This window comes from Bubalus kerabau, chromosome 4, assembly GCF_029407905.1.
Source record: "Bubalus kerabau isolate K-KA32 ecotype Philippines breed swamp buffalo chromosome 4, PCC_UOA_SB_1v2, whole genome shotgun sequence".
Taxonomy (NCBI): Eukaryota; Metazoa; Chordata; class Mammalia; order Artiodactyla; family Bovidae; genus Bubalus; species Bubalus kerabau.
In genome coordinates, this window is record NC_073627.1 from 22,430,901 (window position 1) to 22,500,857 (window position 69,957).

General features: G+C 50.1%; 2 protein-coding genes across 2 annotated transcripts; both read left to right on the forward strand.

Annotated features, from left to right (window-relative positions):
• Positions 1 to 9,690: 9,690 nt before the first annotated feature.
• On the forward strand, positions 9,691 to 13,851 carry LOC129651215 (keratin, type I cytoskeletal 14). Its single transcript, XM_055579914.1, has 8 exons — positions 9,691 to 10,233; positions 11,453 to 11,535; positions 12,058 to 12,214; positions 12,365 to 12,526; positions 12,610 to 12,735; positions 12,834 to 13,054; positions 13,145 to 13,191; positions 13,623 to 13,851. The coding sequence occupies exons 1-8, from the start codon at positions 9,691 to 9,693 to the stop codon at positions 13,715 to 13,717; spliced, it is 1,434 nt and encodes a 477-aa protein (XP_055435889.1). The 3' UTR covers positions 13,718 to 13,851.
• A 9,361-nt stretch (positions 13,852 to 23,212) lies between these two features.
• KRT9 (keratin 9) lies at positions 23,213 to 29,141 on the forward strand. The gene is made up of 8 exons (XM_055579615.1): positions 23,213 to 23,791; positions 25,433 to 25,515; positions 25,636 to 25,792; positions 26,070 to 26,231; positions 26,925 to 27,050; positions 27,176 to 27,399; positions 27,786 to 28,024; positions 29,122 to 29,141. Exons 1-8 carry the CDS (start codon positions 23,213 to 23,215, stop codon positions 29,139 to 29,141), a joined length of 1,590 nt encoding a protein of 529 aa, XP_055435590.1.
• The last annotated feature ends 40,816 nt before the right edge of the window (positions 29,142 to 69,957 follow it).

Genomic DNA, 69,957 nt, shown 5'->3' on the forward strand with positions numbered 1-69,957 from the left:
AGTATTCATTGCATAGATATACACCACATCTTTTTTACCCATTCCTCTGTTGATGGACTCTCAGGTTGCTTCCGTGTCGTGTCTATTGTAAATAATGCTGCTGTGAACACTGGGGTGCATGTATCTTTTCAGATTACAGTTTTTGTCCTTTCTGGATATATGCCCAGAAGTAGGATTGCTGGATTATGTGCAGCATAATTATGCATTATGCAAGCCAACTATTTTTAGTTTTTAAAGGAACTTCCATATTATTTTCCATAGTAGCTGCATTAATTTACACTCCCATTAACGGTGTAGGAGGGTTCCCTTTCCTCCACACCCTCTCCAGTATTTACTATTTGTAGACTTTAAAAAAAAATTTATTTCTTTTATTGAAGGATAATTGCTTTACAGAATTTTGCTGTTTTCTATCAAATCTCAACATAAATCAACCATAGGTATACATATATCCCCTCCCTTTTGAACCTCCCTCCCATCTCCCTCCCCATCCCACCCCTCTAGGTTGATCCAGAGCCCCTGTTTGAGTTTCCTGAGCCATACAGCAAATTCCCGTTGGCTATCTATTTTACATATGGTAATGTAAGTTTCCTTGTTCCTCTTTCCATGCATCTCACCCTCTCCTCCCCCTCCTCATGTCCATATGTCTGTTCTCTATGTCTGTTTCTCCATTGTTGCCCTGGAAGTAAATTCTTAAGTACTGTTTTTCTAGATTCTGTATATATGCGTTAGAATACAGTATTTATCTTTCTCTTTCTGACTCACTTCACTCTGTATAATAGGTTCTAGGTTCATCCACCTCATTAGAACCGACTCAAATGCATTCCTTTTTCATCTGTAGACTTTTTGGTGATGGCCCTTCTGACTGGTGTGAGTTGCTACCTCAATGTAGTTTTGATTTGCATTTCTCTAGTGACATTGAGCATCTTTTCATATGCTTATTGGCCATCCGTGTGTCCTCTTTGGAGAAATTTCTATTTAGATCTTCTGCCCATGTTTTGATTTCTTTCTTTTTTTTTTTTTGATATTGAGCTGTATGACCTGTCTGTATATTTTGGAAATGAACCCCTTGTCAGTTGCATCATTGGCAAATATTTTCTCCCAGCCCATGGGTTGTCTGTCGGTTTTGTTCATGGTTTCCTTTATATTTTGCTTATGGTTTCTGCCTCAGTGGACATGAATTTGAGCAAACTCCTGGAGATAATGAAGGACAGTGAAGTTGGTGTGCTGCAGTCCTTGGGGTCGCAAAGAGTTGGACACTATTTAGTGACTAAATAACAACAACAGCAAATGGTTTCCTTTGCTGTGTTATCCATGTGTCTTTTCTCATAAGTTGCCCATTCCCTCTTTTGGAGGTGAGTGACATAGAAATGGATGTGTGTGAGTGTGTGTGTGTTTGCCCGTGTAGCCGGATAGATATTGCCCTCATTGCACCAACAGCCAGGGTTGGGAGAAGAACCAGGTACTGGGTGATGCCAAGTGACTGGTGGGACTTCCTTGGTCTTGGGGCCTCAGTGGAACCCCTGAGCTGTTGCTTCCCTGCTCCCCTCACTCCTGGACTGGGGTAGGGGACATCACGGGGAGGCGGAAGATGCTGTTGGGCCTCCAACCTCAGAATGTGGGCCTTGCCTTCTCCCCTCACACCCAAGCCATCCTGCTGACTCTTCCTCAGCAGGGTTTCTGGGTCTGCCGGTTCCTAGAGACTCCACCCTGGCCAGGCCCTCACAGACTCACCGGCTCATCACCCCGGCCCGCTGGCCTCAGCATCTCTCCTGAGGCCTCTCTCTTTCTGTCACTCTGATGCCCTAGCTCTATCTTGGACTCCTCTTTGTTCTTTGCTCTGTCTTTGCCTGAATTTTGATACCCATTTTCCATCTGTGCTCACCTCCTGCCCACCACTGATTAACCTCTGTGTGCTGTGTTCATTCACTCAGTCGTGTCTGACTCTTTGCGACCCCATGGACTGTAGCCTACCAGGCTCCTCTGTCCATGGGACTTTTCAGACAAGAATACTGGAGCTGGTTGCCATTTCCTACTCCAGGGGAATCTTCCCGATCCAGGGATCAAACCCGAGTCTCTTGCATCTCCTGCATTGGCAGGTGGATTCTGTGCCATTGAGCCACCTGGGAAGCCCCTGGTCCACCTCTAGGGCTTAATTTAAGGGAAGTTTTTAAGCTAAACATGTTCACTGTGCCAAACGTCATGCTGGCTGCTTGCCATGAATTGTCACCTCCTCTCAATAAATCTGCAAGGGAGGTTATTAAACCCATTTGATAGGAAGCAGGCTCAGAGGGCTGCAGTGACTTGACCAAGGTCACATGGCTGGTCAGTGGGGGAATCCTAGGCTGGAACCCCAGGTCTGACTAACCTGGGAGGCCCTGCTCCCTCCTTGGCCCCTTGGTGTCTCAGCCTAGGTGTGGGTGGCATGGCATTGAATCTGGGCCCCAACTTCTGACTGATGGAAACTGCTTCTTCCTTCCACCCTCCAGGCCGGAACTGCCCAGGACCCCTTCCTCTCTTGCCCTTTCTCTTACCCTCTCCCAACCTGTTGCTCAAGGCTCCTGACACAGCTATTGTGATTCCCAGGTGCTGACTTTGCAGGCGCTGGAGTTCCCACAGCCACGCCCCTGCCTGGGAATGCCGTCTCCCACTCCACCCATTCAGGGATCTTCCTTCTTTCAAACCTGAGTCAAACCTTTCCAAGAAGGTTTCCATGTGCTACCCACCCCCCCTGGTGGCTCCTCAGCTTTGGGCTCCCCTCAGCCTAGGAAGCAGAGTAAGCTCTAAGCGCCATCAGAGCTAGATCCTCCATCAGATTGGGTGTCCCTGAGGGCAATGGCTGTGTCTCCCCTGGCAGACTAGAGTAATTAACAGTAAATTAACACACTGAACACTGCTATGGGAGAGAGACAATTTGTGGCCCTCTAAGGCACTGTAGGAAGCTACAAGGGAGGGTGCACAGATTATAGACACACTGGGCGGGCTGAGAAAGGGGAAAGCCAGGTGATCCAAGGTGATGGAGTAAGACTTCCTGGGAGAGGAGGGGCCCGCCAACCCATCTTTTATCTGGATAAGGGCGAGGGGCATCTTCCTTCCCCCCTTTTCCTTTGCTGCCCCCTCTCCCAAAGCGTGTCTTGCATGGATGCCAGAGTGGCCCTTGAAAACACATCTGAGAGTGTCACTGCCCTGCTTAGGACACTTCAGTGCCCCCAGAGTGGTCAGAGCACCTCGGCACAGCCTTTGTCTTTCAGCCTCTGTTCTTAGTTCCCTCAGGCAGATCCAGCCTTCAGCGGTGGGCCCCCCGCAGTGCTTAAGAGCTTGCATTCTCCAGCAGAACCATGTCTCACACTTCTGTGTCTTTGCTCAGGTGCTTCCCCGGGCAAACAGGCTTGTTTAGCATCTATTCATCATCAAGTTACAGCTAAATTAAGAATTCCTCTAGGATGCTTACCCATCCTGGGATGGGTGGGATGACTTCCCTTTCTCTGTGTTCCATCAATCTTTCATCCCCATGACAACCCACCTACCCACTCACCATTCATCCACCTTACTCTATTTATCCATCCATTATCTTCCGTATATCCATCTACGCACTCATCTGCCAGTCCATCCATCCATCTATTCTTCCTTCCACATTTACTTACCATCTTCCCTTTCCTCTCTTCTTTCCTTGTTCTCCTCTCTCTTTTCCCTCCCTTTCACTGAACATTTGCTTTATGCTCTGCAGTTTACAGAAATCATAGCTTAAATTTGCCTGTCGGGTTGAGGCTTGGCCTTAAAAAGGCATGAGGGCTTTGGGCAGAAAGAAGACAGAAGCAGAAATTCAGGCAGAGGCTGGGAGATGGGTGGGAATGTAAGGGTCTGTGAGGCAACCGGGCTGTTGGGGTGGAGCTCTGTTTGCACTGGGCATCACAGGTAATTGACTAGAGAATGTAAGCCTTGTTTTTTTTGAACAAGGAGCTAATAGTAGGTTAGTGAATCCTTCTGTTGTTGTCCTTTGACCACCTAACCATTCATGTTCTTAACAACCCGAATGTGATTCTGGGGTGCAGATACAGCTCTTTTCACCCCACACATTCTCACCCTGCCTAGCTCAGATTCCTGGGTAACAGTTGTTAAACACTTGGCACTTTTAAAGCAGGTTCTGCTGTGTGACTTTGGACCCGACCTTTCCCCTCTCTGGACTTCAGTTTCCCCATCTGTAAAGTTAAGAGACTAGATGACACGTGAGGCCCTTTCCATCTTAGACTCTCTGGCAGGAGGGGGCTTGTCTTTGAAAAGTGAAAGTTACAGACCAGGCAAGCTGGGATTGAATCTTGGCTGAGCAGCTTCCTTTCTGTGAACGCTTGAGAATTTCCTCAGCCTCTGAAACTTCTGCATCTATAACGTGGGATGGTCAGTCTCAGATTTATCAACTCTTGCAGCTGGCAGGCTCAGGCAGGTCTGCAGACGCAGAGACACTTGAATCAGCCCATTGGTAGTGTCAACCCAGCTTCTCCCCTGGAAGCTTGGCCTAGATGGGCAGGCTAGCCTGGGAAACCAGCGGGTGGCAGAACTTTCAAGGGGAAAGGGGAGCCGGTGCTCCAGGCTCCTGATTGCCTCTTGCGCCCGCAATCCTGCCTGCCAGTCTGCCTGCTTCTGGCCCCTGTGCCAGCCCTGCCTTTCTGGTGACAGATGCTGAGGTTTAGATCAGTTCAGGTTCCAGCTTGTCATTCCTAGAAGTGACAGCCCTCAGCTCTAGCAGACATAACCCTTGCTGTACACAGGTAGCTGGGACTTGGTGAGGAGAGGGGGTGGGCAAAGTGAAGGAGCTTGGGCAGGGGAGGGTGTGGAGAGATGGGGAAGGGAAGGCAGGGGACCTGGACTCTGCCAGGAGGAGAGGAGAAGCCCAGCTCTGGGCAGACCCTCTGGGTGGGAGGTGATCTGAGAATCACAAGGAGGGCTCCACCTGGTCACTTGACTGTGAGCTTCTCTGGACCTCAGACTTCCTACCTGGGACATGAGGAGGACCCTGACTGTCCCTTTCTTTCCCCCATGGCTGGTGGGGGGCAGTGCTAAGAAAAGACTCTAGACATCAATGATTAGAGAAAGACTTGGTATCTCTTCCAAGGAAGAGGTATGGGAATACCTTAGGGCACAGAGGGTTTGAGGGGCCCAGGTTAGCTATGGGGCTAGACAAAAGAGGAGGAAAGAGTTCTTTCTTGGGCCTGGACAATCCTCCAAGTGTCTCCTAAAAGCCACAGTCCCTCAAGTCTGGATAAATGAGGCTCTTGAGCCAGTGGGTGTCAAAAGCTCTTTCCCCCTGCTGATGGATTCAAAACCTAGTGGGTGAACGTTTAAAAAGAAACAGGATAAACTGCATAGTCTCAAAGTATCTTCCTCCAAGTATTTATTAGTTTCAGTGAGAAAAACAATACTACCATGGCGAAGCCTAGCAAACCCACTTTAGCCAGTGAGCAAGGTTAGTGTCATCAGCCCTGAGACACATCAACACATGTCTTTGATGCCTGAGATCATGCACCGAGAAGGTCATAATGACACATCTGTGGTCTTCTTGTCAAAATGCATCGCCTCAATCTGATGTTGAGAAATTATCAGAAAAACGCAAACTGAGGGATATTTTATAAAAATAACTGACCGGTACTCTTTAAAAGCATTAAGGTCTTAAAAGACAAAGAACGACAGAAGGGGCTGTCGCAAACTGCAGGACACATGACAACTAGTGAGCGGAATCCTGGACTGGATCCTGCAACAAAAAAGGGTCATTGCTGGAGAAACTGGTGAAATGCAAGAAAAGTCCATGGTTAATTAACATTATTGGGTCAATGTTAAGGTATTGGTTTTGATCATTGTGTAATGTTTATGTGATCTGTTCATACTAGGGGAAGCTGGGTGAAGGGGACACATAGGTTCTGTAAAATTTTTGCAACTTTTAATGAAAATTCAAGATAATCTAAAAATAAAAAGTCATAAAAGATCTCTGTCCCAGAGCAGTCTCTGTCTATTTGTGAGGGAGTCAGAGAAACTGGGTGATGGGAAGTGTGGATCAGAGAACTGAGAATTCGGTACTTCCCCGATGCTCACTGCCTGGCACCTTTATATGTTGTTAAAGCTGCCTCCAGAAGCCTTCCAGATTGGCCCTGCCCACATCTTATCATAACCATCTCTCCAAAAGTTTTCACCACTGCCTCTGCAACATGGATAGTTCTGGATCTGTTACATAGCTAGTGGGTGGAATAGTGTCCCCCTGAACTTTGTGTGCACCTGGAACCTCAGAATGTGAGCTGATTTGGAAATAAGCTCTTTGCAGATGTAAGAGCTGAGAGAAGATCATACTGGATTAGTGAGTGTTAGTTGCTTAGTCATGTCCAACTCTTTTGGGACCCCAGGGACTACAGCCCACCAGGCTCCTCTGCCCAAGGAATTCTCCAGGCAAGAATCCTGAAGCGGGTTACCATTTCCTTCTCCAGAGGATCTTTCCGACCCAGGGATCAAACTCGGGTCTCCTGCATTGCAGGCAGACTCTTAACCTTCTGAGCCACCAGGGAAGGCTAGGGTGGGCACTAACTTCAGTGAGTGTCCTAAGATAGAAAAGGACATGCAGACGCAGAGAGATGATGGCTATGTGAAGACAGGGCAGAGACTGGAGTTGCATTGCCATAAACCAAGGAGTGCAAGGAGCGGACAGAAACCGGAAGAGGCAAGGCAGGATCCCCCTCAGCACTTTCACACGGAGTGTGGCACTTTAATTTTAGACTCCGTACTCCAGAACTGTGAGGGAAGACTTTCGGTTGTTTTTAACCACGAGCTTTGTGATAATGTGTTACTGCAGCCCCAGGAAACGAATACACATGAACTGCACTTTTCTGATATTTATTCGTAGCTTCAGTAATTCGGGTGTGTGTCCTCTCTTCCCTCTCAGGCTGGGGGTTTCCAAAGAGCAGAGACTGTCTCTTCACTGAGACTGAGGCTCTGAGGGCAAGGGCTGTGTCTCCTTCCTCAGACTGGGCTGTCCCGAGCTCTCCTCCTTCCTTAGGAGCAGCCGGGTCCTCAGCACACAATGCTGGTTCTGTGGGGGGCTGCCTGGCCTTGCCCCTTCACCAGTTTGGATTGGCATCGGTCTCCCCTCAACTGGCTGGTGCTGGGAGACTCACCAACCGCAAGAGGCACCACCCTCCTTTACCGCCACCTCCTCTTCCCCGGGGGGAGGCTGGAGGAGGCTCAGGTAATGGCCACATGCCACACAAAACCAGGGTTTTGTGGGAGTCCAGAGGTGGGGGGTACTCCAGTTCCAACAGATGATGCCACCTCCTAACCCATCACATTAACCCTTGCTGCTCCAGAAAGCTGCCCCTCTTCAAAATGTCAGGAACACCAGGCCGGGCTATTTGCACCTAGATCCCTGTCTACAGGGGGAAGAGGGCTGGCCTTAGGATCTGAGCCAGGGTCTAGTGATGGGTGGGGGAAACGGTCAGAACTGTTTCTGATGCTGGGATTCCAGGGTCCCTGGAGGTTGGGAGTGGGCTGGCAAAGATCTCTTCCTGGATTGTATGCGTGAACGTATGCGTCATGGGTTCCCCACCCTCTTTGTCTTTTGGATTCCCCTTTGGCGAGGGGCAAGGAGGGAGCCTCTTGTGGGTTCCTCTGAATCAAGTGAGAGGGAAGAAGAGCTCTTCCTGTGTCCCGTGCTCCAGGGATTCTGTCCGTGGTTCCTGGTGGTGGAAAGAGACGGTGTGGTGGGCACCATGGAAGAAGCGGGTGCTGGGCTCTGCATTCACTGGTGCTCCCTGGGTCCCTCCGAACGCTGCATGTTTCTCTGGAGAGCACCCCAACCCCTCCACCGCACAGCCAACAGCAACATCTTCTAACAAAGGCATCTCCTCCTTCAGCCCAAATCCCTGATGCCTCTCACTGAGGAAATCGTAGGGCTGGGCCGGGGTGGGGGACCATTCTCTGGAAGGAGATTAGGAGTGTCTGTCAGGGGAGGTTGGGGTGGGGCGGGGCCCTCGCTTACTCACATCCTCGAGCGTCCTCAGCATGGCAGATTTGGGGAGCCCACAGACTCAAGTGTCTGTCTCAGCATTGTCTTCTAAGCCCCAGTGGCGACGGGTGGGGGTGGGGAGGGCGGCTCCCCGACTTCTGCTTTGGTGGCAGTTGGGGAGGGGGCAGAGGGAGGCTCTGCTTCCATTCCAGGAGCAGTTGATCTAGGAGGAGTCCTGGAGCCTCCAGCAGGGGTTGTTGGGGCCTGTCTGGGGAGATGGGACGTGTCAGGCAGCCCCAGACACGACCGCATTCCTCCCAACATGCCTGCCGGGGTCTGTGGGACTGAAGGGTGGTGGGAGGGTGGGGTGAGGCCTCAGGGGTGACTTTGGAGGTTGTCAGGGAGACCTGAGATGGCTGAGGTTCTGATATACAGACATATGAGGCAGAGCTTGAAAGACCCCTGGAAATGTCCCCTGACCCTCGGGGCCTCAGGGGTTGGGGACGCTTGACTCCACTTTCTGATGCCTGTGCTCCTCCACCCACCAAAACCCTACAAGGGGCTCAGACAACGGTGCCTGAGCAAGACCCTCCCATAGGGCTGCCCTGGTGGTCTGAGTGCCCTGTTGCCCCCCATTGCTGTTCCAGGGGTGTTGCTCCACCCGCTCTGGGGCCCAGACTGGGCTACAACAACGCTACCCAGACTCTGCCCCACTCGACTTATACAACCCTCTCACATCGATTGTCATGTTGTCTTCTTGAGCTGACTGCCATAGGCAGAGTGGCCACCGAGAGTCCATGGCCAGACTGAGCAGGTGGTATTTACGCCCACTTTACAGATGAGCAAACCGAGACTCGGAGGAGGGTCAGGGCCTAGGTCACACAGGAGTAAACAGCAGAGTCAGGACTCCACCTGACTCCATGCTCTTTCCCGATGTCTTCTGTGACTCCCACGTGCCCTTGGCCAGACTAAGCAGCCAATGCCATGGGCATACCCACAGGTGTGTGGAGGACCTTAGGGTCTGTGCTAAGGGCTGAGGAGAGCTGCCTGGATTTCTCTTTACCTGGGGCATTGGGGTGGAAGCCTGAGCCACTGGACTCCTGGCAGGGCATGTTTCAGGAGTGTGACAGGCCCCTTGGCACAGCCCAGAAGGTCAGACCTGGGAGGGTCCCAAAGCCTCGTTTCTTTTTATAGATGGTAATGCTGAGCGGCATCTCTGTGCCCCATGTGACCTTGCCATGCTGTTGTTCCTCCAGCCAGGTGCCACCTGGAGTGGTGGGCTTCCCCCAGGTGCATGGCAGAGGCTCACTGAATTAATGGGAAACTACAAGTCACCAGGTTTATGGTGCACACAAGCCCTACTCCCACCGTCTTGCTGAGCCCAGCACGCGTGCTCCCAGGGTCTGAAGGGAAAGCGTAGCCTGCAGGCCCACACCTCCTCCTGTGAATCACATCTGGCGGGACAAGAAACCCCAAACACCCTGAACAATGAGTTTCCAGTAAAATAAGACAGACATGATGAGGTGGATGAGAGGAGGGATCTGCCTGGGAGTTGGCACTGGCCTCTGGGTGATGAAAGCCAAGGGGAATGGAAAATGCCAGGCCCGCCCCTACGCAGGAGTATAAAACCAGGCATCCTTCTAACTCACCTCAGCACCTTTCTCTTCCCTGCCGACTCGCTCACTTGCTCATTCACCTCTCTCCTTGGCACCATGACCACCTGCAGCCGCCAGTACACCTCCTCCAGCTCCATCAAGAGCTCCGGGGGCATCGGTGGTGGCTCTAGCCGCATATCCTCCGTCCTGGCTGGAGGCTCCTGCCGGGCCCCCAGTGCCTATGGAGGCCTGTCTGTCTCCTCTTCCCGCTACTCCTCCGGGGGTGTCTGCGGGCTAGGGGGCGGCTATGGCGGTGGTTTCAGCAGCAGCAGCAGCTTTGGCGGGGCCCTGGGCAGCAGCTTCGGTGGAGGATATGGCGGTGGCCTTGGTGCTGGCTTTGGTGGTGGCTTCGGTGGTGGCGTGGGTGGTGGTTTTGGTGGTGGCTTTGGCGTTGGTGATGGGCTTCTGGCAGGCAGTGAGAAGGTGACCATGCAGAACCTGAATGACCGCCTGGCCTCCTACCTGGACAAGGTGCGTGCCCTGGAAGAGGCCAACGCTGACCTGGAGGTGAAGATCCGTGACTGGTACCAGAGGCAGCGGCCTGCTGAGACCAAGGACTACAGCCCCTACTTCAAGACCATCGAGGACCTGAGGAACAAGGTGCGTGGGCCAGGCGGCAGGAGGTGCCGTTCTAGCCACCTCACTCAGGAGCAATGGAGGCCTCAGAGCATTGATTGCTTTGAATTCTTAGACAGGCTAGCCTCCAGCCCCTTCTTCTGGCTCTAGATGCCCCCAACAGAGCTGGTCTATGAGAAGATGGTCTCCTTTTCCCCACCTGGCTCATACCTCTCTGGACTCGAGACCCATGAGACACCAGGGGTTCCTACCCTTATGAGTTACAGAAGAAGAAGTTGAAGCTTTGGGCTCTCTGCCCAAGGTCACATAGCAAATTAATGGCAGAGCCAAAGCTAGAGCCCTTGTGCCCCACCTGCCAGCTTGGGAGGCAGCAACCTTTTCTCCAGCCCAGGGGAGGAGCGAGGCTGTAACGGGACCAGGCTAGACATCCAAACCGCTCATTAGCTCATTAGTCTGGGCTGTGGTGGCTGCCGCCATAGTCTTGGCACAGGCAGCCCCTCCCCACAGCCAACAGGGCATGGAAAACCCACAGAGACAATCAGCAGTGACCTGCCTCACGTGCTCTGCACAGGAGGGGAGCTGGGGGTACTTGTGTCATCTGACTCTTGTTCCTTGCTCCCATATCACACCAGGAGTCTGCTGATCTTGATGTCTGGCTCTGATGCTTTGAGGGGATTAGGGAAATCAGATGATGAGGGAGGGAACTCTAGCCAATCCAGAGTTCGATCTATCCCCACCAACCCTTCCCCCACCCCCATTTGCTTCTTCTGGTTTGAATCCTCTGTGCTAGCTGGACCTCAGTTTGTGGGAAAGCTCCACTTAAGATCCTGTGCTCCGAGGGCTTGAGAAGGAGTGCATGTGCCTACAGAGTCTTGGCAGGCCTGGCTTGTGCAGAGAGAGAATTCAAGTCAGGAAGGGGGTCTGGAGAACCTGGTCATTCTCCTCAGTGGCAGGGAACTTGAGGCTCTGAGACCCATCTCAGGTTTTGCAACAAGTCAGTGGTAGAAGCAGGACCCAAACTCAAGGGCTATTTGTTTTAAAGCCAAGGCTCTTTCTACCCATTCTGATGAGCATGAGCCAGGCTGGACCAACAGGGATCATCCTTTAGGCTGCCATGGCAAAGGCTTGTGGGGAGTAATGGGGATTCAAGAAAAGCATGAAGGTAAAGGCCTGATGCAGGCTGAAGTCAGGTCTGGCTAGCACTGTCCTTTCCACCAATGACCTGTGCCCTTTCCATCTGCAGATCCTCACAGCCACTGTGGACAATGCTAACGTTGTGCTGCAGATTGACAATGCCCGTCTGGCTGCTGATGACTTCCGCACCAAGTGAGTTTGCAGCGGTGGTTCAGAGCACCCGGTCTTCCCTGGGTGGGGCATTTTGGGAGCAGTGTTCCCTGAACAGAGCGTGCCAGTGTCAGGATGGCTGTGTGCAACCCCCTTGGGGCGCTTGTAAAAATACAAGACTCTTGGGCCCCACCCTTGGGATTCTGATTCAGTTATTTTTAATAGGCTACTTGGGTGATTTTGATCCACAGTCAGATTAGGGAGCCACTGCTTCAGGGAGAGGCACTCCCCACTTCCCAACTTGTTCCTGAAGTGCAAGAGGTAGTCATATTGGTTGGCATCTCCCCTCCATGAATTCTACAGCACAATGAACTACTTACTCCTGTCATTGTCCCCCTCCCCAGATGTTCATATCTGAGAAATAATGGGTATTATGTCTATCCATGCCAATCAAGACTGGCTCCATAAACCACCCAAGAAGGCCAACTATGGACAGAAGGGGGAAGAGAACAGAACCACCAGTGTGACTGGGGTGGGTGTCTCATTTCTCGTGGGTCATTCCAGGTACGAGACGGAGCTGAACCTGCGCTTGAGCGTGGAGGCCGACATCAACGGCCTGCGTAGGGTGCTGGACGAGCTGACCCTGGCCAGAGCCGACCTGGAGATGCAGATCGAGAGCCTCAAGGAGGAGCTGGCCTACCTCCGGAAGAACCACGAGGAGGTGAGAGCTAAATGGAAAAACCCACTTAGAGGGTTAGCTGGGAGGGAAGAGATGCAATTCAGATGGCTGAAGACAACGTTCAGTCCAGGAACACCTCCGACTGGGGAATTCTAATCGGCCACCATAATGGATTGTTCATTGGTTGTGTAGGAAATGAACTCCCTGAGAGGCCAGGTGGGCGGAGACGTCAACGTGGAGATGGACGCCGCCCCCGGCGTGGACCTAAGCCGAATCCTGAACGAGATGCGCGACCAGTACGAGAAGATGGCGGAGAAGAACCGCAAGGATGCCGAAGACTGGTTCTTCAGCAAGGTGGGTGGCATTCGGAGTGGAAGGGACCCAGGAACCCCTTTTCCCTGGAACTTCCCGTGCAAACGGTGCTTTCTTTTCTGCAGACAGAGGAACTGAACCGCGAGGTGGCTACCAACAGCGAGCTGGTGCAGAGCGGCAAGAGCGAAATCTCGGAGCTCCGGCGCACCTTGCAAAACCTGGAGATCGAGCTGCAGTCCCAGCTCAGCATGGTAGGGGCGTGGCCGGGCCTGGGGGTATGTGCGCAGGGTCTCGCTGGGAGGGAATGACCACCCTCCCTGATTCCTGATCTTCTTTCCTTCCCTCACAGAAAGCATCTCTGGAGAACAGCCTGGAAGAGACCAAAGGCCGCTACTGCATGCAGTTGGCTCAGATCCAGGAGCTGATCAGCAGCGTGGAAGAGCAGCTGGCCCAGCTGCGCTGCGAGATGGAGCAGCAGAACCAGGAGTACAAGATCCTGCTGGACGTGAAGACCCGGCTGGAGCAGGAGATCGCCACCTACCGCCGCCTGCTGGAGGGCGAGGACGCCCAGTGAGTGCCTGGAACCCCTGTCCTGCCCCCGTGTTCACTCACTGCTCCACCGCGGTGTCTAATGACCTTTGCCCCTTTCTGTCTTCACAGCCTTTCCTCTTCCCAGTTCTCCTCTGGCTCTCAGTCATCCAGAGATGGTAAGGCCTTCCTCCTCATCCAGTCTGAACTCAGGACCACTGCCTGTCTCCCAGCAGCTCTAGGATGTTAGATAGGGGCTTCTGGAGGAGTTGAGCTAGGGTCCCATAGTTAGCACCATGGACAGAGCCCCACGTGGTCTTCCCACCAAGCCTGGTCCATTTGGGCGGATCTGGAGAGAACCATTTTGATCTCAGTTATTAGGATGCTCCAGTCTGAGGACACAGACTCCCTGACCTTAGGGAGCTCTAGTCTGAAAGAAATGTGTTGATAATATCAGTGCTGGGGCAAGAGCAGTGGGTGAGGTGGTAATCAGGGGACAGGGCAGTAGGGAGACAGTTCATTTAAGTGCCCTGGGCTCCTTGGTCTCTGTGCTCCTGATTTCTCTATTGCCACCCACAACTAGTAACGCCCTCTCTTCTGTCTTCCCTAGTATCCTCCAGTCGCCAGGTTCGCACCAAAGTCGTGGACGTGCACGATGGCAAGGTGGTGTCCACACACGAGCAGATCGTTCGCACCAAGAACTAAGGCTTCTCTGCACTGCTCATGCCTAGAAAGTACCCCCCAAGTGGACACAGATTTCCCTGGGGGATCCCTTCTCCTGTCCCCGCCTCCCCCAAGCACTTGACTCGTGAGCCCTGTTTCACCCTTGTCCCTTCCAGCAATCAATAAAGCTTCATTAGCTGAGTTGCACAACTCCTGTCTCTGCCTGGTCATTGTCAGAAGTGGAGGTGGGGAGAATGCGGGGGAGGCATCTCTTGGGAGCTCTCAGAGCACCTGGCTGTGGCCTCTGGGATTGGGAGAAAGAACCTGGGGGCAGATTGGGCTCAGGTCCCAGGACTGTTTTCACCACCGCAGAAGATAATGTGTGTACCAGCTCATATGAGGCGTCTCCTGGAACATTCATTCATTTACTCACCCCTCCATTTACTTATTCATTCATTCACCAGATATTATTGAGTGCCTTTTGCATGCCAGGCACTATGCTAGGTTAAAGATTCTTAACAGTTTGGTCTTTAGGGATTTGCGTGTATATTGAAAACTATAGATCTCTTCCCACCCCCAGTAAGCATATATACATTTGCATATAAATTATGAGATTCACAGTTCCCCTAAAGCTCATCAATGGAGGTCCATGAACCCAGTAAGAACTCATGTTTTACTGAGAGTTTTGTCTTCCTCCATTCCACCTGCTCTTGCCTCCAGAGCTGGGTCTTCATCCTGCCTGCCTTTAGTTGACAAACAGCAAGTGGATTAGTGTCTGCAAGCCTCAGTTTTCACATCAGTGAGTTGGGCACAATGACAGTACCTACCCCAGGACTTTGTTGTGAAAATTCCCATGTCAGATCTCTACCACAGTGCCTGGCACATTGCCAGCTGAGAGCATGGCTGTGTGAACTTCTTCCTGTGCATGGTGACTCTTTTCCATAATGAGGGTGTTTTTAGAGGCTTTGGGAACAGATGGACTGATTTTGAACCCTGGGTCTGTTCTGAACCCGCTCTATGCTCCAAGAAGCGCGGTGAACTCTGCTTCTTGGAGTTTTTATGGGAATCCAGTGACTGAATGTGCACCAAGAGGCAGGGTTGCAGGAGCCTCCTCTGAGGGGGCATGTCTTTTCCTCTCTCTTTGGAGGGCTGGAAAAGAAGGAGGAAGGGGAGGACCTTGCCTGAGTGAGAAGTGGAGATTCCAGAGGTGGGTAGGGCTCATTGCCCCAAGGTAGGAAAAAGTTAAGGAGTCACTGTATCAGTTTCAACAACTCATTCATTTGGCCACATGAATGAAGCTCCCAGGGGGAGTCAGGGTGGGACTTGGGTTAAAGAAAAGGCAGTCTTTGAAGGCGAGAGGGCTAAAAGCCTTGGCTAGAATCAGACATCCTGAGTTGGAGTCGCAGCTCCAACACTGACTAGAATCTGGGCAAAAGCCTCTTTTGCAAAATGAGGAATGAACCATTCCTCATAACCTCACTGCGTTAAGTCCATGTAGGATTAAATGATCTCATGCAGGAACGAGTTTAGCATCGTGGTTGGCACATAGTTGGGGCTCTATAAAATGGAAGCGTAAGAGCATGAATTATTAGGAAAAGGAATGAAGTAATGTTGGCTTCTTTGACCTCATCTTCACCTCAGTAAAGAGAGGCCATAAACTCCAGGATGTCTTTTTACCTGAGTGTTGTTCTAAAAGGGTTGATTTGGGGTGATCTCTGGGTGAGGATGGGCCATTCTGGAGGTGAGCGACAGAGTTTTGGAGGTATGAGGGAACGGTTCAGGGAGGAGGAAGGTTTCAAGGCTCTTCCTTGGAGACTGAGAAGAGATGGTTTTATGGCCCTAAAAGTGATATGGCTCTGGTGGGGAGGGGCTGGATGACACCTCTGGGGAGGCTGGACCATGAAGACCTGTGTTCCCAGCTGTGCAACGGGCTCAGTTGGCATGGAGTCTGGGGAGTGGTCCACATCGGGAGGACAGAGAGCAAAACATATCTGCAGTCATGGGCGAGGACTGTGTGAAGATTCTTGGGACATCGCTGCCTCTGAGACGGTGCCCGATTGGTTTCCACCCCCAAGGGAGGTCTGCTTTCAAGGAATGTGAGATCTCTTAGACCTGGCGGTGGTGGGGCTAGCTTCATCTCCGGAGAGGCTGCCATTACTCTTTGGAGGGAATCGGGAGAGCCTGGGCTTGCTTGACAGAGAGCAGGCTCAGAAGTGGAAGGGGAGGAAGTCAAGCAGTGGGCTTTGAGGTGGCCCCACCCTCCTTAGCCTTCCCAGAGTCCCACATGGAGCCTACTCTCCTCTGATGTGCACCCCCCAACCCCACCATACCCCACTGGGAAAAGTGGAGCCAACACTTTGGATCCAGCTGCTGACCACTGCCCTCGTCCACAGGCCCTGGCACCACAGGTGCCCAGCTGAAAACCTGGGCCGTTTACTCTGACGAAAGCAAGACCGCCCCACCGCCCCTCTAGGTCTAGCTGATGGGGAACTTGGAGAGCGACTCCATAGCGCTATCTAGTGGAGGGAGCAGGAACTGCCTCTCAGAGTCCGGGGCCTCCAGGCGGCATCTCTGGCTCCACTTCCCCCAGAGCAATTAGGAAGGAGTGGACATCTCTCTGTCTTCAGAACACAAGGGTGGTGTGGGAAGGGCTGCAAAGCCGGCTCCTCCAACCTCCTGCTCCTCTTTGTGGCACAGCAGCTTGCTCTAGGTCACAGGACAGAGAGTGGCCGAGCCCAGCCCTGCTCCCTTGTCAGGCTTGTGCTCATTCCTATTCTGTTTTCTGTCTCTCAGGATGAAGCTGAGAGCCCAATGGCACCAATATTAATTTCTCCTCGCTGACTCCAGGGTTTTTTTTTTTTTTAATTGGAAAAGGTCCATTTTGAAATTCTGGGTCTGCTTTCATATGGGGGGCTATTTTCCCCTAAAAATTTATTTGCTTATTTGGCTGCATTGGATCTTAGTTGTGGTGCATGTGCTTTTCTCTGATTGTGGCACATGGATCCAGTTTCTCCTCAGCATGCGTGATTCTATTAACAGTTCCCCGACAGGGATCAAACATGTGTCCCCTCCATTGGAAGGCAGATCCTCAACCACTGGACCACCAAGGAAGTCCCCGGGGGGCTCTTTTTGTTGTGAAAAGACCTCAAACATGTCCAGGAGCCACTACAGGCAACAAGGGGCGTATCTCCTTGTGGTTATTTGATCAGGTGGAGGGCTCATCCTCACAGCCACAGAATATCTGGTTTGGCAGCTAACTAGTCCTGCAGGCTGGTATCGGAGGAGCAGCCCTAAGGAAGCCTGAAGCCCAGGAGGCTGGTGGTCCCGATGCTCTGACCTGATCCTCACTGAGATTGGATGGTGCCACAAAGAAAGAAGGGGCTACTTGGGATTTCCAGGGCAATGCCTGGATTCAGACAGACACGGGGCAAGCACCAATCTGAGAGCTGCCCTTTGCTGGGCCAGCACTTTCCTGATGGGCTTCCCAGCACAGTGCTAGCAGCTGTAGGGCAGGACTGGGAAAGAAAGCCTTTTTGTTTGAGGTATTTGGTTGAAGGCGGGTGAAAAGACACAGAGAGATGGAGAGAAACAGACACGCGCATAGACAGAGAGAAAGCATGGTGTGTGGGAAGAGAGAGCGAGAAGAGTCCGGGAAAAAGGGAAACAGAAAAAGACAAGACAGTGAAGGCCCTGGGCGAGGAATAGGCAGAGAGGCTCACTTGTTCATTCACTCAGTCACGCGTATTTACTGAAACTTACTGTTCTGGGTGTGGGGAAACCTAAGGACGGACTGAGACGGACTGAACAAGGAGAGAGACAAAGTGAGGAGGCTGGGGGTGGAGAGAGGGAGCCCCGGGCTCATCTTAGCTCATCTTACCTCCCACTCACTGCAGGACAAACCTGCTCCACCTCCGGGTTTGGCTTTGTGACTGTAGCCACGTTACATACCCTCTCTGAACCTTCGTTTGCTCACTTGTAAAATGACTGTAAAATTAGCACCTACCTTGTAAAATGACACTGACGGTTGAATATGAACAGGGCAAGAAAGCAACGGGAGCCTTACCTGGAGGCCTGGAGGTGCTTTCATAGAAGAAACCACGCTCCTCCAACTTTTGTGTGCCCTTCTCCCAGGCCCACTTAGCACAGATGAAAAGGGGACTCAACAGACTAGGACTTATGAGTCAGAAGACTGAGAACTCAAGTTATTCACATAGTCCAAGGGGAAGTCGGGGGTGGACCCATTGCCACTGACAGTCAGGGAATGTCCCTCTGGGTGCTAGATCCACACCCAGAGCTTTACAGTATTAGCTTTTGAGCCTCACAGCAGCCTGGGGACGTCAGAAGTATTTTTACCATCCAAATCCTTTGCTTGACAACTCACCACTTTTTGTCCACACTGGCCTTCTGTCCCTGCCGTCGAGTTGTTCCTTCCTACCTCAGGACATTTGCACATGCTCTGCCCCCTCGCAGGCCATCCCCACCCCCAGGACACTCTTCTGCTGGCTCACTTTCACTCACCCTTCACTCAAGGGTTTCTTCCTCAAGGAGAGGCTCCCCAATCTCCCCAACTGGGCCACAGTCTCATTATGTGCACCCCATTTTCCTACTGACAGCGCTCAGCCCAGTTTTGAATGGCACATTTATTCTTGAGAGTCTGTTTTAGCCCATAGCTGCCTAAGGAGGTAGGGGCTCTGTCTGACTTCATCACCTCATCCCCAGCACTCAATAGGACACCTGACACATAGTAGGTGCTCAGTAAAGGATGAATCCAAACTTACAGAGAGGAACTTGAGGTCCGGAGAAGGGAGACTGCTTCCCCAAGTAGTGGAAGAACCTGGCTTTGGACTCAGAACTGTCCAGCTCCAAAGCCAGTGTCCTTAAAATTCTTCTGTTGGGCGTGTCCTTGCTAAACCTGGAGTGTCCAGGCTCAAGGGAGGAGCCTATTCCATCCTCTGTTCTTGTCCATGCCCGCTGGTCTTGGAGAAGGGGAAGTCTGGCTGGGTGGAGTGGTGGCAGGCGCCTAACATGTGAGTAAAGTCTGAGCGTTGACAGAGGTGCAGGTGCCCTGGCCCTGCTTAGGTGGCTAATGGAGGGGTGGACCCACGCACCACACCTGCCCTCCTTCACCTCGCAGCCAGCTACTTGCTGACTCAGGGCCCTCCTGGGGCCCCACCTGGGCCCAGTGACAGACAGCAAGTTGGGGGGAGCAAGTGGGAGGTGTGAGCAGTGGTTCGCAGGCAAGCAGGGGGGTCCCTGTGGTCAGAGGAAGGCTGCCCTTGTCCCCTAAGTCGCCATCTCCTCTGCCCTTTGGGGACACCTCATAGGTGGAACTGTGTGGTCCTTGTCTGTGGCTATGTCTGCCCGAGTCCTCGAAGCTCCTCTTCTCCACGCTCTGCTTGGAGCACTGAGGGCACGGGTGGCACCGTGGCTGCTGGCTGCACTGTGGTGTTGGCTGCAGCCTTGCCCACGGGGCTGCAGAGGCAGCCGACTCTGCCTGGTCTCAGGCGCCGGGGTGTCCTGAACTGCCTGTGTGCTGCTCCATGTTCACACTTTGGAGGTTTCCCATGGTGGGTGTTGGAGGTGAACCCAGAGGGCAGCCCCTGAGCCCTGAGAGGGCAGAGGAGTGAGCCACATCATATGGCCTCAAAGAAATGGCTCACTCAGGCCAGGGCTCTGCCAGCCTTCTTCATCCCTGACCCCACCTGGCCCGGTCTGGTTCCCTGGGCCATTCAGAGAGCTCGGCAAAGGATGGCCCCCAGGTGCCAAGGAGTAGGACTTCATTTCTGGGCCATAGGAGCTGTCCAGCATTGCTAGCTCCTCTTTGTTTACTGGAGGCAGGGCTAGTGTGGAGAGGTTTGGCAGATGTGGGGAGCAGGATTGCACACGGGGAGTGTTGGGCATTCATGGAGTGGCCCCTCCAGGTAAAGGCCTCACACATACCGTCTTTCTGGCCCCTGACAACTCTGCTCAGAGCAGCTTCTTATGGGGAAACTGAGGCCAAGGTCCAGGGATAGGGATGCTGGACTGGGAGGCGTCTCCTTCTCTCTCCAGCCCGCTGCCCCTCCGAGCCCCAGTGAGGAGGGCCAGGACTGAGAACAGAGGCAGGCTGGGGGAGAGAAGTAGGTGCTGGAGCTGATGTGCAGGGATGGCCAGTTGTGGGAGGAAGGCCCCGGTCCTCTTAGCTCTCAAAGTAGAGAGGAGAGCAGGCAGTGGCCAGGGTTCCCTCCATGCGGGCAGAGAATCTGCCAGGTAAATCCAAAAGTTAGGGGAGACTCAGGTTAGATAGGCAGTCCGGAGCAAATAAACCATCAAGTCCTCATGTTGCTGGCCCTGGGAGGGGGCTGTGGGGAGAGGGCCGGCTGTCCAGTGGTCCCCAGGGTCAGTCTCCCTGGGCTGCTGCAGTGAGAGTCTAAGGATGGGGGCCTGTTACTCTGAGCTGAACGAGAGTCAGGGCAAGTCTGGAGGGCAGAAAATTGAGGTGGTGGCTGAGGGCAGGGATTGGTGAGCTTGGGACCAGGGCTGGAAAGAGGCCATTTTTCATTGAGTCAGCTGAGAAGGTGTGCCCCAGCTGGGAGCGTCTGGTCAGCCAGGCTGGTATCAGCTACCCTGATAGAGACAGGCCTGGGTCCTTAGGATCCCCCAACATGACTGGATTTGCAGAGAATGGACATGCAGGGCCCCAGAGGCACTATGCTGTCAGCTGTCCTCTCGTCTGCTCCCCCTGGTTCTGCCCAAACTCTCCTCCATCCAGCTAGGTCACCTGGAACCTGAGGCTTCCATCACGGGGTGGCAGCATCAGCATGGGGATGGGGGCGGGGAGGAAGAAAGGACAATAGAAGCAGGCCCAGGCCTGGGATACGGCCTTCCCAGGTCTCCAGTCATGTTGCAGGTGGGCTCACTGGCAGAGCTTGGTGGGAACCTGGGGAAAGGTTGACAGCCAACACTCTCACCACCAAGCTTAGTCTAAGAGTTTCCCAGGTGTCAAGCATTCACAAAATGCCTTCAATACTTTTTGTATTATCTGTTTAAATTTTTATTAACATATTTAGTCCTAGTCATTTATTTAGTGCATTTTGGTGCATCAAAGCTCACCTTTCATTTCAACAAAGATATATTATGAAGGAATGGGCTTCCCTGGTGGCTCAGATGGTAAGGGATCTACCTGCAATGCAGGAGACCTGGGCTTGATCCCTGGTCAGGAAGATGCCCTGGAGAAGGGCATGGCTACCCACTCCAGTACTCTTGCCTGGAGAATTACATGGATAGAGGAGCCTGGCGGGCTATGGTCCCTAGGGTTGCAAAGAGTCAGACATGACTGAAGCGACTTAGCCTGCATGCATATTATGAAAGAAAGTCTATATTACTACCAAAAAATGAAAATCAGAATCACTTATCAAGGAGATGATACAAATAAATACTTAATGTCTAGCTAGATACTGTTGCTTCCTAAAAGTTCTGGGTCTAAGGCTGGCTTTGGTTTTGTTAAACAGTGTGCTTGTCAAGAGGGGAAGGATATTGAAGAGGGCTTAGGGTCTGAGGTTTTCTCCTTGACTGAGCAAAAGTTTGGAAAATGGAGAAAGGAAATCTTTTTTTTTTCCAGCAAATGATTTACTATTATTCAACACAGCCTCCATGCATTACCTAAAAGCATCTCAGGGAACACTGATTGTTTATGAAAGCCTTTTTAGCTGCAGCGCAGAGGTCATTGTCTCTTCTAGAGGTCACAGTAGATGACACTAGCCTCTCCTTACCTTTAGCTCTTCTTTAGGCTCTTAGCGTCTCCTACCTGGAGCTGGTTATCTTCCCTTCATTCAATTTGTCAGGATCCTACTTGGGCCAGACCCGGTGCTAGGCACAGGATCAAGTTCAAGATAAGCAGTGGAGGCATAGAGGAGTTTATATTATCCATGTGGGGTGGGGATGGGGGGAGCACAGAGATACATTGTGGAAACTGTAATGGAGCAAAGTGCAAACCAGAGGGAGAGAAGCCAGGAAGGCTTCACAGAGGAGAGGGCACACAGATGGGTCACCAAAGACGAGCAGGAGTTTTCTGGGTGGAAAAGACAGGGAGGAACACCTCAGCTGGAGGGATGTTCAAGCTGAGCGTTCGCCAAAGCATGCAGGGTGTGTGGGAGCATTGTATAGTTTAGTTAGGGGTCCTGGGGAAGCAGGAGAGATGGGGCGAGAATGAAAGATCAGGACGAGCCTTGAAAACCAGGAATGTGAACACTATCTTGGGGGTGAAGGGAGGTCAGTGATGGTCAGACAGGGGTTGAAAGTCCACTCTGCTTCTTGTGTGGAGAAGGAGTCAGAAGGCTTGAGAAGAGCCAGGAGTTGGTGGCAAAGGTCCAGGTGGGGTCGGAGTGGATAGGGACTTGGGGGCGCTGAATGAGAAGAGGCAGTCTATCATTTTTAGGCCTGTGTCTCTTAATAGGAGATGGACTGACTATTAATGTCATCATTTTATAGGAGAGGGAATGGAGACACAGAGTAGTCAAGTAACTTTCCGGAGTCACACAGCTAGTGAGCGCGGAGCTGGGGTTGAGCTCAGGTAGTCTGGTCCCAGAGCCTGCCGCCTTCTCTCCTACTCTCTTCTGGCCTTGCTGACCAGAATATGCTCCGACTTTCTGCCAGGGGCAGGGCCTTGTACATTCCAGGAGGGCAGGATAAATCCCACATCTCAGTATCCTTCCCAGGGCTCAATACAGGCTAGACACCCATACTGGTCAATTTCCTATCCATTGCTGGCCCTGCTGAAGGACTAGGACACTCAAGCCACTTGCCTTCTTGCTTGAAGGTCAGGTTGTATTAGCACTGCTTAGTTAATTTAGTCCGTTCTCCCAAGTCCTTTGTGTGAGCTCTGCTCGCCACTTCCAAGTGCTGGGGGGCACACTGCTTGTCACTGTCTCAGTGTTTCTGCCATGCCACTCATCTCTTCCATCAGACTGGAGACCTTGAGAGCAAGGACTGGGCTCCCCATCAACTTGGGGCTCCTTGAAGCCTGGGACTTTCTAGCCACACAGGTAGCTCCCCCACCCTCTATGATAACTCCTTGGTACCCTGGCACCAGCTCACCCACAGTGGGTACCAAGTGGGAGCAGGGAGAGGTGCAGACTGTGATGATCATCAATAGTTGAGGTGACTGTTCTGGGGATTTCTATTGCAGAGGGATTAAGTCTCAGAACTGCTGTTAGGCCAGTGGAGATCAAACTCTGGGATCTAGGTCACCCCCTTGGCAGCAGAACTGATTTATGGTGCCCTGGACATCCTAACGTCATCAAATTACCCCACACAATGGAGAGAGGCTGGGCTGCCTTCAGGCAGTCACCAAAGGACGCTGAGCCTGGGGTGGCTTGGGGCAGCCCGGCCACCTCCCGAATCCCAGACCTCCTTTGGAGTCTGTCTGGGGGCAACTGGGGCAGACAGCGGGCACACCCAGGCGTGCCACCATCCACCGGAGGTATAAGTAGGCAGCTCTGCATCCTGGCTCCAGAGCCCACAGCACTGCTACGACTGCTTTCATCCTTGGGCAGCGCCATGAGTTGCAGACAGTTCTCTTTGTCCAGCAGGAGCCGCAGGAGTGGCGGAGGCGGCGGGGGTTGTGGGGGCAGCACTAGGTCCTCCTCAAGCCGCTTCAGCTCCTTGGCAGCTGGAGGAGGAGGGAGCCGATTCAGCTCGACCAGCAGCTATGTCGTGGGGAGCTCCGGGGCCTGTGGGAGGGGAGGCGGTGGTAGCCTCAGCTCCAGTTATGGCAGAGGGGCTGGGGGCAGTTTTAGTGTTGGGAGTTTTACTGGAGGCCTTGGGGGTTGCATTGGTGGTGGTGTTGGAGGCTCTGGGGGGCTTTGGGGCCTTGGGGGTGGCATTGGCGGTGCTGCTGGGGGCTTTGGGGGTGCTGTTGGAGGTGGAGACTCTGGCATCCTGCCTGCTGATGAGAAGACCACCATGCAGGATCTTAACAGCCGACTGGCCTCCTACTTGGATAAGGTGCAGAAACTAGAGAAGGAAAATGCTGACCTGGAGACTAAGATCCAGGACTGGTATGATAGGCAGGGGCCCAAGAATGTCAAGAAGGATTACTCTTGCTATTATGACACCATCGAAGATCTGAAGAACCAGGTAGGCCGGGGAAACTCAAAACTCTGTCTGTCTCTCACACCTATAGGTACACTCACTCACATGCTTTATTTCCCTTGTGAAGGCAAGATGCTGGACTCTAACTTAGATGATAGCCAGAGAATCCATCTTTTGCAAACTTTAACTTCAAAAAGAATTTTTTAATTGAGATATAGCTGATTTACAATGTTGTGTTAATTACTGCTCTATGGCAAAGGGATTCAGTTATATATACATATGTACATTCCTTTTTAAAATATTCTTTTCCTTCATGGTTTATCATAGGCTATTGAATATAGTTTGTGCTATCCAGTAAGACCTTTTTGTTTATCCTTTCTATATATAAAAGCTTACATCTGCTAACCCCAGCCTCCCACTCCATCCCTCCCTCATCCCCCTCCCCCTTGGCAACCACTGGGTCTGTTTTCTATGTCTGTGATCCTCTTTATGCTTCACAGTATTGTATTTTAGACTCCATGGAAACTTGAACTTTTATCAGAAACAGTTCTTGGCCTGGCTCATGTCGGGCATGCAGAGGTAGCGTGGAGGGAGCATAGCAACGGGGCAACTTGTTCCTGGATCTGCCACCAATCACTGTGTGACCTTGGGAAGCCTGATGCCCTCTGCAGGCCTATTCTCCTATCCATTTAATAAAGAGAGTGGGAAGACTAGCTCTCAGGCACCTGTTGGTGTAAAATTTCTGTAATCTTGGGGAAAACAAAAGAGATAAGAGTGCTGCTATCCAAAACAGGCGGGCATATGGCGCATGAGAGAGGGCCATCTGTGCCTGTCTCTTCTCTTAGCCCCTGAGAGTTCAAAGCTTTCTAGTAAAGAAAACTAGACATCTTTTCTCCCCCTTCTTGCTTTTTCTGGGCTCTTCTAGGGACCTGTCTTGGTTTTTCCAGTTTGCTTGGACCCAGATATGCATTCTAGCTGGTCAAAGCATGGAGAGGTTCTAGAACTCTGGGGGTAGACATCATCTATCCATCCATTGATCCATCTATCCACCCATCCATCCATCCAGCCAGCCACATGTCCATCTATCCACTCAACTTAGAGGTTGAGTACTCTCAGTGTTGCTCTGGGCAAGCATAGTAATGTCTCAGGCGTGGTCTCTGCCCTTGAGGAGCTCATAATCTAGCTAATTTGCTGTTCCCACCTGTTTCCTTTGCCTTCACACCTTCTGATGAACAGCCTCTGGATATCTTGTTTATTCTATCCCAAACCTCTTCCTCAGTCATCCTTCAGAGATCACTTCAATTGCCACCTCCTTCCTGAAGCCTTTCTTAATCTCCTGTAACCATAAATCAGCTGTCTTTTCCTTGAACTCTTCTAGGATATTCTGGTCTTGGCAGTCAACCAAACTCCTTGAGGAGCTGTATCTCATTGATCTCTAACTTGCACAGTGTCCTTTGTAGTAGATATTAAAATATTTGTTGAATGAATGAATGAAGGCCACACTGAACATCCTTGCTGAAGTCTTTGATGGGTCTGTGCCACATACCAGCTTTGGAAGCCCCTCCTGCCTCTTGAGCATCTTCCTGGAGGAGCTCCTCATCTCCTGTGGCTTTGCCTAGGCTTTTGTCTCCCAGAAGAGGGTCATAGCAGGGGTGCCTAGGTTCTGTGCCATCTCCTCTTTTTTAGATTGTGCAGATCACGGTGGAAAACAACAAGATTTTAGTGGACATTGACAACAGTCGCATGACCATGGATGACTTCAGGATGAAGTGAGTCCTACTTGTCCTCCTTCTCCTGTCGTCCATCCTTCCTCCAGCCCCTAGTGCTCTGGAGCTCCCTGTGGGGGCCGGTGACCTCTGGCTCATGCCCTACCCCTGACTGGTCTGCAGGTTTGAGGTGGAGCAGAGCCTGCGACAAGCAGTGGAGGCTGACATCAATGGTCTGCGAAAGGTGCTGGATAATCTAACCATGCAGAAGTCTGACCTGGAGATGCAGTGTGAATCTCTGCAGGAGGAGCTGGTGGCCCTCAAGAAGAATCATGAGGAAGTAGGGTCTTGGCTACTTGTGGCTCGTTGGGGAGAGGGAGGAATAGAAGTTCAGGGATAATCGGGGATGGATAGGAGCTTTGGGCCATTGCATGGAAGACACCCGCTCCGTTACTCTCGAGGAGGACATGCATGCCCAATCTATGGTGGTGGTTAGGCTTTGACTTCTCAACTGTGTCCCATCCCATTTTTGCACCCCAGGAGGAGCAGGAGAGGGCTGAAAGGTGATGGAGAGGATCCCATCCCGCCCTGACCTCATATCCCCTTCTTCCCGGTAGGAGATGAGCCAGTTGTGTGGGCAGAGCACCGGGGATGTCAGTGTGGAGATGAATGCTACCCCTGGCGTGGATCTCACTAAGATCCTCAATGAAATGCGTGAGGACTATGAGAAGCTCAGTGCTAAGAACCGAAGTGACATTGAGCAGCAATACGAGACTCAGGTGAGCAGAGCGGGACACTGATTCAACCTTCTCTCCCTCCGTCTACATGTCCTTTCCACCCACCCCTCCATCTCTGAGTCTACATGTGCTTCTCAGTCATTCTTCTTCCCATGCATTCACTGCCCACAAGTGTAATTATCAAGTAATTTCCCAGTGCCAGGTTTCATGTGAAGTGCTGATGTCACATAGATGAGCCACAGAGGATCACTGCCCTGCAGAAGCTCAGAGTTTATTACATGTGTGAACAAAGGGAGAGCATGAAGAGCTTACATAAGGCTATGTGTTTCAGGCTCTAGTGGAGGTACCCAGTGTGCCCCTCGCCCTACACTGAGCTCCTGATGACTCCCTTCCTCCTGGGTCTCCAGTACCTAGTGTAGAGGGTGACACATGAGGACATGATTTGTAGTGTGTACATGTGTATGCATGTGTTTGGGTGGCACTTTGAAATGAAGTTAAAAATTGATTTAAGGGCAAAGTGTGAAGAGTCTTAAAGCCTGCTGAGACGTACTGACAGAGAAACTGAGAAACAGAGAATTGAGAGAAACTGACAACGTGGCTGGCTGGAGGGACCCAGAACTCAAGATGACTTGTTTTTGACTTTGGCTCAGTCTTGGTCCTGGAGGTGAAGGTGCTGACCAGTGGGAAATAACCTTCCCCATTCGGTGAGCTGCTGAATGAGCTTTTGTGTTTCAGATGAGACAGATTGAGCAAGAAGTGATGACCTGTAGCCAGGAGGTGGAGTCCAGCAACAAGGAGGTGACCAAGCTTCGGCACACCGTCCAAGAGTTGGAGATCGAGCTGCAGTCTCAGTTCAGCATGGTTGGTAGCCAGGCTCTGGATCCTCTGCCTGGGTGGGGCACAGGAAGCTGCACATGATCCCTAGGGACAGGAAGGGGAATCCAGCTATGAGGTAGCATCCTTCTCAGTGGCTTCTCTGCCCCTAGAAATCGGCTCTGGAAAAGTCCTTGGAAGATACGGAGAACCGCTACTCTGGCCAATTGCAGCAGATCCAGGGTCAGATCAGTATCCTGGAGGGCAAGCTCATTGACATTCGGGCAGAGATTGAGTGCCAGAGTCAGGAATACAGCCTTCTGCTCAGCACCAAGATGCGGCTGGAGCAGGAAATCAAGACCTACTGCAGCCTCCTTGAGGGTGGCCAGGAGGATTTGTATGTATCCCGGGCTTTTGTGGCACTCCTAGGAAGTTCTAAACCCCTGATGCTACTTCTGTTCTTCTGGATACAGCAGTTGGGAAAGTTCCTGTACACAAGGGTCTGATGGGCTGAGGATTTCTTCATCCCAAGAGGGGAACCTCAGGGCCTTTGGGCTTTGAGAAAGGAAGATGGTAACAATGAGAGAAGGGATCGCTCCCTGCTCCAGGGAGAGGAAGTCCCTCCCCTCCCAGCTGTGGTGCCAGCCCAGTCTCTGTCCTCTGCCTTGCTGGAGGAAGACTTAGGAGGACTCAATTTAGGTCTTCTCTCCAGGTTCATCCTTGTATATGTATATATATGTATGGGGTCACCTGTTTTATCTCTGTGCTTTCTTTGCTTCTCAGTGAATCTCATGGAGGTGGACAGACAGGCTTTGGAAACAGCAAAAGAAGTGGAGGTGGAAGCAGTTATGGAAGAGGATCCAGGGGAGGAAGTGGAGGCAGTTGTGGAGGAGGAAGTGGGGGCAGCTCTGGTGGAGGAAGTAGCTCTGGAGGAGGAAGTGGGGGCAGCCGTGAAGAAGGAAGTGGAAGGACATCCCAGCCCCAGTCGTATTCCTCAAAATCTGGTGGCTCTGACATACAAGGTAAGGGGCAACTCTAAGGTTGAGGGTGGGGAGGCGTAGGTGTCAGCTGTCAAGGCACCACCCTGTTTAAATATCTTTGAGCCTCTCTAGGGAATACATACTCTAAACAGAGTGAGACTTTAGGGAGATCTCCAGTGAGTGCCATAGACTTGCCCTTGTTTCTGATCTGATCATTATTTTGGACAGAGTCTCAAGTGAGGCTGGGATCACATCTACATGTGACTTAAGTCTCAATAGCCCAGGAGATGAGTTGGAGGTGGAGTATTATTTTGTCTACTTCTCTCCACACCCCATGAGGTGGACATTGTTATTATCCCCATTTTAGAGATAAGGAAAATGAGGTTCCTTATCTCTTGCTCAAGGTCAAACAACTCATAAATGAGAGATCAGCTCTGTGGGGCTCCACAGCCAGTACTTTTCATCATCATGAGGATGGGGACACCTGGGTCAGCAACAGTGCAGGCAGAAAAGAGTCTCAAGTGTTGTAGTCAGTGGTTGGGTTGTACAAGCCAGTTATACGATGACACTGTCCAAAGGAGCATATATCAAAGATAATAGTCTAAGTGCAAGAAAGAGTCAAACAGATGAAGTGGTCTCTAGGTCAGAGACAGTCCCCTTGTACATGTTGAATCTTGTAAAACAAAAATCTAGTATGAAATTGTAGCAAAAGGCTGGGTAACATGACTGGCAATGCTCAGCTCAGAGGTACCTGGGAGCTGCCCTTCTCTGGAGGGTGGTTTTGTGTGTTGGGTGGCGCTGCAGGGCCATGGATGTGCATCTATGGGCAGAGGCTGGGGCCATCTTCCCCTCAACATGCAAGAGATCTACTAACAAAAACTGCTGGACGGAGGACGGGGCTGCCTCCTGAGCCACCATCCTCAGAAATGGGAGAGCACCTGCCAGCTGTTACAGCAGAGCTTTGGGAATTGGATGGGGGCCACTAGGACTGGAGGACCCCTCCATCTCAGGATTCTCCAGCTCTTTGAGCTCCCGTCTCCTTGCTCCCCATTTGCCCGTTTTCCTCCAAGTTCCAGTCTCTCTGTCTCTTGTTCTAAGTCCTCTCTTCTCACTCTCACCACTCTTCTGTCTCTCCACAGGTCACCAGACACGATACTAGAGCCCCTGCAAACTTTCCTGGCCCCACCCCAGCTGGACATCCCCCAGATGGGCAGACTCTGGATAAAGCCTGCTCATTGCATTGTAACACTGGGAACAGCTGGCAACAAGCCCCAAGACCCATTTGGGACGGGGCTCACTGGGCATGTGTGCCTCTGGCTGTCCATTGGCTCCCTCCTCTGGGAGGGTTGGGGAGACCTCTCTCCCTCTGTCTGGTTTGGGGATGACCCCATTCCCTGCCTTATCTTAATTTCCCAATAAATCTTTCCTGTTGCAAATAAAACCTGGACTTTGACTCATTTGTTCCTTGGGATTGATAAGGGGCAGAAAGGAGGTGAAGGGAGAATCAAAGGAATCCACCTGCAGAGTATTGGTTAGCTTTTCTATCAGCTAACTTCTACTTGCAACAAAGCAATCCATAATTTGGTGGCTTAAAATCACGATCATTTACTCAGCCCGTGATTTCACAGTTGACAGTTTGGACTGGGGAATTCTGTTTTCCTTTAAACATCTGTGGTCAGCCCCAAGTCAGCTAGGCAGCTCTGCCTCTGGGGCTTGGCTGCATGCTGGTTGGGAGTGAAAGGGTCACATGGCTCTCTTCTTCCAGCCAGCTGGCTCAAGCAAGTGTTCCAAGGGAATGCACAGAGATAGATGGTCAAGGCCTCTTGAGGCTTAGGCTCTGAGTGGTCACTTAGGCTGTTGGCCAAAGCAAGTCACAGATTCAAAAGCAGGGGAAATAGACTCCTCTTGATGAGAGAAGCTGGAAAATCACATGGCAAGAGTATGGGTAGAGGGAGGGCAATAGTGGGCCAGTTTTTAAAAATGCTTATTAATTAATTTTTTTGGCCGTGCCGGGTCTTAATGGTGGCATGCAGGATTTTCAATCTTTGTTGTGATATGCAGGATCTTTAGTTGCAGCATGTGGGGTCTAGCTCTCTGACCAGGGATCGAACCTGCTTTGGGAATGCAGAGTCTTACCTACTGCACTACCAAGGAAGTCCCTGGGGCAAGTTTTTGCAAACCATCTGCCACAGTCTCTCAGCAGATCATAAGTTAGTTACAGAGGGAAACAAGACAAAAATGAGGTGGCTTTTGCTTCAGAAGATTTCACAGATGGTGAAGCATAAAGGCACAGATCAAGCACTCCAAGGCAAGGTGAGGACTATTCCATAAGACAGCAGCTGGCAATGTTCTCCAAGGGTTCTGACTAGGGACAGACAGACTCCTCAGCCTGTGTTTCAGATGCTACAGCTGTGTATCAAACCTCCCTGAAGCTTAGAGCCTTAAAAGAACAATGTTGATTTGGGACTTGGTGGGAACAGCACACTTCTGCTTTGCTGGGTATTATCCTGTCTCACAGGTTTGGGCTAGAAGCATCTGAAGTCTTGCTCACTCATGTTTGGCCCCTGAGCTGGAAAGACTCAAACCTGGGGGCTGGCCCTGCAGAGGCTCCTTGACATCTCTGTATGGAGACTCCTAGTGTGATCCCTGGAGCAGAGCAGCCTCAGAGCAGACAGACTTCTTACACACTGGCTCAGGGCTCCCAAGATATATGTCCTAAGCAAGAAAGAACCAGGAAGAAGCTGTTTTGCTTCATTGCCTAGACTGGGCTTCCCAGGCGGTGCTATTTGTAAAGAATCCATGCAGGAGATGCAAGAGATGAGGGTTCGAAACTGGCTTGGAAAGATCCTCTGGAGTATGAAATAGCTACTCTCTCCAGTATCTTGCCTGGAACATTCCATGGGCAGAGGAGCCTGGTGGGCTATAGTCCACAGGGTCGCAAAGAGTCAGACATGACTGAGTGATGGAGCACAGCACAGAAAGGCATGCAGTGTCACTTCTGCTCACAGTTTTGCCTAGATTCAAGAGGACGAAGCATAGCCCTTACAGTTGGCCGAATTTAAAGATGATCCCAGTTATTCAACCAACAATTCAAACCTAAGGGCTGCTGTGAAGGGATTTTGGAGAAGTCTCTACTGTTTGGGCCTTAAGATAGAGAGATTAGACACTGAGCTGGACATAGTCACGTGCATGCATGTGAGCTAAGTTGATTCAGTTGTGTCTGACTCTTAGCGACCCTGTGGGCTGTAGCCCACCAAACTCCTCTGTCCATGGGATTCTCCAGGTAAGAATACTGGAATGGGTTGTCATGCTCTCCTCCAGGGGATCTTCCCAACCCAGGGATCAAATCCACATCTCCTGCATTGCAGGTAGATTCTTTACCTGCTTAGAAATCAGGGAAGCCTCAGATGTAATCACATAAGCTCTTAAAAAAGCAGAGAGTTTGGAATTCTTGTCCACTGGTGGCACAGTAGATGAGAATCTGCCTGCTGATTCAGGGGACAGATTTGATTCCTGGTCTGGGAAGATTCTACATGCTGCCGAGCAACTAAGTCCATGAACTACAACTACCGAGCCTGCGCCCTGTAGCCCACGTGCTGAAGCTATTGAAGCCCACACACCTAGAGCCTGTGCTCTGAAACAAGAGAAGACACCACAGTAAGAAGCCCGAGCACCACAACGATCTTTAACCTACCTTTGCCACAATCCCTTACAGGTATGAATCTAGATATAGTTTGAGTTTTTATGATCAGATGCTATTCTGTAGGACATGAGTTGAGCGGAGAGAGATCTGGAGGAAGTATTTTTTTGTTGGCATAGATCTACCTGTTATGATATGGTTCTAGGGCACTTATTGTAGCAGACCAAGAGTTCCTTTGGGGGCTGATTATGTGGTGTTAATGTGGGAGCCATTCCTAGAGGCTCAGTCCAGAGTCTGTGCCTCCAGGCTTCTAATGATTTTGAGTCTCCAGATTTCCAAGTCTGTGTGTGCCCTTCTTTACTGATCAATGGTCTAAAGTTTACATAAGAGTCTTGACAAGACTGTGATTTCAGTTGATGCTGTGGTTTGGCAACTTGGAGAAACCAACCTTAAGGTGAACTATTAGCTACTTCAGCCTTATAAGTACAAGAAATAAGAGATCTTTTCAGTATATTCATGGAAATCTCCAGTTTCTGACAATCCATAGAGTTCGGATCTTAGGAATCTGATATATTACTTTTTCTATAAGTTCTCCAGTACAGTTAGAAGAAACTAGACAACCCCTGTTTTATCATTGCACACATGGGCTTCTAGAGTCCCATGTTTTAACAATAGTTGGATTTTCACTGCTTTCAGGCCTGCCTAAGCCATATAACCATTCTGATTCTCATATCATTCATGCAGCCATGTTTATTGGGTAAATAGATATTAAATTCCTTACATGTGAGACACTGTTCAATGAAAAAAGAGACAAATATTCCTTCCAACCTGGAGCTTACAATAGAGATGAGGGAGGGAAAATACTGTCATCATTAAGTTGTCATAATATATGTTAAGATGATAAATGCAAAGAGAGGTCAGGAATGGTCTGGAAATTGGAGGGTTGTGGTGGAGTGAGGAGGGTTGGCACCTTAAATAGGGTGGCCGAAGTCAGGCCCGTTGAGCAGGTGGAATGGAAGCGATGCCTTGGCAGAGTGAGGGAGGCAGTCAGGTGGGTACGTGGTGGGAGATCAATCTAGGCACAGGGCTTGGGTGTGTAAAGGCCCTAAGGTTGGGAATATGTTTCATATGTTCAAAGATGAGGAAGGAGGCCAATGCAGTTAGAGCAGAGTAAGTGAGGAAATAAATGGTAGAAGATGAGGATAGAGAGGTAAGTAAGAAGTGGCTGCATCACTTAGAGCCCTGTGGGGCCCTCTAAGGAACCTGGCTTTTATGCCCAGTGACATAGGGAGCCACCAAAAGCACAGCTAAGAGTGAAGGACTCCCAGGTGGCAGGTGACAGAGGATGGAGGGAGCCTGCATGCCCGAGTTCACTGCCTGGAGGGGGATCCTTCCTATCCCCAACCGGGAACCATCACACCAGTCCTTATATGAGCATATTACACATTTTCATTATGTTAAGCCAGGGAGATGTTTTTTGTATTTAATTTTTTATTAAAAAATTTTATTGGTGGGATCTTTGTTCCCCAATCAGGGATTGAACCTGTGCCACCTGCAGTGGAAACTTGGAGTCTTAACCACTGGACCACCAAGGAAGTCCCAAGCTAGAGAGATTTTTAAGTGTTTCAGCAGCTAGCATTGACATGGATGTCTAGCACATAGGACTTTCAGCAGAGAGACAGCCTCATCTAAGTTAAATTTTAAAAGGATCCCTTTGGTTATTGTTTAGTAAGAGGCTGAGGGACCAGGTGTAGAAACAGAGAGACTGGTTTGGAGGGAGGTAATCCTAGTGAGAGACCAAGGTACTCAGAGTGGAGATGGTCAGAGGCAGTTGGCTCTGGGGGTCATTGAAGGTAATACCATCAGGATTCTTGTAGAAAGAGAGGCATCAAGGAAGTTTCTGAGTCTGTTGTCCAAAGAACTGGAGGAGGGGGATTGTCACCCACTGAGATGGGAAGGCTGTGAGTGGAGGCCGCTAGGGTGAAAGATGAGTTTGTTTTGGACATGCTGGATTTACAAAGTCTCTTAGACAATGTTATCAGCTGTATTATGTTCCCCCAAGTTCATACATGGGCTTCCCAGGTAGCTCAGCAGTAAAGAATCCGCCTACAGTGTGGGAGACACAGGTTCGATCCCTGGGTCAGGAAGATCCTCTAGCGTATGAACTGGCAACCCACTCCAGTATTCTTGCTTGGGAAATCCCATGGACAGAGGAGCCTGGTGGGCTACAGTCCATGGAATCACAAAGAGTCGGACACGATTGAGCAACTAAAAAAACAAGTTCATAGGTTGAAGCCTTAACCCCTAGTACTTCAGAACGTGAGTGTGTTTGGAGATAGGACCTCTGAAGACACGAGTAAGTTAAGGTGGGACCATGAGGATGGCCCTAATCCAATCAGTCTTATAAGGATTGGTGTCCTTATAGGAGGAAATTTGAACACACAGAGAGACACCAGGGTTGTGCTTCCTCAGAGAAAGACTGTGTGTGGATACAGCAGGAAGGCAGCTATCTTCAAGCCAAGGAGAGAGGACTCAAGAGAAACCAAACCTGTGACACACTGCTGGTGTTGCACCTTGCAACACCAAATCTGCACTTCTATCCTCCAGAACTGTGAGAAAATAAATTTCTGTTGTTTATACCACCCATTATGTGGTATTTTGTGGCAGCCCAAGCCGGCTAAGACAAGCCCCCCAAGTAGAGATTTTTTAGGTGTCTTTGGCCCACAACCACCCCTTTTTACTAAATTCTGTATCAGTCAGTGCTTTTACCTGCAAAGATCGAAATGCTCCCGTTGAAGCCAGTTTGTTAAGGGATGTTAGGTAAGTCACAGCATCTTCAGGAAGAACTCCCAGAGAACAAGTCTTGAAGGCCGCACAGCTGGAGGAATCCCACTCCTGCCACCAATTTCAGGCACAGACATGGCAGTACGTTCCACTCGATACTACTGCTACATCCCTGGTGTTGCTGCTTCTGGAAGCTGGATGCTTCTGTAGCCACTCCTGCCAGACGGATCCCATGGAGCACCACTGCCTTAAGACGTGAGCTCTCAGTGGCAGGCTTTTGTGATGTGTTTGGTTGGGAGATTCCGCTCATGTCATGTATGTGCTCCCTCGGTGAGGGAGGGTGGTAGGCTAATTTCTTCTACAATGAGGAGTGGGGCTTCCCAGGTGGTGCTAGTAGTAAAGAACCCACCTGCCAACGCAGGAGGCATAAGAGATGCAGGTTCGATCCTCGGTGTTAGTCTCTCAGTCGTGTCCAACTCTTTGCCACACCCCATGGAGTGTAGCCCACCAGGCTCCTCTGTCCACAGAATTCAGCAAGAATACTGGAGTGGGTAGCCATTCCCTTCTCCAGGGGATCTTCCTGACCCGGGGATCCAACCTGGGTCTCCTGCATTACGGGTGGATTCTTTGCCGTGGCAAGGTGCAGACACTGATAAAAATCCCTTTCCTCCCCCCCAGCCCCAAGGAAATCTGGCCTTGAAATGTGCATTCGGGAGACACGTTCTAGATTAAATCCCTCTTAGAAAGAACAGATGCCACCTTCTTTCCAGCTAGGGTTGCTGGAAGAGGAGTTTCACCCAGTGAGACCCATGGGGTGCCTCTCAGAAGGCCTGGCCCTCCCCACAAATGATCTGATTTCTCAGAAGAACAGCAGCATCTCCTATGTGATCTTCCCAGCAGGACAAAGAAACCGGTTGTCCCTCTCCACTCCATCTCCCCTCAATCCTTTCCTGAGCCCAGTCCAACCAGGGCCCAGAGTTCTCTACTTCCTCATTCCCTGCCCTCTATCAGGGGCTATGGGCTTCCCTGGTAGCTCAGTTGGTAAAGAATTCATCTGCAATGCAGGAGACCCTGGTTTGATTCCTGGGTCAGGAAGATCCCCTGGAGAAGGGATAGGCTACCCACTCCAGTATTCTTGGGCTTCCCTAGTGGCTCAGATGGTAAAGAATCTGCTGCAATGTGGGAGACCTGAGTTCGATCCCTGGGTTGGGAAAATCCCTTGGAGGAGGGCATGGTAACCCACTCCAGTATTCTTGCCTGGAGAATTCCATGAACAGAGGAGCCTGAGGGGCTACAGTCCCTGAGGTTGAGAAGAGTCGGACACGACTGAAGGGACTTAGCACACACACACAGTGGGGAGCTCAGCCGCCAGACGGAGAATGCCCTTTCAGAGGAGCCGAGTGACCAAGAGTAAGAATGATTGTCCACAAGAGGAAGGGGCAGGGGCAAGCACTCACTAAGAACTTCCTATTGCTAGGCACTATGGTAAACCACTTATATATACTACCGTATTCAATCCTCACACTGCTGCTCACATTTTATTCCACACATGAACAGACTTGCTGAGAGGGATTAAATGATGTGCCTGAAAGATAACACAGCTTCTAAATGACAGAGCCAGGATTTGAATATAGAAGATGTGACCCAACAAAGCGGAGATTATCATGTCAATTTTACAGATGAAGAGACTCTAGCTCAGAGAGGTTAAGTAACATGTCTGAGGGGACACAGCTTATCAGTGACCCAGTAAAGACTGGAATTCAGTTTGGCTTGGCTTCAAAACAAGTGCTCTTTTTCCTACCTTCTCTGTCCTCAAACAATTACTGAGCCCTCAATGAAAATAGGGGCTTTCCTGGTGGCTCAGTAATAAAGAATCCACTTGCCAGTGCAGGAGATACAGGCTTGACCCCTGGGTTGGGAAGATCCCCTGGAGGAAGAAATGCAACTCACTCTGGTATTCTTGTCTGGAAACTCCCATGAACAGAGGAGCCTGTCCATGGGGTTGCAAAGAGTCGGACACGACTGAGGGACTGAGCTTGCACTGAATACAGAGACAACTACCTACGCAGAGGCTTGTCAGAAGTGCCCTGTGTATCAACTTCCTTGGTGGTACAGTGGATAAGAATCTGTATGCCAATGCAGGGGACATGAGTTTGATCCCTGGTCTGGGAAGATCCCACATGCCTCACCACGAGCTGCAATGCTGAAGCCCATGAGTGTAGAGCCTGTGTATCCAACGAAGAATAGCTCCCGCTCACCCTGACTAGGGAAACTTCATGTGCAGCAATAAAGATCCAGTTCAGCCAATAAAAACGAGCCGCCCTGTGTAGGAATCAGTGACTCTACAAAGAGCTGGGAAGAAGACGGGTCACTTCACACATGTGGATTCTTTCCTGGGACCTCAGTTTTCCCCCCAACGCCTGGAAGGCCCTGTCTCTGTGCTGGCTAATGGGAGGTGTGGGTAACTGAGCTGATAGTGGAGGAATGAGAGTGACAGCTGGATGGTCTCTGAGAATCCTTTTGGCTCCAACATCTATTACCCAACACTCATAAACACTGAGAGCTTTCATCTTCCTGAGTTGCCTTCCCTTTCGGGTCTCTCCGACGTGTCAGGGCTGCTGCTGGCCTTCTTGGCCTCCGGGCCCTGAGGCTCTCTCTTTATCTCAGGCCCCAACAGGAGCAAAATCATTTCCCTTCTCTGTAACTCTTACTAGACCGAGAACCACTGGGACTATCTGAGGGGATTCTCTTGAAACCAAAAACAGAGTTCAGGAAATTCCCTGGTGGTCCAGTGGCTAGGACTCTGCATTGTCACGGCTGAGGTTCTGGATTTAATCCCTGGTGGGGGAACTAAGATCCCACAAGCTGCATGGCATGGCCAAAAAAAATTTCAAGGGAATGAGCCATCAGCAATAAATAAAACCCAGCAAAAACAGTACAGTGTGAGGTTAAAAGACGATGAGGAAAAGTATGTGAATGGGGAGGTTCCACCTCTGAAGATCTCTAGCTGGAGCCTCCATCTGTTTTAATCCCTTCTTCAGATCATTCATCCACCTGTTCATTCAACAAATATTTATTGGTGCCTTTTCTGTGTCAGGGATTGGAAGTCAATAAAATTGTGAATAAAACAGATGAGGTCTGTTTCCCCCTGGGGCTCGCAGTCTAGTGCTGGGGCAGATAAGCAGATTGGTCATTGCTGCACAATGTGGGGAGTGTAGTCTGTGATGGGTGTGGACAGGGGTTGGGAAAGAAGGCAGACCCCCTGATCCGACAATGGCAGACAGGGAGGCTTCCTTTGGCAGGCGTGGGACAGAGAGGGTCCGTCTCATCTCATCATTTCTCATGACAGCTGTGAGAGGTAGATATTGTTGCTTCCAAGTACAGATGAGGAAACTGAGGTTCATAATATCTATTTCATTTGTTTATTTTGGCTGCATTGTGTGGCACACAGGAGTTTAGTTCCCAGACCAGGGATTGAACCAGGGCCTGCTGCGTTGGGAGCAGGGGGTCTTAACCACTGGACCAGCAGGGAAGTCTCGAAACTGAGGTTCAGAGAGGGAAGTAAGTAGCCCTAGTTACACACACCAGTGTTGGCCTGGCTCCAAATGCTGCCCTCCTAGCCTATGTGGCCTCTAACACTTTCCAGCACTTAAAATTTTTATTTTATTCAAGTATAGTTGATTTACAAGGCTAATTTCTACTGTACAGCAAAGTGATTCAGTTATACATACATATATTATTTATGATATTTTTTTCCATTATGGTTTATTCTAGCACTTTCTAAGGTCAGAGATGGGCTTTTGAAGAGCGGAAAAGAGCTATGTTGAGATGATTGTGGAAATACTTAGTTAAGCAAGTTAAGTGATGTCTGGCCTCAATTTCACCCAGAAGGCACTTTGTCTGAGCTTGCTGAAGGAATGAATGAGTGAACAGCACTAAAGGAAGATGAAGGCTTTGGACCAGGTAGCTCCTAAGGACCCCTCTGTCCCAATGCTGTCTGGTTTTGATACTCATACCTCTTCAGGTGGCTTTGATCTTCCTGAGCTTCGGGGAATCTCTCATCCAGGAGTCTCTTGATCCATTCATCTTTGCTGTCATGCACACCCAGTCCCAGGGACCTGCCCTTCTCATCTTAACTCAGGCTAGACCTAGTCAACCATGACCCCCTCATCTGTTCCTTTAGCATGAAAGACACACACGGACTATTGCCAGAGGAACTTTCATCAAGAGAGAGAGGAACCTCAGGAAGGTGAATCAAGAAGACACAAACCCCATAAGAAAGCCAAGTCTGAGATTCAAAGGTAAGGTAGAGGTGGAGAGGAAGCTGGCTCCTCCAAGCCTCCTGCTCACGCAGAGCCCCTGTCTACCTTTACCAAGTCATTGACCCCTTCATTCACAACATGCACTCAGCCAGGGCTGTGCCAGGCACGTGTCAGTTGCTGGGGCTGCAACAGGGACTGAGGCAGACACAGGCTCTGCCCCAAAGTCTTGCAGGGGAGATCAACAAGTAACAGCAGCACAACCCGGAGTGCTGAACCCCACTCTGGGAAGCCTGGGGGTTTTGGGGCACACAGTAGGAGTCCTAACCCAGTCTCAGGAGTCAGAGAACATTCCATGGAGCAACTGCTGGGCCAAGACCTGCAGGACTGGTTGGATTTATCCAGGTGAAAGCTGATGGGGGTGGTGTGCGTGTGTGCGCATGCATACGTGTGTGTGTGTGTACTGAGGGGAGGCTGGTCTTCTGGGTAGGAGCAACTGTATCTGTCAAGGCCTGGAGGTGACACTGAATGTGGTTCGATGGAGGAAATGGAATCTGCTTTCTGGGGCTAGAGAGAGGGACGGGTGGGCTGGTGGAGGACAGGGATGGGCTTCTCAGGTGGTGCTAGTGGTAAAGAACCCGCCTGCCAATGCAGGATACATAGGCGATGCGGGTGTGATCCCTGGGTTGGGAAGATCCCCTGGAGGAGGGCGTGGCAACTCAGTCCAGTATTCTTGCCTGGAGAATCCCATGGACAGAGGAACCTGGAAGCTACAGTCCACAGTGTGGCAAAGAGTTGGACAGGACTGAAGCCACTTAGCGCACACACACGGGGCTGGGAGGAAGAAGGCTTGTTTGGTGAAGGGGAGGAGGCTGAACTGTATCCTGAGGGCCCCAGATAAGCCCATGCCCTCTCTGCACTCACCTTTCCCTAGTCCTGTGTGGGGGTTGAGGCCCTACTGGCTAAGAACTGCTGCCATCTTTGATGCTGCCCTCTATATTTGTTCCAAATAAAGTCCTCCTAGTAGAGAATCCCGTGGACAGGGGAGCCTGGTGGGCTGCTGTCCATGGGGTTGCACAGAGTCGGACACGACTGAAGTGACTTAGCATGCATGCATTGGAGAAGGAAATGGCAACCCACTCCAGTGTTCTTGCCTGGGGAATCCCACAGACAGAGGAGCCTGGTGGGCTGCCATCTATGGGGTCGCACAGAGTCAGACACGACTGAAGCAACTTAGCAGCAGCAGCAGCAGCAGTAGAGAATGAATCTAGCAAGAAGGTAAGTGCTTTCCAATCTGCTCAAAAGCTGAACTAGAGTTGGGCAGCATCACCCTTCAAACTCTTGACATCTGCTTTCTCTGAGTGAACAACACAGCTGTGTTGTGTCACGGCTTCAACTCTCCGTATGTGCACCCATTACACCGCTGTTGGTGAGGACCCACCCCAGCTTGCCGCTGTGCCTGAGTTGGGTCCCTTCCTCTCTCCAAGGTTGTGCACCATTGGTAGCGACTATAATTCTCCTGGTCATTGTCTTCTTCCTCCACCCCATCCTCATATCCTCATCATGACTGCAGCTGGACCTCTTCTGTGGCAGGCCTTTATGTAAGTCATCTACTTTATTTCCCACAACCGGTCAACTTCACAGATGGGAAACTGAGGTGCAGAGAGATGACATAGGATCTGGGTTGGTAATGGGGTGGGAGTGGTTACAGCAATCAGCAAGGGTTGTATGCTAACAGTTGCCCACAGCTGTGCTCTATTACAGTCTCATGCTGCCTGAAACGATCTCAAGGCACCTACTAAGTGCAGAGAGGGACACCTCCCATGAGCAGGAAATCTTTGGAAATTCTCCTCTTAGGAAGCAAGCAGCCACAAATGAACAATGAGTCCTTGTCTCAGCTATTTCTTGTCTCTGGGCCTCTGTTTCCCCACTATAGGGCCTCCATGTGTGGCAGAAATGAGTTGTAATAGAGTGCAGCTGGGTGCAGCCTTTAGGACATGGCCATTGCTGTGTTCCATTACCGCCTCCCCCTACCAGGCAATGGTTACCAACTCCCCCAGTGCCCTTTCTAGGCAATGGTTACCATTGGACCATTAGTGGTCCTGCTCAGCTATTGGTTGGGCCTGCAGTAGGTCCCGCCCCGAAGTGAGCAACTATTAATGAAGGACCACCTTAGTTGGGGATTCAGCCAAAGGTCTGTGGAATAGTGGTCCAAAGGGGGAGAGTGAGGTAAGACGCAGATCCCGGCCTTTTCCCTGGGGCCCTCCAGTTCACTCAGTCCTGGGCCAGCGGGTGAGCTGCGGGGTCCAGGGAATAGGCTGAGGGCTCTATCCTGCAGGCTCCAGAATCCTCACCAAGGCCACTCACTGGCCTTAGCTCAGGCTTTGAGGCAGCGGTGAACCTCTTCCCCTTCCGTGTCTCTGCCCTAAGAGCAGTGGCTGTCGCTCTGGGTCACAGTCTGTGGGACCTGCTCCACCCTTGTTTGGGTGGCCTGAGGAGCCTGAGGGTCGGTTGGGTTAGGTGCCTGGCTCCCTCAGTGATGACAGCTGGGCGGGGGCTGGGGACCTGGCCCCGAGGGAGTTGCCTACTGAGATCTACTTCCTCTTAGCCAGAACCTTGACCTCAAAAGGAAAAAGTTGTGCCTTGGGACCTTGCCCTTTCTTGTGAGAACAGAGAAAAACATTTGCTTGGCAGAGATTTACAGGGACACTGTTACCTGTGACCTGACTTCAACAACGAAGGATCTGACACCAAGAAGTCTGCAACAACTAACCACAGCCCTCCCTCGTCTTTCCTATAAAAGGGCTTTTCTGAAAACGTTCGGGGATTTTGGGGTTTTAAAGGCATTAGCCACCCATCTCCTTGCAAGGACCTGTAATAAATCTTTCTCTGTTTCACACTCTGACATGTTTGGCGTTGTTTGACCTCAGTGTGTTGGTCACATGGACTTGCATTTCAGTAAGAGAGTGACAATGAAGGAATGAGGGCACTGGGGTGAGTGGTCTCCATGGACTTTCTGAACCAGGGAAACCCATGAATTCATAATCTCTCTGAATTTTCTATGCTCCTGGGGTCTTCTAGCCATCTGCGTTGCTGCTATCTGTCAGCCTCAGGGCCACACCATCTTCTTTCTTTCAGGTCTAAACATGAACCAAACCAAATCCCTTCCTTTGGTTCCCTTTGACATGACATGCTGGGGTTTTCCAAGGGAACTTCTGTCAGCCCTGGCAGATCTTAGATAAATACAAAGGAAACAAAGACAATTCAAAATCCATTGCAGATAGCATTGTTTGAAGTGCCAAAAATGTGTACGTGTGTTGGGGTGAGCTTGTTCAAAGCATCTGCTTCATAATGATTCCTAATAGGAGTCCCTTCCTAAATTCTTTGGGCCTTTCTATTGTCTAATGTATTTTCCCCCTGGGGTGTTAACAAATATAAAATACGCACCCCCCACCCCCCGCCCCGACCAACCAAAACTCTTGAGATCAAATCCAGTGGGAAACATGGAAGCAAACAAGTCAAATGGTTTTCTGTATTTGCAGGACTTTTTAAAGTCTTTGCTTTCTTAGAGTGCTTTGTGAGTTTCCAAGAGGAGGTGGCAGTAGCCAGAACTCCCTGATCAATTTGCTGAGTCCAGGGTGGGAACCCACTCCAGTGTTCTTGCCTGGAGAATCCCAGGGACGGGGGAGCCTGGTGGGCTGCCGTCTATGGGGTCGCACAGAGTTGGACACGACTGAAGCGACTTAGCAGCAGCAGCAGCAGGGTGGGAAGAGCAGGTGATCTCTAAAGAATGCTGATGGTGTGGTTGGGGTCCTCCAAGCCACCTTCCTCAGCTGGGCAGAGAGCTTCTAGGACGGGCCCCCACTGAAGAGGGACACAAGTCATCTCAGAGTTCTGAGAAACTCCAGCCCTGTTGCAGACAGGATGAGGGAAAACAGTTGTATCTCCACTTCAGTCTGCAGTCGAGGAGCATAAGGAATGGTCGGAAGACTCCCTGTCTCCATCACCACCTCCTGGAATCTCTCTCCTTCCAGCAACTATCAAGGCAGAGCCTTGTCGTTGTTCCAACAGATGTCTGTGTCAGTTCATCACACTATGTTTTCCTTGTTTTCACTGATATATTCACCATCACACAAAGTAAGCCCCTGAGCTGGGGACCTTCTCTCTTGCAACATGTGCTACAAGAACCATATTACTATTACGACTAAACACAGACGAAACTAAGTGACACTCTTTGGTCGAGCTTCTGCTAGGTCCCAGCACTCTCCTAGGCAGGTTAAGTATGTTATTTCATGAATTTCCACCACGATTTGAGGAAGGTTTTGCTGTCTCAAGATCCTGAGTCTTTGAGGTTCACCAACATGCCCACGGTCACTTAGCATATAAGTAACAAGGTCTGGCCTGGCTCCAAAGTGGCAGGGAAGATTTCCTACCAATTCTCACATGACAGCGGTTCATACAGGTGAGTCAGCTGTGCTGACTTCTAAACCAGCCCCCTCTCTGTGGAGAGGCTGAGGTCTGTGCTTGCTGAACACATGTGGAAGTGTGACTGATGGAAAAATGGGGGCCAGGGCAGGGGACCCTCTGGCTCCACTGATTTATTATTCTGAAACTCATCAGTCTCAAAGAAAATCTGCATTCTTCAAGCTTTTGCTTCCCTGTGGGGGCCTCTCATCTCTCTCTCTCTCCAATGTCAAGGCTCCTGGTCAGCTGCAGGGGAAACTTGTTTTAAGTTTTCTCCTAGGTCCAAACATGAACATTAAAACATATTTTCTCTTCTCTTGGCTTTCTTCCTTTTCGCTTCTCCTCTTGGTTATGTCTGAGATGCTATGGAATTTTCAGAGGAAAGTTGGGAGGCCCAGGGAAGACTTTATGGGAATGAACAAGGAATATTCAGAGCCTCCGAAACCCAGTGAGGTGGAGTGAAGCTTTTGGGACTAAGGGTAAAGGAAAACATGAGAGGCTGTGTCCGAAGCTGCTCCCACTGGTAAATCCACACTGGGCCCTCAATCCCCTCCCCAGGACACCCATGCACTTAGCAAATTTCCACGAGCACTGAGTCCCCAGTCCCATGGACCTCACCATCCACTGAGGACACACAGGTAAACAGACACATGTGATGGGGAAGAATACAGGCTGGGGAACTCAGAGCAGGGGCTGCCAATGCAGTTGTAGGGAATGACCAGGGAGGGGCTGAGGGAGACACAGGTGGAAGAGGGCCGAGTGGAAGTGCTGCTGGGGGTGGAATGGGTGGAGGTGGGGGCATTATAGAGAGGCCTGGAGGGAAGGGCCAGTCTGGCACATTCAAGGCGCCAGAATAGGACTGAAATGGGCAGGAGAGAGTGATAAGGGTTGAAGGTGGAGAAGCAGGCTGGGCTGGATCACAGAGGATTTTGAAAGTCATGCTAGGGAGTGGTGATCCATGGAGATTCCTGGGTTTAGGCTGTGAAAACATTAAAAAAATTTTTTTTTCTATTATGGTTTATTATGGGATATTGAATATAGTTTCCTGAGCTATACAATATATCCATATATACATTGTTGAGTATCCATTCTATATATAACCATTGGCATTGGCTATGGCATCTGGTCCCATCACTTCATGGGAAGTAGATGGGGAAACAGTGGAAACAGTGTCAGACTTTATTTCTTTGGGCTCCAAAATCACTGCAGATGGTGACTGCAGCCATGAAATTAAAAGACGCTTACTCCTTGAAAGGAAAGTTATGACCAATCTAGATAGCATATCGAAAAGCAGAGACATTACTTTGCCAACAAAGGTCCGTCTAGTCAAGGCTATGGTTTTTCCAATGGTCATGTATGGATGTGAGAGTTGGACTGTGAAGAAAGCTGAGCACCAAAGAATTGATGCTTTTGAACTGTGGTGTTGGAGAAGACTCTTGAGAGTCCCTTGGACTGCAAGGAGATCCAACCAGTCCATTCTGAAGGAGATCAGCCCTGGGATTTCTTTGGAAGGACTGATGCTAAAGCTGAAACTCCAGTACTTTGGCCACCTCATGCGAAGAGCTGACTCATTGGAAAAGACTCTGATGCTGGGAGGGATTGGGGGCAGGAGGAGAAGGGGACGACAGAGGATGAGATGGCTGGATGGCATCACTGACTCGATGGACGTGAGTCTGAGTGAACTCCAGGAGTTGATGATGGACAGGGAGGCCTGGTGTGCTGCGATTCATGGGGTCGCAAAGAGTCGGACTCGACTGAGCGACTGAACTGAACTGAATCCAAAACTCCCATTTCAGCCCTCCCCTGCCCCTTCCTCCTTGGTAAGCACAAGTCTGTTCTCTGTGTCTGTGAGTTTGTTTCTATTTCATAGCTCGTTTGTGCCATATTTTAGATTCCATATATGTGATATCATATGATACTTGTCTTTGTCCGACTTCACTTGGTATAATAATGTCTAGGTCCATTCATGTTGCTGCAAATGGCATTTCATTCATTTCTATGGCTGAGTAGTATTCCAGTGTATACATGCACCACATCTTCTTTATCCATGCCTCTGTCAGTGGGCATTCAGGCTGTTCCCATGTCTTGCTATTGTAAATAGTGCTGAAGAGAAAACTGGGGTGCGTGTGTCCTTTCGTTTACAATTTTGTCCAGATATACGCCCAGGAGTAGGATTACTGGCTCCTATGGCAACTCTACTTTAAGATTTTTGAGTGATTTCCATACTATGATCTCCATAGTGGCTGCATCAATTTACATTCCCACCAACAATGTAGGAGGTTCAGGCTGAGGAATGTTCTAATGTTAGATTTCTAGAGTGATCTCAGTGACTGCTCTGAACCCCTTGCCTATGTCCACATTTTCTATTTGTGCAGGGCAACTGCTGGGGGTGAGGGGAGCTTGGCGGTGCCCCCTTCAAATACTGACTCCCCCACACCTACGGTGTTTCCTCCTATCAGGTGGTTCTGGGAGGAGATCAAAGTTCAGAGAGGTTTAGTGGCTTGCCTAAGGACCAACAGCTACTTGGGGACTCTCTACCCTCCTGGATTTGAGCCCACATACATGGGATTCCATCGCTGATAGGATTTCCTTTTGGGAATTTGTCTCAGCCTTTTGCAAGGAATCCAATCCCACTGAATATACGCTTCTAGTTTGCCCAGCTTTCTGTAGTTTCATCTCCTAAGAGTCCTACTAAGCTCCACAGCCAATAGAAATAGGAATCGAGGGGACGGTCGTATTCTGGTAAGGCTGTAAATATTTGGGTTACATTGTAATTTCAGCTGGGTTTTCTAGGTGGCTCGGCTGTAAAAGAATCCGCCTGCAATGCAGGAGACGTAGCAGACGCAAGAGACCGAGGGTTCGATCCCTGGGTTGAGTAGATTCCCTGCAGTAGGAAATCTTCTCCAGTATTCTTGCCTGGAAAATTTCATGGATAGAGGAGTGTGACCGGCTGCAGTCCATGGGGCCGCAAAGAGTCAGACACGACTGAGTACACACACGTGATTCCATCAGGGATGGTACTGGGAGGAGAATGGCTGGGCTGACCGCCCACCGGGGCGTGGTGGGGGCGTGTAGTTCACTTGCGAAAGTTCAGGCAGTGTCCATCAGCGTCAACTTCCTTTACAGCCGAGGCTGTAGCGGCCCCTTGTGGCCATTTTGCTCTTGAGGAAACCGAAAGGAAAGGAAATCGAAGTCTTTCGGTCGTCTCCGACTCTTGGCGACCCCATGGACTGTAGCCTTCCAGGCTCTTCCATCCATGGGATTTTCCAGGCAAGAATACTGGAGTGGGTTGCCATTTTCTTCTCCAAGGGAGCTTCCCGACCCAGGGATCGAACCCGAGTCTACGGCATCGCAGGAAGACTCTACCGTCTGAGCCACCAGGGAAGCCAAAGAAACGGCTGCTGCTAAGTCATGTCAGTTGTGTCCAACTCTGTGCGACCCCATAGACGACAGCCCACCAGGCTCCCCCGTCCCTGGGACTCTCCAGGCAAGAACACTGGAGTGGGTTGCCATTTCCTTCTCCAATGCGTGAAAGTGAAAAGTGAAAGTGAAGTCGCTCAGTCGTGTCCGACTCTTAGCGACCCCATGGACTGCAGCGCACCAGGCTCCTCCGTCCATGGGACTTTCCAGGCAAGAGTATTGGAGTGGGGTGCCATAGTGTCAGACAAATTACAGTTTCAGAACTGGGAGGAGAGGTACCTTTTCTTAGATGGCCTCCCCGACTCCTTTGTTGTCCAGAGAGGCATAGACACACGTCCAGGGTCACACAACTAAAACCGTGGTCTTTGGATTTCCAGCCCTTCTGCGGCTCTTCTTTCTGTACTATTCTCAGCTCAGTGCCCGTTTGCTCTCCATAGGGAGGCCAGGTAGTAGCCTGGAGAGTCGGGCCTGCCCTTGCTCAGACAGACCTTTCCTTCCCTCTCCAAACTTAGCGCAGGGAGGCAGAAAGGGGAGGGCCCTATCTGGTGACAGAGCGGCGAGTCCCCATGTGGCCTCCAGGGGGCGCTGTGACACCGAGTTGGCCTGGTCCTGGGCGTCAGCGCAGGCGGAGCCAGCTCAGCCTCCGAGGACAAAGAGAGCTGCCGGCCCCAGGAGTTTGTTAAGTCAGCCTGGTGGCAGGCAGCCTATTCTGTAGGAAGCCAGTGGCTGGCTCCAGGGTGGACACCTCCTCCTTTTGCTGCTCAGATGCCAGCCTCTGCTCCGCCTTGCAATCCCCTCTTCTCTTTGAACTTCTGCATAGCCTGGGGTCGGTGAGGAAGGGGGTCGCAGTAGGTAGGATTATTGTCTCTGGTACACAGACTGGGAAACAGAGGGGCTGAGGGATTGCCCAGAACCAGCCGGCTGCGGAAAGACAGTGCTGGGACTCCATGCAGTGCTTTGGATGTTATATCCAGTGCCCTTTCCTGCATACTTGTGACTTCCCCTGAGTTTGGCTCATGGTAAATAGGAAGGATGCTGTGGCACCAGGCATGGGGTTTTGGAGTCGGCTCCACTGCCACCTGCCTCTGTGGCCCTCAGCAAGTCTCCTCCCTCTCTGTGCCTCAGTATCATCTGTGAAATGGGTGTAATGATCTCCCTGGAATGCTGGAGATGTGGGTGCTGCTGGGTCAAAGCTGGGACATCAGAGCCCTACTGTGTTTCGAAGCAGGAACAACCTTCCCTGGATGCTGGGGTGCAGAGTGTGGTCCATTGTCACTCTGGCTGCTGGAGCCAGTGCAGAGATGGAGCTGAGAAAGGCCAGGGCTGGAGGGGTCAGGGGTAGGGCAGGGTGTGAAGGATGCAGGGTGAGTCACTTAGCAGCTCAGACGCTGGGGAGTGAAGAGGCAGGAGTGCTGGGGCCAGCTAGGCCTGGCAGCACCAGGCACAAGGCCACCCTGTGGGAGGAGGCTGGGCCATGGCACCGTGCCAGCCCCACCCCACCAGCTCCTCAGGAACACGGGTGGAGCCCAAGGAGAAATGTGGCCTGGAACCTCTCGAAGTGTGGGAGAATGGCAGGGAGTGGGGTCTGGAAACCCGACGGGGGTGAGGGTCAGTCTGCTTTCCTTCCCCTGCTGCCCACCCCCTTCTGCTAGCCCCCCTTGCTAAAGCTTTTCTTCCTGTCTGTATGGCTAACGGTGGAGCAGGATGCTCTGTGGGCCTCTCCTCCCAGGTGGGGTCACCATCTAAGACAGACAGACAGACAGAGTCAGCATCCACAGGAGCACCAGGCCCCTTGCAGCTGACTTTCCTCTTGGGCTTCAGCCACACCTGCACAGGTCAGAGTGCCCAGAGGATACTATGGCTCTTGAGGTCAGCTGAATGGATTTTCCAGAAAGAACTATTTTCAGAGGTCTGGACAGGAACAGGGATGGAGTAGCAACCAGAGGGCAGCATGGGAGCTGGAGGGACAAGTGGAGGAGGGGGCAATGTGATGGGAGCTGGTGGGGGCTGCTCTGCAGAGACAGTGACCACAGCTGCCCGGTGGGGGAGTACATGCCTGGCCACTCTCTTCCCTCCTGTCCACCTCCTGCAAATGTCTCCCATTGGCTGATTCAACCTGGCAGCCAGACATCAGACTTTGGAGCACAAGCAGGGCCAAACAGCGTGGAGAATAGATCTGGAAGGATGCAGAATCATCAGGCTGATGGGGACACAAATATTAATAGCCAGGCCCTGCCTTCAAGGAGCTCACCATCTAGTAAAGGGGATAAGAGCCCAACTACCTCTCAACAGAAGAACTATACAAAAAGATCTTAATGACTCAGAAAACCACAATGGTGTGATCACTCACCTAGAGCCAGATGTCCTGGAGTGTGAAGTCAAGTGGGCCTTAGGAAACATCACTACAAACTAAGCTAGTGGAAGTGATGGAATTCCAGCTGAGCTCTTTCAAATCCTAAAAGATGATGCTATGGAAGTGCTGCACTCAATATGCCAGCAAATTTGGAAAACTCAGCAGAGGCCACAGGTCTGGAAAAGGTCAGTTTTCATTCCAATCCCAAAGAAAGGCAATGCCAAAGAATGTTCAAACTACCACACAATTGCACTCATTTCACATGCTAGCAAGTAATGCTCAAAATCCTTCAAGCTAGGCTTCAACAGTATGTACAAGCTGGATTTTGAAAAGGCACAGGAACCAGAGATCAAATTGCAACATCCGTTGGATCATAGAAAAAGCTAGCAAATTTCAGAAAAACATCTACTTCTGCTTCATTGACTCTGCTAAAGCCCCTGACTGTGTAGATCACAACAAACTGTGGAAAATTCTCAAAGAGATGGGAATACCAGACCACTTGACCTGCCTCCTGGGAAACCTGTATGCAGGCCAAGAAGCAACAGTTTTTTATTGCTTCTTGGAATAATGGACTGGTTCCAAATTGGGAAAGGAGTATGTCAAGGCTGTGTATTGTCACCCTGCTTATTTAACTTATATGCAGAATACATTATGTGAAATGACAGACTGGATGATGGACAAGCTGGAATAAAGATTGCCAGGAGAAATATCAATAACCTCAGATATGCAGATGACACCACCATTATGGCAGAAAGTGAAGAAGAATTGAAGAGCCTCTTGATGAAGGTGAAAGAGGAGAATTGAAAAGGAGAATTAAAACTCAGCATTCAAAAAACAAAGATCATGGCATCTGGTCCCATCACTTCATGGAAAATAGATGGGGAAACACTGGAAACAGTGACAGACTTTATTTTTTTGGGCTCCAAAATCACTGTGGACAGTGCCTGCAGCCATGAAACTAAAAGACGCTTGCTCCTTGAAAGAAAAGCTATGACCAACCTAGACAGCATATTAAAAAGCAGAGACATTACTTTGCCTACAAAGGTCCATCTAGTCAAAGATATGGTTTTTCCAGTAGTCATGTACAGATATGAGAGCTGGACAATAAAAAAGGCTGAGCACCAAAGAATTTATGCCTTTGAGTTGTGGTGCTAGAGAAGACTCTTGAGAGTCCCTCGGACTGCAAGGAGATCAAACCAGTCAGTCCAAAAGGAAATCAACCCTGAAAAATCATTAGAAGGACTGATGCTGAAGCCGAAGCTCCAATACTTTGTCCAACTGATGTGAAGAGCTGACTCACTGGAAAAGACCCTGATGCTGGGGAAGACTGAAGGCAGGAGGAGAAGGGGATGACAGAGGATGAGATGGTTGGATGGCATCACCGACTTGATGGACATGAGTTTGAGCAAACTCTTGGAGATGGTGGACAGGGAAGCCTGGCATGGAGCAGTCCACGGGGTCATAAAGAGTTGGATGTGTCTGAGTGACTGAACAACAACAACTGCTCATCAGATGGGGAGAAGACAGCCCAGGGGAGGGTCAGATAAAGCACCAGACAGGCTCAGAGGAGGGAAGGAGTTAGAGTGGGGAGGATGCCAGGGGTCCCAGAGGCTTGAAAGAAGAAGTGGTATTTTGGTTTTCTATTGAAAAAGTTACCTCAAACTTAGTATCTTAATACAAACTCAGTATCTTATAGTTCTAAAGGTGGGAAGTCTTAAATGGGTCCTAGGGGCCAAAATCAAGGTGTTATCAGAACTGTGTTCATTCTGGAGGTTTTAGGGGAGAATCTGTTTCCTTGTCTTTTCTAGCTTAGAGGCCGTCTGTGTTCCTTGGCTCGTGGCCCCTTTCTCCTTCAGGGTGCATCTTTCCAACCTCTGTTTCCATGGTTACCTCTCCTGTCTCTGATTTTGACCATCTTGCTTCCCTCTTATAAGAACCTTTGTGATTGCACTGAGCCCATTTAGATGATCCAGGATACCCTGTCCATCTCAAGATCGTTAACTTAATCACATCTGCATGCCCCCCTTTTGCAATGTGAGATGCATATTCATAGCTCCTGGGGATTAGGACTTGCACATCTTTGGAGGGTCACAGTGGGCACTGGAGCAGGGGTAGAGTTAGATCTCTGATGGCAGAGGGTGAGGACACTGCAAGTGGAGAGATGGCCCTGCAGTGGCAGGGGCATGAGGACAAAAGCAGCTCCTGCCAGTGCCTTGTGCCCGATTGCAGAAACAGGGAGAACAGGCCTGGAAAAGCTGAAAGTGCCTGCTCCATTTCCAAATAAACATAGATGACCTCTGATTTGAAGGGGCAAAGATTGCCCCAGAGGGACGGAGGGGCTGGGGTGGGCCCTTTGGGTGCTGGTTAGCATCACTGTTAAGCGTTCATTCCACTGCTTCCCTCGTGGCTCAGACAGTAAAGAATCTGCCTGCAATGCAGGAGATGCAGGTTCATCCCTGGGTCGGGAAGATCCTCTGGAGGAGGGCATGGCAACCCACTCCAGTATTCTTGCCTGGAGAATGCCATGGACAGAGGAGGCTGGCAGGCTATGGCCCATAGGGTCAAACTGTGTTGGACACAACTGAAGTGATATAGCACACACAGATGCATGACTGCTTCATTGAGGGACTGCTGCTGCTGCTGCTAAGTCACTTCAGTTGTGTCCAACTCTGTGCAACCCCATAGATGGCAGCCCACCAGGCTCCCCCATCCCTGGGATTCTCCAGGCAAGAACACTGGAGTGGGTTGCCATTTCCTTCTCCAATGCATGAAAGTGAAAAGTGAAAGTGAAGTCGCTCAGTCGTGTCCGACCCTCAGCGACCCCATGGACTGCAGCCTACCAGGCTCCTCCATCCATGGGATTTTCCAGGCAAGAGTACTGGAGTGGGTTGCCATTGCCTTCTCCGACTGAGGGACTAGTCATGGCCAATTTGGCCTTTATAATTGTCCCTCAGTGGCTGTTCTCAGCCCCACGGCTGAGAATCAGCACTACTCTTTCCCCTGCAGAAGTGCAGGTCTGGGCTTGTCTCCCCTACGTGGCCTTCCCAGCCTCCACACCACTGATTCCCTCCTTCTCTCCTCCAGCTGTACTCCCCAGCTGCACCTAACTGCTCCCAGCTCCAGAACGCCCTGCATTCATTGACAAAAATCTGCTCGGCTGAGCGGCCTCCCGCGCAGGGCTGGGGGTCATATCCCATTCCATCCTCTTACTGGTGTTACATCCCATCAACTATAGAAGGCTCTGAATGTGCCAAGCACTGTTCATTATATTATATATGATTTTTATTTATCTCCCACAAACTCTGACTTGGGTGCTATTAGCCCCATTTCAGAGATGAGGAAACTGAGGTTCTGAGAGGTCAAGTAACTGGCCTTGGATGATGTGGCCTTAAATAGTGGATCTGTGAATCAAACCCAGGCCACATTTTATGGGGGAGGAAACTGAAGCTCGGGGAGGTGGAACAACTGGACCGGGCTAATAAGTAGTGCTTAAATCAAGGTGTGGCTCGTTTCAAAGGCCAGCTTGTCACTGTCCTGCCAGACAGTCACTGATTAATCTTAACTGCTGCATTGCACTGCTTAGCCTCTGTCCTGGAGTATTTGTACAGAGCTTCCCTTCCCCCGCCTCTACCTCACCCACTATACAGGGAATGGGCCTGGATCTCTTTCATCTCTTTATTCTGCAGCTGGTGCAGGGCCTGGCTCAGAGCACACACGCAGCAGATGAATAAGACAATGAATGATGCTTTCTGGGCACGGCTCTGAACACAGGTCAGGGTGGCCACCTGCAGCCACCGAGGTCCAGAGGTGCTGCAGTCTTGAGGCCCTATGGGGCCCAGGCTTGGGTCTTAGGTCATCCAAATTTCTTAGCAGATCTGAAAGCCTAAGTTTTTTTTTTTTTTTAAACAAATGTACTTTATATGCAGTTTTTGGAAGAGGTATGTACATGTTCAGTCACTAAGTTGTGTCCAAATTTGCAACCCCATAGTACTACATGCAAAATATAGTACAAAATTATTTTTAATTTTTATGATATTTATTTATTTGGCCCAGCCTCAGGTCTTAGTTGTAGCATGGGGGATCTGGTTTCCTAACCAGGGATGGAACCCGGGCCTCCTGCATTGGGAGTGGAGAGTCTTATCCAGAGAAATCCCTTACAGTACAAAACTTAAAAGTATGAAGGAGAGACAACAAAAATGTTAGTCTTCCTGCATTCTTTGACTTCAGCCTCCCAGATCCCCTCCCAGGAAGCTTCCCTTGCTGTCCCTTTCATGTGTATTTTTCTGGAGCTGTCCTGTGCATACACAAATATACGTGTGTCCAAGTTCTTCCCTGGAGCACATATATCAAGGGTAGCAAATTATATTCTTTGCTCTAACATCTTAATTTTTCATCTAACAAAGTATTTGGAAGATCTTTCTATCAGTACCATATAGAGCTACCTCATTCTTACTGATGATTGCACAGGTTTCTATTGTATCAAGGTATCATATAATGGGTATTTAGATGTTTCCACCTTTTACTATTATAAATGACACTGCAATGAATATGCTAGAATGTCATGTCATTTTGCATGTGTGCAAAAATATACTCAAAAGGTAAGTACCTGTAAGAGAAGTTGACAGGTCAAAGGATTATATTTAAAATTTTGATGGAAGTTGGAAATCACTGTTTATAGAGTTTATACTGATTTTCCTCCTACTAACAATGGGTGGATTTTTCAGTTCCCCATATGCCTAACAGGGCTTCCCTGGTGACTCAGACAGTAAAGAATCTGCCTGCAATGTGGGAGACTCGGGTTCAGTTCCTGGGTTGGGAAGATCTCCTGAAGAAGGAACTGCCAACTCACTCCAGTATTCTTGCCTGAAGAATCCTGTAGACAGAGGAGCCTGATGGGCTACAGTCCATGGGGTTGCAAAGAGTAGGACCTGAGCGACTGGCATGTGTGCATGAAAACACACACACACACACACACACAGACACATGTGCTTAACAAATAGGAAGTTATCCATCCTTTTCATCTTTACCAATCTGACATGTAAAAAATGAGAAATCACGATAGTCTAAATTTGTATTCGTCTTATTGGAGTGAGGTTGAATATTTTCATATGTCTAAATGCAATTTGTGTATCCTTTTCTGGGAACTGTTTGCTCACATACTTGGCTCCATTTTTCTTCCTGGGTTGCTGATCTCTTAGCTGGTTATTTATATGAACTCTTTCAATGTCTTCAGGCTGTTGGCACGGGTTCATGCTATAGCTCGCAAATACTTCCCCTTGATTGTTCCCACAAGTTCTGTAGTGAAAGTCTTCCTGCTTATCAGTTTACACCTTTGACTCCAGTTATTGCCTCCTTATTTTATCTCCTCCATAATTATCCCTCATTTCCCAAGAAACTTTCACTCACATAACCAGATTTAAAGTTTATAAAAAAAAAATAAAATAAAGTTTATAATTTCCGTGCAAAATGAAGTTTGATTTTCTCATTAGTATTGAGAGACAATTCTCCATGGATCTCTTGTATTTGTGCTCATCTGCAACGGGGAGGCACTGACAGTTTTTGTTCTGGTCTGTTTTTTCAAGGGTATTTTAGTCATGAACCTTCATCCACACACCTATGGTCAATTAATCTTTGACAAAGAAAGCAAGAATATACTGTGGAGAAAAGGCACTCTCTTCAGCCAGTGGTGCTTGGAAAGCTGAATCAGTTCAGTTCAGTCGCTTAGTCATGTCCTACTCTTTGCGACCCCATGAATCGCAGCACGCCAGGCCTCCCTGTTCATCACCAACTCCCGGAGTTCACTCAAACGTCTAGCGAGTTGGTGATGCCATCCAGCCATCTCATCCTCTGTCGTCCCCTTCTCCTCCTGTCCCCAATCCCTCCCAGCATCAGAGTCTTTTCCAAAGAGTCAACTCTTCTCATGAGGTGGTCAAAGTACTGGAGTTTCAGCTTTAGCATCAGTCCTTCCAAAGAACACCCAGGACTGATCTCCTTTAGAATGGACTGGTTGGATCTCCTTGCAGTCCAAGGGACTCTCAAGAGTCTTCTCCAACACCACAGTTCAAAAGCATCAATTCTTCGGTGCTCAGCTTTCTTCACAGTCCAATTCTCACATCCATACATGATTACTGGAAAAACCATAGCTGGATAGCCACACTTAAATCAATGAAGTTAGAACACCCCCTCACACCACGAACAAAAATAAACTCAAGATGGTTTAAAGGCCTAAATATAAGACAAGATACAAAAAACCCTTAGAAGAAGACATGGGCAAAATGTTCTCTGACATAAATTGTAGCAATGCTTTCTTAGGTCAGGCTCCCAAGGCAAAAGAGATAAAAACAAAAAGAAACAAATGGGACCTAATCAAACTTCAAGGTGTTTGCACAGCAAAGGAAGCCATAAACAAAGCAGAGAGACAGCTTATGGACTGGGAGAAAATATTTGCAAACAGTGTGGCCAACAAAGGCTTAATTTCCAAATTAAGCTCATACAACACAATATCAAACAAACCAACAACCCAATCAAAAAAATGGGCAGAAGACCTATATAGACATTTCTCCAAAGAAGACAGACAGGTGGCCAACAGGCACACAGCTGTGAAACCCCAAGCTTTGGGAGACCAAACTTCTTTTAATGAGAAGATGCTCAATACTGCTAATTACTAGAAAAATGCAAATCAAAACTACATCTCACATCTGTTAGAATGGCCGTCAAAAAGTCTGTAAACAATAAATGCTGGAAGAGGGTGTAGAGAAAAGGGAATCCTCCTACACCTTTGGGGGGAATGTAAACTGATGCAGTCACTGTAGAAAACAGTATGGAGGTTCCCTAAAAAACTAAAAAATAAAATTGTCATATGATCCAGCAATCCCACTCTTGGGTATATATCTGGAAAGACAAAAACTCTAATTTGAAAAGATACATGCACCCCAGTGTTCATAGCAGCACTATTTATCATAGTCAAAACATGGAAGCAACCTAAGTAGTTATCAATGGATGAATGGATAAAGAAGATGAATGGATAATATATATATAGGTAGAAAAAAAGAGTGAAATATTTGCCTCTTGTGGCAACATGGATGGACCTAGAAAACATCATACTGAGTGAAATAAGTCATACAAAGAAGACTATTATATGATATCACTTATATGTCAAATGTGAAAAAACATAAATGAAATCATTTACAAAGCAGAAACAGACACACAGAAATCAAACATGTTTATCAAAGGGCAGGAGTAGGGAGAGATAAATTAGGAGGATGGGATTAACAGATACATACCACTATATATAAAACAGATCAATAGTAAGGATTTACTAAATAGCACAGGGAACTATTGGGTTTCCCAGGTGGCTCAGTGATCAAAGATTCTGCCTGCCAATGCAGAAGATGTGGGTTCAATCTCTGGGCCTGGAAGATCCTCTGGAGGAGGAAATTGCAACCCACTCCAGTATTCCTGTTGGGAAAATCCACAGATAGAGGAGGCTGGCGGACTACAGTCCATGGGGTTGCAAAGAATCAGACATGACTGATAGACTGAACAACCCCCCTGCCCTCCCCACACCCCACATACAGAGGGAACTATATTCAATATCTTGTAATAACTTATAGTGGAAAAAAACTGACATATGTATAACTGAATCACTTGCTGTGCCTCTGAAACTAACTCAATATTGTAAATCTACTATACTTCGATTTTTTTAAAAAAGCAGTAAACTTTCTTGGAAGATAGAGATAGCATTTCCCTCTTGAGCAGAGGCAAGTTTTTGTTTTTTTTTTTTAAATTTTACTGCTCTGTATAAATGATTCTAGTTTCGCTGGAGGAAAGATCAGACAGGTTTGCTTGTAGTTCATTGTGAGAGGCTTGGTTTCCCAAAGCTTGGGGTTTCTCAGCTGTGACGCAAACCCATTGTATACGTAGCAGCTGGTTGGATTAAGTCTTGTGTTGTCCCCACGGTACTTGAGATTGGGGGCAGGGCGAGAGGAATCAATGCAAATATGAAGCTTGAGTGGCTTGTTGTACTGTGAATTATGAGGTCCTTTGTCTCTGACCTGGGAAACTCATGTCTTCTGCCAGAGTTCACAGAACTGTGGCAGGCTACCTTGTTAGATTGCAAAAAAGAGTAAATCTCAGATTCTTATAGTTCTTGACAGTTTGGCAGCTGGGCAAAATGAGGCTTTGATCATCAGAGCCTCCCAAGGTCATCCAGTTAGAGAGCAGCACAACTGGGCCTGGAACTGGGTCTCTTACTCCACACCCTGAGCTGTGGTCATGCTAGCAGAGCCTTCCCTTGCTGGCAGGTAAGTTGCCTATGGCTAGGCTTGGTCTCTCCTGCATCTCCCAGGTGGTTTCAAAACAGGAGTTTGAGGGATCTCATTCTTGGGCTAGTGGTTCTCAAACTTCAGCAAGACTTAGAATCACCTGGAGGAGCATACTGAAAAAGGAGATTTACTAAAAAAATGTATGGACTTTCCGGGTGGTCCAGTGGTTAAGAACCTGCCTTGCAATGCGGGGGTCATGGGTTCAATCCCTGATTGGGGAACTAAGATCCCACATTCCCGAGCAACTAAATCTGCTGGCCCCGACAACTGAGCTCTCACGCCGCAACTAGACAGTCTGTGTGCCGCAAAGAAAGATCCTGCAGCGAAGATCTTGTGTGCCACAACGAAGACCTGATGCTGCTGCTGCTCAGTCGCTTCAGTCGTGTCCGACTCTATGCGACCCCATGGACTGCAGCCTACCAGACTCCTCTGTCCATGGGGTTTTCCAGGCAACAGTACTGGAGTGGGGTGCCACTGCCTTCTCCAGATGCAGCCAGATAGATGAATAAATAAATAAAAATTTAAAAAATGTAGGCTCACCTGTAGAGATTGGATTCAGCAACCCTGGGGCGGAAGCCAGGAATCAGTACTTTAAACGAGCTTCCCAGGTGATGCTGTCCCAGGGGATCTAAGAACTGCTCTGAGAGTCACAGCTTTTGTTTGTGAACAGGCTGAAGGTCTGTGAGCAGTGTGACTTGATCAAAGCTGGCCTGAGACCAGTGAGCCTGGTGCTGGGGAGAGGTGCTGGCGATCCGCTCTGAGGGCAAGGCCATCGTTCTTAGGACTTGAAGAATGAGGCTAGGGTGATGGGGGCAGCAGAGGAAAGGCGTAAAAGAGGTGCTGGGACACCCACCTGGGATGACAGCCCTGTGTTCCCAGCTTCAGGGACCCTGCTCCCAGCGGTCTGACTCATCCATCACTTTGCGTGTGTCGCCTCCTGAACCAAAAACCATTGTTGGCTTCTGCAGGAAAAAAATCAAATTTAGTAGCCTGAGCTGCAAGGCTTTTCATTGTCTGAGTTTAGCCAGTTCTTCAGCCTCTGATTCTCTTTTGGCACAGAGGTTAGACTAGGAGGCACAAGGCCAGACCTCCTGGGTTCAAATCCCAGCTCTGCCGCTTACCAAACTTGAAGCTTAAGCAAGTTGCTCTCAGTTTCCTGGAGGGTAAAATGGGGATACTGCTGTTTGCAACAGTATCTACAGCCCAGGGGAGCTCTGATGGCTTAAAAAGTCAGTGTTTGCTACATACTTGAAGAGAACCAGGCATGCAGTAAGGACTCAGTACATGTGGGCTGTTTTTACAGGCTCCTTTCTGGAACTTTCCACCCATCTGCCACCTTGGTGTCCTCACTCTATTTACCCAAGGGTCTGCTCATCCCAGGTCTCACTCAGGCTGCTCTCCTTCCCTGAGCTCCATCAGCCCTTCATACACGTCCCTCCTCGGTCCCCAGCCTGCCACCTGCTCTTGTTAGGAGCCTGCAGTGTTTAGCCCTGTCTTTTCCGTGAGCTCAGCTTTTCCCTGGGGGCAGACAGCCTGGATCCAGGGTAACTGCCTGCTGGTCTCAGTTTGGCGGGAAACCAGCTACGTGACCTCAGGCAGGCCCAGTCCACCTCCTGTCTTGTCTCCTGACCTGCAAACAGACAGAGTTGGGCGAAAGCGCCAGTCGTTGAGCTTTAGAAGAGGGTGAACCCTGTGCTCAAGCAAAACTTTATGGGAAGCTGGGTGTGCAAAACCAGTGAAAGCAGAGCTGCTTTGGGTGGAGGAGCATGTGTGCAAGTGTGTCTGTATGTGTGAGCACGTGAGTATGTGACTATATGAGTTGGAGAGTATATGCACATGTGTGCATGTGTGAAGGTGTGTGCATATGTGGGTGAGTGAGTGAATGAGTGTGATAGTGAGCATGTGAGTGTGTGTATATGTGTGAACATATGATTGAGTGTGGAGAGTGTATGAGAGCATGTTTGAGTGTGTACATGCATATATATGGGTGTGTGAGTGAGCCAGTGTGTACACACCTGTGTGACAGTGAGTGATGGTGTATATATGTGTGTGATTGTGAGCGTGTGAGTGTGTATGGTCAGCGGCAGGTCTGCTCAGCAGGCACCTCTCAGGTCAGACTTGGAAATGAGAAGATTTCTGCCTTCCTGTACCGCTGGTGTAGGGGTTTCATCTGACTGATCTTGCCAGGCCTGTAGCGGAGATTGACTGTATTTCTTAGAGGTCATTTCTTAGAGGTCAAGATTATGGGGGAGGGGGGTGGGGCGGGTTGGTGGTGGGGGAAAGCAGGTAACGGCAGGCCTGGCAGGAATGGCAAGTTCCGGATTCCAGAGCCTCCTGACTCCTCCCCCTCCCTGACTCTAACCGTTCCTTCTGAAACCCCAGATCTCTGTGCCTGAGGGCATTGGTTTCTGTGTGCTGGGGGCCTCTCTGTGTGTTCACTGAGCTGGGACTCATATCTTCCCTGGGTGTTCTGGTCTCTACAGGCCCCTGCCCTAATCCTGGACCAAGCCTGCTGAGGAAGCCCCCACCTGCTTCCCAACCCCAGCACATTCCACCGGAGGGGGCTGGGGATCAGGCAGGGGTGCTGGGAGGGCTTCCTGGCCCTGTGGCTCCAGGGCTGATCCCTAGCCTTCCCTGGTGGCGGTTGGGAGGCCTCAGGCTGGTGTTCTGGTGCCCTGGTGAGGGCTGAGGCTGGCACCCCATAGTGCTGCCTAGAATGGCAGTGAGGCACCCAAGGGAGCCAGTGAGGTTTTGTCCTCTGTTACTGGCCTGTGTATGTGTGTGTGTGTGGGTGTCTTTTCCATCCCAAATGACTGTAAGTTGATCAAAATGCCCCTTGGATACTAGGCTGCTGGCAGAGGATGGGGCCTCAGCTGTTTTCTCTCTGGGCAAAAGGGCCTCTCCCCCAGCTAACCCAGCACTCCTTTGTTCCCAGCTTCTGTCTGGCAGCCCACCTTGTTATGGGATTCTTTGTGGTTTCTGTTTAATGAATGTTTATCCTGTAGCCGGCTGGAGCCAGGAAGAGCCAGGAAGAGTCCAGAGGAGCCAGGAGGGGTCAAGGCTCAGCATTCTGTCTCCAGAGTGGAGACACTTCAGCTGCTCACAAGAATGTACCCCCCACCCCCAACACACACCCTTCCACCACCCCTCCTAGGGAAGAAGCAGTTTTTCCAGGAACTCGGCTAACCTGGCCAACCCTCCCTCAATCTACTGGGTCCCACTTGCCAACTTGGGACTGGTGGAACCTGGAGCAAGTCAGAACTGAAAAAATAGAAACACCTCCACCCCCGATTATAGAGCTGATACACGATCTTTGTTGCTCTGTTGAAATTTTGGGAAATGCATATTCTGGTTTTCCTGGAGCCTCCCTACTCCCAGCCCTGACTGTGGGCTTTGGTGGGGCCAGGACCAGCGTGGACACAGCCTGTCTTTCCCCTTCCAATAGTGGGCATCAGTGCTGGTAGACGTGAGCACAGTGGGTGCTTGGTGAGTAGAACCCAATCAGCAACTAATTCTACCAGGACTTCTTCCAAAGCAGATCCAGGGATGACGCTGGGGGTGGTGAGTGACCACTGACCTTCTGGAGAGGGGATCAGATAAGTCAGGCTCCAGACCAGTCCGCCGACTGTGGTGAAATCCCAGGCTCAGGCCCCAAGCTAGGCGCCCTCCAGCTTTCCCTTCCCTCTCTTGAGCTCCATGTGACTCCATTAGCCCCATCTCCTGCCTCTGTCCTCAGGATACAACCCAGGTCAGACCACTTCTCACCAACCTTGCACATCTCCTTGGAACCAGCCCCCAGCTTCTCTGCCTGGCCTTTGTAAGAATCTCTTATCAGATCTCCAGATCCCTTCCTTGACTCTTGGTCTGGAGAGCCAGAGGGATCCCAGGTTTCCTCTCAACAGAGCCCCTTTACTGTCAGAATAAAAGAAAACAGTGCATGAGGCAGGATGCTCAGGGCTGGTGTACTGGGATGACCCTGAGGGAAGGGATGGGGAGGGAGGTGGGAGGAAGGGTCAGGATGGGGAACAGATGTACACCCACGGCTGATTCACGTGAATGTATGGCAAAACCCACCACAATATTCTAAAGTAATTAGCCTTCAATTAAAACAAACAAAAAAAGAAAACAGTGAAAGTGTTAGTCGTGTGCAAATCTTTGAGCCCCCATGGACTGTAGCCCGCCAGCCTCCTCTGTCCATGGGATTCTCCAGGCAAGAATACTGGAGTGGGTTGCCATTTTCTTCTGCAGGTTCAGAATTAAGCCCTCTCCCTGATAAGACTGCAGGCCTGTCTGTTGGCCTCTTGTAGGCCTTGCCTCCTGCACGCCAGCCCCTGGCACACAGCACACACCTCTCCACCCCGGGCATTCTTCCTCAGGGGGTCTGGCCTTGCTGTACACTCTGCCTGGTGCCCAGGGATCTGGAGGCTTCTCTCTCTCCCTCAGGTCTCTGTCCACATGCCATCTCCTCGGGGACCTTCTTTCCCCATCTTCCACGGCTCCCCCCATCACCCTTCACCCCTTCCCTTCTTTGCTTCTTCCCATGAGCCCCTCACTCCTAGAATCACACTGTCTGCCCCACCCAGAATGAAAGTTCAGGAGGGTAGGGAGCTTTTGACCGTTTTGTTCTAGAAGCACAGAGTCTACAGGGTAGTCCGTAATTATTGCTTGAATGAAAAAAGAGATCTCCCTTTTCTTCATCTTTTCCAGCAAACAATCATTAAGCATTTACTTGTGCTGGCGTCGGCCTGGAGCTAGAAGCAGCCAGCAGGCTCTGTCTAGCTGCGGAGACAAAGCTGGAGCATGTAATGGGGTTGAGTGTCGGGGTGAGTCCAGGGGATGAGTCTGGAGGCCAGGGGTAGGGGTGGCTGAGAAAAACTGGCCTGGTCTGAGTGCATAAGGTGGACGTCCCGGAGGAGATAATGCCCAGGCTGAGCACTGAAAGAGGAACCAGAGTTACTGGCATCCAGGTAAAGTGAGGAGGCCGGTGTGAAGGGAGGATACTCCAGGCCTGAGGAAGGGCCTGCTCCCCTCCTGGAGGGCAGGGATGTGGCCCCCACGTGTTAGCCTATGGTGCACGGCAGTTGTTCGTTGAAAATGCTTAGATAGCTGGTGTCCAGAACCACAGCTGATTTTGAGGAAGACAGTTTCAGTTCCTGCACAGGAGTCTTGCCATGCAGAGCTCAGCTAGGGCTCAGTAGGGTTCACCTAGGGATTCTGAAATGAAAGAATCCCACATCCCAGAGTCTCTGCCCCTAAGGAGGCAGCGCCGATTCCCTTGAGGATGTTGGTGCCAGGGAATTTAGCAGATGACCCACCCAGGAAACCACAGTGGGCTCTGGGAAATCAGAGGAGATGTGGGACAGTTTTCTTTCTCTCTGCCTTGTGTCTGGCCCTCCCCAGGCACCAGTCTATGTGGTATGGGCTGAGGTTTGGCACAGGGCCCCAAATGGGGCCCAGGTAGCCCAGGGCCAGGGAAGAGGCAGAGAGAAGCACCACTGGCTAAGTGACCAGCCAGTGCCCTCCCTGTGTGGAGAGGAGCTGAACCTGGTCAGTACGCTCAGCCCTGTGGGGGATGACAGGGCAGGCAGAGGCCAGTCCTGTCTTCCTGAGTGTGGAATGTGGCATGTGGGGGGAGGCTGACACTTTCCCTCCCCCACTGGCCTGGACCGCAGGCAGTTCCCTAATACTCAGCGCTCCTTGCCTTTCCCCATGCTTGGCCCTGGTTCCCGTCAGGCTGGTTTTTCCTCCCCTGGGGACTTCAAGAGGAACACCAGGGGTCATGCTGGCCCAGACAGCCATGACCCACCTTCCCTGGGTTCCCACTTGGGGGAAGTGACAGCCATAAGCCGCTGCAGACGGAGCTGGACCTGGACTGGGGGGAGCTCCTGCCCCCACTGTTGGCCTCCGTCCCCGTGACATCAGCTACCTGGCCTGAGCAAGGCCTTGAGTTGCTCGTAGCTTGGCCACTCATTTCTTGTCTCTGCGTTACTCTCCATCATCATTCCAGGATTGATGGATCTTCTTTGTCTCTAATGGGGACTATTTCAACAGGCCCTAACCTGGTCTCCCTACCCTTGGCCATGCCTCGCTCATCCCACCAACCCATTCAACACGTGGAACCCTTGGCAATTTCTAAAATATGAATCTGACCACATCACATCCCTGGTTAAAATGACTTTCCACTGTCTTCAGGATAAATCAACTCCTTGGCTGAGCTTACAGCACCTGGGACCTCTTCCCTGGTCTTCCCCTCCCCCGCATGTCCCCAACCAAACCAAATCATCACTGGCCCGGGAGCAGTGATCCCACTCTCCCAGGACCTCCTGCCTGACAGACACCAACAGGTGTTTCAGCCTCTTGCTCGAGGGTGGTGCCCTCTGTGGAGCATCTCACTCCCAGGCAGGCATGAGGGCTCCCTCCCGTTGCTCCCACCTGCCCCTTCTACAGCACAATTCTCAGCACCCACACACTCGATTATAATGATTTGTTTGAGATCCACATGGCTACTGGCTCAACAGTTCTAGAATGGTGGCCCGCATAATGGCCACTCGCTCCAGCACCGCTAGAAACCCCCCCAGTTGTTTCAGAAAGTTGCCCCAAAATGCCTCCCATGTGCCCCCATGGTGGCTGCTGGTTGCAGGCTCAGGTGGGGGCAGTCACTCCAGGTCCAGCCCACCTGTCCACATCACGTGCAATACTCAGGGAGGCTACCTGTTCATCGTCAGAATCCCTAGATCCCTGTCAGAGGATGACACCAGGGTGTCCCTAAGGCTTCCCATCCTCAAGTACCCAGAAGAGAAGGAGCTCCCTCCAGGTCCAAGTCATCCCAACCGAAGAAGCCTTCCTGCACCCAGACTCTCTCCAAGTCCCTCTTAAAAAGTTCTGTCTTAAGACTTCCCTGATGGTTCAGTGGATAAGACACCCAGCTTTCACTGCAGGGGGCAGGGGTTCAATTCCTGCTTAGGGAACTAAAATCCCACATGCCTCCCATTGTAGCCAAAAAAAGAAAGAAGGAAAAGTTCTGATGCCTTCTCTTCCCTTTTCACCCCCTTGCCTCATAAAGAAGGAAAATCAAAGCAAAGGACCTGGGGTAAGTGCAGGAGCCTAGTAACCTTTTGTGGGGGGATCTCTTTCCCCCACATATGCTGTTACCCTTTCCAAAACTTCACTCTTCTTTCCTAACTCAAGATTAGAGTGTCAGCATGCATGAGTGGGGACACAGAGGTCAGTGGTGTGTGTACAGGGAGGGGAAGAGGGATTTACTATAATACATACATGTTAAGTTGCTTCAGTCATGTCTGACTCTTTGTGACCCCATGGACTGTAGCATGCCGGGCTCCTCTGTCCAAGCGGTTTCCCAGGAAAGAATACTGGAGTGGGTTGCCATGCCCTCCTCTAGGGGATCTTCCCATGCCAGGGATCGAACCCAGGCATCCTGTGGCCCCTGCATTGCAGGGGGATTCTTTACTGCTGAGCCACTGGGGAAGCCCATATTACAAATATCCAGTTGTAAAAGTCCATCATGTAGTGTTTCCTAAGAAATTATTTTTAATTAGCCATTAATCATTTTAAATTAACAATATGTAAATACATTCTTGTTGTAAAAATTAAAATAGCAGACAAGCTTGTGTTTCCCTGAATACTATCCTTCAATTAGCTTATCTTCCAGGAAATCCTTGAGGTCAGTCTGGTTTGTTTCCTGAGAGTTGGACTATAAGAAAAGTTGAGCGCTGAAGGATTGATGCTTTTGAACTGTGGTGTTGGAGAAGACTCTTGAGAGTCCCTTGGACTGCAAGGAGATCCAACCAGTCCATCCTAAAGGAGATCAGTCCTGGGTTTCATTGGAAGGACTGATGTTGAAGCTGAAACTCCAATACTTTGGCCACCTGATGCAAAGAGCTGACTCATTTGAAAAGACCCTGATGCTGCGAAAGATTGAGGGCGGGAGGAGAAGGGGACAACAGAGGATGAGATGGTTGGATGGCATCACTGACTCAATGGACATGAGTTTGGGTGGACTCCGGGAGTTGGTGATAGACAGGGAGGCCTGACGTGCTGCGGTTCATGGGGTCGCAAAGAGTCAGACACGACTGAGAGACTGAACTGAACTGTTTATGTACTTAGGTGCATACTCATATGTACCTGTAGAGATGTCCTCTTTTAAGTGTATGCCAGCATTAATTTTGTTATATGCATTGCTCTCCCGCTGCTTTTATTTTACCCAACAGCTGGTTCTTTGAGATTCTCCACATCACTAAATATTGATATGACTCATTTGTTTAATTTCTTCTCACACAATGTGAATGGTACATAGTTTACTCAATGTCCCCCTACCTGTGTTTTTTACTGGCTTTCCTTTATTATAAGCAATGCTTCAGAACGTATCTTTCTATATACCTTCCTGAATATATGAACAAGGGGTTCTTTGGGAATATATGTGGAAGAGTGGAACTAGGGCTTGCAGCTGTTTTTTTTTTTTTTAAATGGAAAGTGTTAGTCGCTCAGTCCTGTCCGACTTTTTGCAACCCCATGGACTGTAGCCTGCCAGCTTCCTCTGTCCATGGGATTTCCCAGGACAGAGTGGGTTGCCATTTCCTTCTCCATCTCTTTTATTTTAAAAAAACTATTTCTTTATGGTTAGCTTAACAGGGTTTTGCTGCTGCTGCTTCTAAGTCGCTTTAGTCGTGTCCGACTCTGTGCAACCCCATAGATGGCAGCCCACAAGGCTCCCCCGTTCCTGGGATTCTCCAGGCAAGAACACTGGAGTGGGTTGCCATTTCCTTCTCCAATGCATGACAGTGAAAAGTGAAAGTGAAGTCACTCAGTCGTGTCCGACCCTCAGCAACCCTATGGACTGCAGCCTACCAGGCTCCTCCATCCATGGGATTTGCCAGGCAAGAGTACTGGAGTGGGGTGCCATTGCCTTCTCCGAATAGGGTTTTAAGAAGGAGCAAAAATGAATGTGGGTATTCAGTCTACCATATTTCACCAGGATGAATGTCTCTATAATCCCCTGACAGACTGCCTTTCCAACTTGATGACCCTTTCTCCAGACCAGTGGAAGAAAGCACCTTGATCCCCAACCCATGAGAGCGGGGACAGCGTTTGCAGTTGGGACTATAGCTTTAGAGAGTTAAAGACTTGGGCTTAAATCCTGGGTCTGATGTAAGAGACAGATGGGCTCCAGGTTAGACATTGACAACTGGCCTCCTGTTTGCATTTCATGAGGTATGAAGAAGTGGGCTTCAGGCTGGATACTTAAAACTGTCAGCATTTCTTGAGACAAGAGATAGGTGGGCTCCAGTTAAGGCATTTACAATCAGCTCCCTGTTTGCCCTCTGAAATGGAAGTAACAACAGGAACGGTAAATAGCCGGTAAACACTTTTAAGGCAATAGTCATGGCAAGGATAAAGAGGGGCAAAACCCTCTTTGAGTAAAGGATTAAGGGGTCTCCACTCTTCCCTCTTTGGGGACATGGGAGAAACTATACATGCCGAGAAAGGCTCCACGAGAGTCAAAAGTCAAGGGATAACCCCAGGCTATAACGTGACTTCTCAGAAGCCTTTACTTCCAGATCCATCTAGGCTGAGGTGCACCCAGAGGAAAGTCAGAGGGTAGGTCAGGCATGGAAAAGAAACCAGATAATTGGCCTGAAGGAAGATAAAGACCCAGAAGAACTGCCCTATATAAATGACTTAGCTCCCTTTTTACTGTGCTCCTCCTCACAGGGGGAACGCTCACGCCCTTCTCTCTGGGTGTGCATCTCTGCCTTGCTTCTGTCTTAACTAAACTGTTTCTCTATATGCTCTCCCACTTGTTGTTATGCTACATCTCTAATAATAAATTTTAATACCTGCATTTCCAGTTTCTGCCTCCATGATAAATACATTTTTCACTGGGGACAAAGATCCAGGGAAAAATAACTTCTGGCCTCTAGCCCTTGATGGTCTGGGGGCTAGGATTACTAATTCTTTTCCAGGCTACCCAGGTTCAATTCCTGGGCAGGGAATTAAGATCTCATTTCATGCCACCACTCACTGCTGCCTCACTGAGATTACCTCCATGACTCGTGTGATTGGTCAAGTTACTAACATTTCTGGAGCCTCAGTTTTCTTGTTCTGTAAAATGGGGATGATAACACTTTAATTCACAGGACTAGTTGAAATAATGTATACAAAGTGTTTAATCTGGTGGCTGGCACAGTAGACTGGCTGTCATCGTTATCACCTTCATCATCATTATTCCTGTTGGCATTATGGTCATTGTTGTCACAGCATCTCATTCTACCCAAGGACCAAGACTCTCACTTCTCTCCAGTGGTCCCAAACACTATTTGATTTCCTCGGGGATGATGAAAACTCTCCTACCTCTAATCACTCCCTTCTGGGAACTGATATCTGCATTTGCTCCAGTGTTAGAAGCTTCTGTGCTAGTTGCTCAGTTGTGTTCGACTCTTTGCGACCCCATGGACTGTAGCCCACCAGGCTTCCCTGTCCATGGGGATTCTCCAGGCAAGAATTCTAGAGTGGGTTGCCATCTCCTGCATTGGCAGGTGGGTTCTTTACCTCTAGCACCACCTGGGAAGCTTCCCTGGTGGCTCAGATGATTAAGAATCTGCCTGGAATGCAGGGGATCTGGATTTGATTCCTGGGTCAGGAAGATCCCATGGAGTAGGGAATGGCTACCCACTCCAATTTCCTTGCCTGGAGAATTACATGGACAGAGGAGCCTGGCAGACTACAGTCCATGGACTTACAGAGTTGGACATGACTAAAGGAACTTACATAAAGAAAGCTGAGTGTCGAAGAATTGATGCTTTTGAACTGTGGTGTTGGAGAAGACTCTTGAGAGTCCCTTGGACTACAAGGAGATCAGACCAGTCAATCCTAAAGGAAATCAGTCCCGAATATTCCTTGGAAGGACTGATGCTGAAGCTGAAACTCCAATACTCTGGCCACCTGATGCCAAGAGCTGACTCATTGGAAAAGACCCTGATGCTGGGCAAGATGGAAGGCAGGAAGGGAAGGGGTCGACAGAGAATGAAATGGTTGGATGGCATCACCGACTTTCTGGACATGAGTTTGAGCAAGCTCCGGGAGTTGGTGATGGACATGGAAGCCTGGAGTGCTGCAGTCCAGGGGGGGTCACAAAGAGTTGGACACGACTGAGTGACTGAACTGAACTGAAAGCAACTTAGCATGCGAGAAGCGTCTAGGATAGGTCCAGGTAGAGAACCGTTGGCCTCAGGACTTGGACACAAGTAAGCCATGTGACCTCAGGTGAATCATTTTACTTCTCTGAGCTTCCTGGGACTAGATCATCTTTTCTTAGACCAGGGCTTGGGAAGGGAGTTTGTCCAATCAGGTTCTGCAGGTTCTTGCCCTCCCACAGCCAGAGGCAGATCATGGACTCTGCTCATGGGCAGCCTGTTTACCCAGTGGGAACTGCAGCTTGATTCCTCAGTTCCATCTCTTGGGCGGGCAGCCTTAACAGATTGTTCTATTGAGTTCTGGATGTACCAGAGAAGTGTTTAAAAGTCACACAGCTCACAGAGGAAGGTGCTAGGCACTGTTCTGGCCAGAGAGTGGGAGCAGGGGATTCTCCCAGACTCCACTGTCCAGCTCAGACTGGGCCTGACTATCCTTGGAATTAACCTAGGATTTTGGGGGAAAGAGATCCAAGGGAGTTGTTTTGCAGGTGGGACTTCCTTGGAAGGGACAGCACAGCCTCGGTTGCACCCAGGAACTCAGGCCGTGGGGCAGAGGAGGGTTAAGAGGCCAGAAGCCAGAATCTAACACTCTTGGCTGTGGACCTCCTACAAGTCATTGTCCCTCTTGAAGCTTCTGTTTCCTCATCTGTAAAATGCGGATCAGAATACCTTTTCCACTGGGTGGCTGTGGGGATTCAATGAGATCTGAAAAGGCTTTATAAAAGGTACTACCCTGCAGTCAATTGTTCTTATGGCTCTGGTGTAGGGGGCTGGGACTGTAAGCTCTTCTGAAGTATAGTGAACTTAATCTCTGGAGAACTCTTGGTCCCATTCTTTGTTTCCTAATGCAAAGTCCCATCCTAAACCTTCCTATCAGGCTCAGAAGCAGAGACTTCAGCCAGGGCTTGGTATGCTAGCAACTATCTGGCCAATTTCCCCCTCCCCCACCAGGAGCAGGCCTCCTCCTCAGGGCCAAACAGTGACTCACATCAAACCAGCTCTGGCGGCTACAACCTTTGAGAAGGCCCAGCCACACCCTGCTTTCAGGGCTGGCCTCGAGTCTTTTTTCCCCCTGGGAGCCCCAGGCCCCACTTTGCAGGTCTGATTCACTGGTTTAAACAGCCTCAGACTGGCTTTCCTGGGGCTGCTCCTGGTGGGCGAGGGTGTGTACGTTCGTGCGTGCATGTGTGCATGTGTATGTGTGTGTGTATGTTGTTGCTACCCCTGTTCTTGAATAAATTGGTGGCCAGAAGATAGTTTATCAGGGACAGGTTTCAGAGGCAGGGGACAAGTCTTCATTTACTCACAAGTGACCCAGGAGATAATATGCAGAGAGGAGGGCTAAGATTTCACTGGAAAATGAGAGTAACTGGCCCATGTCCCTATCACCCTGTCAAAAGGGCGTGGGGCCTCTGTCCTGAGACTGGGTGGCTGCTCTGACATAAGGATGGGAAGGAACTGTGGGGACAGTTGTGAGGAGTGAGGTCCCTGGGGACAGGAATTGGGGTGAGGTTGCTTCAG

Bases quoted from the DNA above. Each gene is read 5' to 3' on its own strand.
- LOC129651215 (XM_055579914.1), top strand. From the start codon at position 9,691: ATGACCACCTGCAGCCGCCAGTACACCTCCTCCAGCTCCATCAAGAGC. The intron at 13,055-13,144 runs GTGAGTGCCTGG...CTGTCTTCACAG, and splicing joins CTGGAGGGCGAGGACGCCCA to CCTTTCCTCTTCCCAGTTCT. The intron at 13,192-13,622 runs GTAAGGCCTTCC...TGTCTTCCCTAG, and splicing joins CTCTCAGTCATCCAGAGATG to TATCCTCCAGTCGCCAGGTT.
- KRT9 (XM_055579615.1), top strand. From the start codon at position 23,213: ATGAGTTGCAGACAGTTCTCTTTGTCCAGCAGGAGCCGCAGGAGTGGC. The intron at 23,792-25,432 runs GTAGGCCGGGGA...CCTCTTTTTTAG, and splicing joins TCGAAGATCTGAAGAACCAG to ATTGTGCAGATCACGGTGGA. The intron at 26,232-26,924 runs GTGAGCAGAGCG...TTTGTGTTTCAG, and splicing joins AGCAGCAATACGAGACTCAG to ATGAGACAGATTGAGCAAGA.